The 72089-nt window shown below is 39.2% G+C and overlaps 1 protein-coding gene across 1 annotated transcript; it reads right to left on the reverse strand.

The window, feature by feature from the left end:
- Nucleotides 1-1412: 1412 nt before the first annotated feature.
- Nucleotides 1413-24479, reverse strand: LOC124278287 (sodium- and chloride-dependent glycine transporter 1-like). Its single transcript, XM_046714015.1, has 11 exons — nt 24296-24479; nt 23301-23432; nt 21561-21805; nt 16114-16217; nt 11069-11193; nt 8314-8426; nt 7764-7895; nt 6612-6711; nt 3136-3236; nt 2210-2377; nt 1413-1776 (listed from the first exon to the last, which is right to left on the reverse strand). The coding sequence occupies exons 1-11, from the start codon at nt 24477-24479 to the stop codon at nt 1579-1581; spliced, it is 1602 nt and encodes a 533-aa protein (XP_046569971.1). The 3' UTR covers nt 1413-1578.
- Between the last annotated feature and the right edge of the window lie 47610 nt (nt 24480-72089).

Raw genomic sequence — 72089 nt, forward strand, 5'->3', positions numbered from 1 at the left:
AAGCTGGTTTTATAGTGCTAGCCTACTGAGATACCATGCCGCAGTGAAGCATGAATACCCCCACTCAGACACATTATACTGACTCCCAGCCGACCAGTCCTTGTTGTACCCATGAATGCCGAGAGCCAGGCAGGGACCAACAAGTACCATATTTTAACGTCTTTTGGTATGACGCAGTCGGGGATCGAATCCGCTCTCCGGGCGGACGCTCTAACCACTACACCACAGAGGCTGTCTTATCACGTGAGCAGATACAGAAATCATTTGCAATTGCACGGCACTGATTAGACAACTGGAATGGTGAAGTGCAATATTAAGAATATGTTTTGCAAAACTAACTACGAACTACGAACGAAGGAACGAACTACCAAGATGGAAGTACTGGAGTGAGTAAACATTTATAGTCACTTTGGCAGTATTTCTGCAATATCGTGACTTAAAGGGTCATATTAAAATAATGTATAATGTTATATCGTAAAATCTGTCTGCGAAGGACAGTAAGAAAACTAGAATATCACAGCTAGAGATTTAAAACTAGTATGTGACTTAAAGTATATACTATTTAGGACAATACAATATACAAACAGACTATAGATCACCAGCAACTGAAGGTAGATCACCATATTAGGGACCATGGGGACTTACAGTACATTTGCTTCCTGCATGGGCCACAGCTGGATTTACATCATTCCTTCAGTCGCTGGCAATATTAGGGGAACTGTAGCCAAAATTAAAATGACAAATATTCTACGTGTAAAACCAGGGAGGTACTGGATACGGTGTTAGTGAATGAAGATGCTTTGACAACATTTAGGTTATAGAACAGCGTGTCATAGTGAAATGAGAGCAAAGCCGGAAGGGAGGTGGGGGTGAGGCTTTTACCGGTATGGTGAAACTCAACGTCATGTTTTACACGCCGCTGAAGGGGCGTAACTCTACACAATGACTTGCTATAAGGGTAATGCTATTTTTGAGGGCATTATCATTTGCAGAAGCTCTAGGTCTTTTATTAACTGCCCGACGAAGAGTTTTTATGGATGTCAACTATGCGTTCCTCACAATAAAGAAGTTGGTGTTCCTTATAATAAAGAAGTTGGTGTTTCTTATAATAAAGAAGTTGGTGTTCCTTACAATAAAGAAGTTGGTGTTCCTTACAATAAAGAAGTTGGTGTTCCTTATAATAAAGAAGTTGGTGTTCCTTACAGTAAAGAAGTTGGTGTTCCTTACAATAATGAAGTTGGTGTTCCTTACAATAAAGAAGTTGATGTTCCTTATAATAAAGAAGTTGATGTTCCTTAAAATAAAGAAGTTGGTGTTCCATATAATAAAGAAGTTGACATCCATAAAAGCGTTCTTCCTCAACAAGCTTTTCATTCAAAGCAACAGTTTGTGGACCATATGCACATAATAATAAAGCTTACGACTTCATCGTTAACAGCTTCTTGTTTACTGCATAGAAGACGTTGAGTTCTCTCTATTGACGTCTCTCTATTTAATAAACAAGAAGTTGTTATCCATAAAGTCGTATGCTGTAGTGTATACGTTTCGTTTAAAATTGAATGAAATATCCATGATTCGTTAGACAGCTGAGGAGTCTGCTTGACCAGGGTCAATGTAGTCGAGGTGGGTGTCAGTGTTGTCGAGGTGGGTGTCGGTGTTGTCGAGGTGGGTGTCAGTGTTGTCGAGGTGAGTGTCGGTGTTATCGAGGAAGGCTTCCCTGTTTTCGAGTCGTGAAGGTCGCCAATCATATGCCGGTTTACTTGCATGAAGCAAACGCTGAAAAAAACCCGGAATAACGAGATAAATACGCGAACTTATATCTTAAAAACACTTTTGAATGAAAACACTCAGGAAGCGATTTTCAACGGTAGAACAACCCCCACCAGCACATTGTCATACATATGTCAACACAATCTTCATTGAAATACACCTCCTTTAGCGGAGCGTAAAGATAACTTAAAAAACCGTTCAAGTTTACTGAGTGAAGCTCCCGTGAAGGTCCGGGCTGGCCTTCAGCAACCTTTCCTAATTGCGAAAGCGACTGACAGTAACGTATGTCGATGGCGTTAAAACATTTGAGTGCCTTTCAAACATTGTATATCTATATAGCTAATGTGGCTCAGTGCTACATGAATCAACAAGCAAACAAAACGAGGCGTATCATTTGATAATTTAGTATTTGATTCAAATGCAATATGTGTAAACTCACCTCGCAGAAAGTTCCGTTCCTTTTGATTAGCTGGTGCAGCAGCGAGATCGGTATTGGTAAGGACATCACCACAGCCATTAAGATTCCAATCGCCTTTGCGTATTCAGGGTAAATGTACTCGCCATAACTTGGGGGATCGTAGCGAAACAGGGAAAATACCAGGGACGCCTGAAACCGCAGTTGTAAGCAAGGTCTCAGCGTTCATGTTCTTCGGGATTGAATAAAAAAGTAATAAGTCGTTTATCATTCAAATATATACATGTTTTCTTCTCTCTGTCATTTACTGCCTCGTCACGCCGAAGACCCGGGTTCGAATCCTCACATGGGTACAATGTGTGAAGCCCATTTCTGGTGTCCCCCGCCCTGGTGTTGCTGGAATATTGCTCAAAGCGGCGTAAAACCAAACTCAGTCAGTCAGTCAGTCTTTTCTTATTACCAGAACTTTTTGCAACATGTTTGACTTAAAATAACCTGTAGCTCTTCATTGTAGTGTCAGTGAAATAACCTATTTCCTGTTATGTTGGTTGGTTGTTTAACGCCGCACTCGGCAATATTCCAGCTATAAAGTAGTTGTCGGTAAATATTCGAGTCGGGATCAGACAATCCAGTGATCAACATCATGAGAATCGATTGACGAAACTGGGATACGATGACGTGTCATCCAAGTCAGCGAGCCTGAACAACCGTTAGTCGTCTCCTACGACAAGCATGGGTTACTGAAGATCAGTTCAAACGCGGATGTACACGGGTACCTATTTCCTAAACATTGATGCACCTAACACAGTCTATTCTTGTAATTGACTGTAATTTGTCCGATGTGTTACAGATTGTGTCACCATTGGGCTTCTAACCAAATTCCATGTTACCTTAAAGTTTAGAATATTACGATTTGAAAATCTGTCTTTCACCAGTAGATGTTTACTTACAAAGAGAATGAGAGGCGTCACGTAGGTAGACAGGAGTTTTAGCACTAGGGGATACTGCTTCCCCATCATCATCTGAATATCCCTGCCGAATCTCTTCCACCCTACAACACACAATCTCCTGAATGTGAAATGTTAACAGTGCAATGAGTTCATCATCCTCGTGTTCGAACAAAGCCTCTAGTGCTGCTGCTGCTGCTGCTGCTGCTGATGATGATAATTTGGAATTTTTCAGTGCGCTTTCCGACATGATGCTTATTTCGCACACGGTCCCGCCAGGCCATTTAGTTTTGGATAGAAAGAAGGGTGATTAAGACCGAAAGATAGGACAAACTGAATGGGGTGTTAGGGTTGCCTAAATAATCTTTTCAAATTCTTTATTGGCAGAGTGTATGTAGGCCATCGGCCCATAATACAAATATACACTCCCCAAAAAGAAACGCATCATGAAAATAGCAATTTCAAGTAGCAATAAATTAAAACGTGATTCATTTTACAAAAGGTTTTGCTCTGTTTACGAGTCCTATGGTGTTTATGTTTTGAAACATCACAACAAAACGCACCATCCGTAAAATACCCGTATTTAACAGCATGATTTTCAATTTCGGCGTGCAGCGTCACAGAATACACAATTCATATGTAATGCACGTGAAAGTTGGGGATCAGATAGTCTCAATGATGGGTATAAAAGGTTGATCGCTGTCTGTCGATTATTCACTGTATTTGGAATATTGTTGACGAACGCAAAATGCCACGTCTAAGTGAAGCCAACCGTCATATCGCCATTGGTTTGCTTGAAGTTGACCAGTCTCAACGTGCAGTTGCCCGACGCATGAATGTTCACCAAAGCACCATTTTAAGGCTCTGGGAGAGATATCGCCGGCAGAATGCGGTAGCAGATGCCCCTCGTAGTGGGCGACCTCGAGCGACCACTGCGGCGCAGGATCGCTATATCCGGGTACATCACCTGCGTCATCGAACAGCTACGGCGACCAGTACCGCTCGACAAATACACGGATTGAGGAGGCTTCTGCACAGACCGTCAGGAACAGGTTGAGAGAGGCTGGTTTACGTGCCAGAAGACCTTATTTTAGCCCTGTGCTTCGACAACAACATCGTCGACATCGAATTCAATGGTGCACCAACGTTCAGGCCTGGAACCTACCGAATTGGCGTAGAATCTGGTTTACGATTACTATTGGAACGACGCGATGAAAGAATGCGGGTGTACAGACGTCGACGTGAACGTTTCGCCGACGCTTGCGTTCCCCAGGTGGACAGATTTGGCCAGGGAAGTGTTATGATGTGGGGAGCGATCACCTGCCGTAGGAGAAGTGATTTGGTGATGATCCAGGGCAACCTGACAGCTCAACGGTACTGTGACGAAATCCTACGCCCACACCTCCTTCCAATCATTGATCGCCAGAGGGAGTTGTTTCAACAGGACAATGCCAGGCCCCACACAGCACGTCACACTAGAGACTTCCTCCAGAACCACAACATCAATGTGCTCCCCTGGCCCTCAAGATCACCGTACTTAAACCCGATCAAACATCTGTGGGATGCCCTGGACAGACGGGTGCGACGCCGTAACCCTCAGCCCCAGACACTTCAGCAACTCGGACAGGCACTACAGGCAGATTGGGCTGCGATTGGGCAACACGAGATTCTGAGACTTATTCGTTCGATGCCGAGGCGATGCCGTGCAGTTCTGGATGCCCATGGTGGTCACACGAGGTATTGACTTCAGCGCCACCACACGTCTCAATGTGACACTCAACCTGACTTTCCTCGAGTTGTAGCGAAAGACGGATAAGTTTGCATTCCAAGTGTGCAATTTCGTTATATTTCATTGACTCATAAAGCCTACAATATGTTTCAAAATAAACATAATTATACAGTTGAAATTCCTATATGCGTTTCTTTTTGGGGAGAGTATATTAAATGTTTGCAGCCATATATGACTGGCGGTGCTTTACAGCATAAAAAATAAACATTGCTACATTTCTGATGACAAAGGTATTGTTTGAGGCCATCAATATATTGAAATTTGACAAAGAAGAGTATGCGTAAAGCTTAGGAGGAATATATATAGTGCGCAAGGAACTGTATGCAGTACACACTAAAAGGAAATGATACTCGTTTTCTATATATCCATTGTCGCACATGTTACATAACCTGTGATGTCTGAGCTTATTTGTGTATCTACCTGTCTCAATATTTAATTGATGGGAACCACAGCGAAACTGTGTGAGTGCAATGCGAAATTTACTAATGTTAATAACACTAAGATATGGTTCCATAGATAGATTACACTTGAAAAGAAAATATGAATAAGTTTTAGAACTTGATGATAACGAGTCATGCCATTCTTGATGGGATATATGCTGAGCCCTGATCATAAATTCAGACAGGAAGGAATTTAAGCTACTAATCTACTGTCTTTCCCATATACATGTATATCCAAATCCCATATTGTAATGTAATAACTTAAGTTTTGATACCCAATTTGTTTTACCATGGCTAGCATCTAACAATGATAAGTTATAGCACTTTCTGGGCAACTGAGATGCTGGCATATTCAACAGTATATACCAATATTTAATACCACGTTTGTAAGCATAAATATAGACAGGATATCTGCCACACTCACCCCGAACGATGTGATTAGGGGTTGATATTTTGACACAAAGCAGATATTTACAAGCCAGAGTTTGAACTTTCTCGATTGGTGAACTAATATCACAATCCAACCCCCAGACTTCAGCCCCATAGAGTAGGATTTGTAACATTTATATTCTAAGGTAAATGCAACTTTTTGTGTGCTTAATGGGCACTTTAAACGACATGTTAAAACATGCAGTGAGCCAACTGATTCAATATTCGTTGAGTTTAAGTGAAATGAAACATTGACAAAAACAGCGAAAAACAAGGGTGCTGAAACACACCAGCACCATGTTTAGTTCGAACGCCCAAACACAACAGCCTAGTGTATGTGGAAGACAGACTTCCCAACAATCACGAATATTGAATCAGTTGCTTCACTGCATGTTCCAACATGTCGTTTAAAGTGCCCATTAAGCACTCAAAAAAGTTGTATTTACCTGAGAGTATAAATGACCTCACCACGTTTAAGTTCATAAATGACTATCAAATTGTAGGGTGTTCACATACCTTTTGTTTGTAGTATATATTCACTAATAGTTTAATCGTATATTTTCATCATGCATTGTTTTGATATAGGCTAACCCCTGTATGGACAAGCTTATCCATGGAATAAAGATGTAACTTTTGTTTTCACTCAGTAGCGGGATTATCTGGCACTATATATACTCATGCCAATAATGGTTGTCACCCCCCTCCCCACCCCAACCCTACACACACCCCACACCCGCTCTCCAATTAAAAAAATGAAGGGGGTGACAACCATTATTGGCACTATATATTTCTCATGCCTCATTTCACCAATAGAGCTTTACCGTATATCCAGTTGATGACAACACACTCGAGGCAGCCAATAAGCAGGATGCTGAATGATGAGTTATACCAGTCTAGCAACTGCAGGAGGTAGATTCCACCCTGTACAGGCAATAGATACTTCAGAAAGTGATGTAATGTTAAATGAGTTCTAATAGCTAGGTAGCCTAATGGTTGAAGCTGCCGCACGTCACGCTGAAGACCCGGGTTCGATTCCCACAAGGGTACAAAGTCTGAAGCCCATTTCTGGTGTACCCCACCGTGATATTGCTGGAATATTGCTAAAAGAGGCGTAAATCCAGACTCACTCAAATGAGATGAATGAACATATCCTGGAGGCGAAACTAGGTGTACGCAATACTGGATGCTGCCCAAAGACAATTGTTGTGTCATACCTTTACATTTTGCTGTTAGGTGAAAGGCAATTTGTTGACGAGATCAGATCTGCAATAAGTTTGCATTCTTGGGTACCTATCATTCATACTTACAATGCATGTTACGGAAATAATTAAATATGTGGGTATTCGTTTTCTTTCATTTCCTCTGTTTTCCACAGAAAATAGTGTAGTGTCTATCCGATTGTACAAGGGAAGATTGCAGATAGAACTGTTTAAATTGAAGGGACATCGCGACATAACCGCTATTCGTTATCTGGAATATTGCCACAGGACTTTGAAAGATACAGTGTCTGTACCATGAATAACATTATTTATATACATATCAAGTGAAACAGATATAACTGAACGCCCAACAGCAACTCCTGCAATCTGATGAAAACACTTATGGATATATGTAATAATGCAGGGAGTCTTTTTAAATGCTATAGTCAGCGATATTCTAGCTTAATGAGTGAGTCAGTCAGTCAGTCTAGTGTTACGCCGCGCTCAGCAATATGCCAGCTACATGGCGGCGGTCTGTAAATAATCGAGTCTGGACCAGACCAGTGATCAACAGCCTGAGCATCGATCTGTGCAATTGGGAACCTATGACATGTGTCAACCAAGTCAGCGAGCCTGACCACCCAATCCCGTTAGTCGCCTCTTACAACAAGCATGGATTATTGAATATCAATATTCTAACCCGGACCTTCACGGGTCCCTTTTCTCACAGACCCCAATCCCAAAAAAGAATGTTTTAGTGTAGGATGTCCTCACGTTGGTTGCATAGGGAACGGACATCAGGAAGCAGAACAGGCACACGCCACCAGTGACATACATTCTTCGGGGCTGCAGGTAGCTTGGATATGCTTCTACTGTTCCAGCGATAACCGTTTCCATCGGACCAAACTGCAAATATTCCATTTACCATAGATAGCTGATAATGGAGCTTGAAGATGATATATTGTCTCACAGTTGCAATCATATATTTCACCTTTACAATCTTATTTTCACAATATTTGACCTGACTTTGATATTTGTAAATGATTAAGTTGGATCGGAACCTCTTTTCATCCTCGTTTTTTTTCAAGGACCGACAAGGTTAAAACGTTCGCTCGCCACACAGAAGACCCGGGTTCGATTCCTGACATCAGTACAATGTGTGAAAACCATTTCTGCTGCCCCCTGCCGTGATATTGCTGGGATATTGCTTCAAGCGACGTAAAAACCATAATCTCTCACTCACCCATCTTTAAGATGTCTGATGCATATTGATTTGAAATAAACATAGTTTTCAAAGTATTAAAATGCAAAAGAAACTGTATACAAGCGAGTCCATTCCCAGAGTTATTAGCATGATGAAGAACAGGACTGCCCACAGTTGAGACACAGGGAGATGAGAGATGGCCTCTGGATAGATGATGAATCCCAAGCCTGAACCTGGAAAGGACATGTCCATTGGTTGGTTACATACCAGTATGTGACTGAACTAAATTTTACACAAACCACATGGCACCTGTGTTTATAACAACATGCTGCAATTTTTGCTGGAGCAAATTAGCATAAACGCATCTATGTATACTATAACTCATTTTTTGGTTTAAGCTTCAGCTTATGCCGTCATGAAACGTACTCATCTATATTGGTATTGGCATTTTTAGAACTTCTTATCCTTTTCTACAGAGCGATCTTAAAGTTACAAAGTCAAGTGTGATCATGAAAGCCAAGAGGCACATGTTCAACATGTGTATATTAAGAAGGGAAAGTTCAGAGTGAGAGAGTGAGTTGAGTTTTACGCCGCACTCAGCGATATTCCAGCTATATGACGGCGGTCTGTAAATAATCGAGTCCGTACCAGAAAATCCAGTGATCAAAACCATGAGCATCGACCTGCGCAATTGGGAACCGAGGACATGTGTCAACCAAGTCAGCGAGCCTGACCACCCGATCCCGTTACTCGCCTCTTACGACACGTATGGGTTACTGAAGACCAATTCTGACCCGGATCTTCACAGGTGGGAAAGTTCAGAACATTGTTCTGCTTGTAAGTTATTCTCCGGAAAGTAGCCCTACACTCACGTGAGCCATATTAAAAGAATGCAATGAGAATAAAAACTTTGACATGCGGAAATACGAATTTTGTTTCTGATGGTTGAAACAAACATTTGCATCTTAGCTCAAAGATTTGTATTCTAAAATATAAGACTTTTTTGTTGCAGAGGTATGTTGTATTCTTCCTGTCTTTTGACAAGAATACAAATCCACGAGCGCGCACTGCTGAAGCCCAAGACAGTTCCCGCTTTTGGCGGTGTAACCTCAAATTTTTACCCATGATATTTGTTCACAATGGACACTGAATGAATCAAACCTTAAGCTGAGTCTGATATTGCCCTTATGAACTATGTAGAGGGGCATTAATGTGTTTCTCACTATGCTAGAGTATGCCTAGTATCAGATTGAAACAAAACTACTGTGGTGGCTTGCTTTGAAGTTACATTTATTGTAAATGTATTAGCAACACATACATAGATACACATATACATACATACACATCTACATCTACATCTACATCTACATCTACATCATACATACATACATACATACATACATACATACATACATACATACATACATACATACATACATACATACACACACATATACATACATATATACATACATACATACACACACACACACACACACATACATACATACATACATACATACACGAACACATATACATACATATATACATACATACATACACACACACACACATACATACATACATACATACACACACACATATACATACATACATACATACACACACATATACATACATATATACATACACACACACACACACACATACATACATACATACATACATACATACATACATACATACATACATACATACATACATACATACATACATACATACATACATACATACATACATACATACATACATACATACATACATACATACACACACACACATATACATACATATATACATACATACATACACACACATACATACATACATACATACATACATACATACATACATACATACATACATACATACATACATACATACATACATACACACACATATACATACCTATATACATACATACATACATACACACACACACATACATACATACATACATACATACATACATACATACATACATACATACATACATACACACACACATATACATACATACATACATACACTACATATACATACATATATACATACATACACACACACACATACATACATACATACATACATACATACATACATACATACATACATACATACACACATACATACATACATACATACATACATACATACACACACACATACATACATACATACATACATACATACATACATACATACATACATACATACATACATACATACATACATACATACATACATACATACATACATACATACATACATACATACATACATGCATACATACATACATGCATACATACACACATACACATACATATACACATATATACATATACATACACTATATACATACATATATACATATACATATACATACACATATACACACACATATACACACACATATACACAAACATATATGTATATATATAATTTTATAATGTATTCAATTTTCAGGAATCAGTGTAGAGGATTTCTAAACAGTAAATGGAAAGAAGATCACAAAGCATGAAAGCTGGCAAAGCTAAAATTTGAATATGCAATAAACTTTGAGGTTTCATAATATCTTACTATTTCTTTTTGATTACTTGGTTTCAGGTCGTTGTTCATGATGAAGTAGTAGGATCATACTCCGAAATGTTGTGTTCCTTATATTACGGATGTAGACATCCAGAATTTTCCCCCTTTATGTGTATCACTTCTAAATGTTATTATAAACACATAATATATACAGTCACTCAAAATAACATGTTATATTATTTCATATAGGCCTCATAACGTTATATATCATTGAGCGAAATTGAAATCGAACAGAGATTACTCAAGAAGGAATGTATATGTTTACCCGATGAGACAATATCTGATATAGGTATCTGAGCATGATGTGCCATGAAGCCCAGGGTGGAGAAGACAACCAGACCACAGAATATACTGCTAGCTTCACCCAGCACAGTGAGAAACACCACGTCTCTGAAAGTAGACATTGGCTTCCTGTATGATGACATGCTATACTAGTCACAGAATGTACTGCTAGCTTCACCCAGCACAGTGAGAAACACCACGTCTCTGAAAATATATATACATTGGCTTCCTGTATGATGATATTCTGGACACAGGATATACTGCTGGCTTCACCCAGCACAGTGAGAAACACCACGTCTCTGAAAATATATATACATTGGCTTCCTGTATGATGATATGCTATACTGGTCACAGAATATACTGCTGGCTTCACCCAGCACAGTGAGAAACACCACGTCTCTGAAAATATATATACATTGGCTTCCTGTATGATGATATGCTATACTAGTCACAGAATATACTGCTGGCTTCACCCAGCACTGTGAGAAACACCACGTGTCTGAAAATATATATACATTGGCTTCCTGTATGATGACATGCTATACTAGTCACAGAATATACTGCTGGCTTCACCCAGCACTGTGAGAAACACCACGTGTCTGAAAATATATTTACACTGGCTTCCTGTATGATGATATGCTATACTAGTCACAGAATATACTGCAAGGAATCTCGTACGAAGGGGCTTACCCCGCTTTTCAGCCAATCAGATCACTCGGATAGATGGCACAGTGTGTGCATTAAAAGTTTATGTTAAAACCCGTTTCTCTTTCATTATATAATAAAACAATTATAGACTCTTGTAGAGGTCGATATCGGTTTTATTGACCTGAGTAAAACAATATCGACCGAGCTTGCTAAAGGTATATTGCAAAAGTTTCCATAACTGATATTTGGATGTAGTCAACGAACGTTCTGACTCCATGTGTTTTTTTCAAAATGCGTAAGGAAAGCAATGTAAAGGAATCTATTATAGAGTCTTCTAATAGCATTTCTTTATCATTTCTTACTAACTCTTTCTGAAAATAGTCAAGTTTGTACATGTCAACTTTCAAAAGTGGAGACTGATACGACACCCTAGGTTGTGAATGACTCGGCTGCACGTTCTCTCAATAATTGTTTCAATTGTCTTTCAGACAACCTACCTGCACATGCAAATTTACCAAGGGCATATTTAAAGTTACCCCTTTCACCTTCGCCTTTAAAAAATCTTAAATTTTGAAAATAATGGACTTAATGTCAGAGGTGACTTTCATTGTCTCATGTACCGTGTCAATACATCGATTGGCTATGCTAGATGTGACGTCACAATTGAACGTGCTTCCCGCCCTTGAGGCTGTTCCCGCACCTATTAACAGGTATTCATGAGTATATCTAGTATGGCCAATACGACATCGCCGCATGACGACCTCTTCAAGTCTGGACTGACAACCCAAGTAGGTATAACCTCTATAGGGTTTAAGCACATGTAGTCTATTGATACCTACTTGGGTGTCCCACTTCTTTTGCATTGGATCAAGGATATACGGTGTAATCAGAGCTTTGTAATCAGAGCATGGGATCAGAAGTGGTGAATCAGATTTGTTGAGTGCTGACTTAGCAGCAAAATCGGCCATTGTGTTACCAGAAATTCCAACATGACTGGGTAACCAACAGAAGACGATGTCCAATTGGCCAGTAGCAAATTCATTATGGAACTCGATTATTTCAATTAAAAGTTGATGTTAAACCGCCAAGTTTTTAATAGCCTAAAGGCACGAAAGAGAGTCAGAAAATGTTATACACTGTTAATATTTGGGTTTTTTATTAATACATTTTAAGGCTGTTAATATGGCGTTTGCTTCGGCTGTAAAAATTGAGCTGTCATCTAGTAATCTAGAAGATATTGTTTCGAATATAATGACAGTGGTACAAACCACTGCGCCACCATCCTTGGGCTCATCTGTAAATAAGGATTTGTATCTATTATATTTAATTTTCAATTGATTAAATTCTTGTTTATGTTGTAATTCATTTGTTTCGGATTTATTAAATGTTGTCAGTGTTAGGTCAACTCGTGGCCTTACTAATTGCCATGGAGAAGAAGAAAGAAGGCGGATAGGATACATATTCTCTAACTCAGTGCCAGCAGCAGAAGGGAAAGATTTTATCCTTATTCCTAGAGGCGGAATAAGAGATGACTACTTGTTGTACAGATCCGCATAAATAGGATTAAAAATACAGTTAAATGCAGGGTTGGACTAGTAGAATATAGTTTTGTGATATACTGTAAAGATAATTTATACGGCGTTGGTTAAGAGGGCTCATCAGCCTCGACTGTCAACAGGTGAAAGTCTAAAAGACCCAGGACAAAGTCTTAGACCTTACTGTGGTGGACAGTATCAACTAGTTTGAGATTGTTTTTACAGGCCCACCATATACGATCGGGCCGTATTCAAGTTTCGATCGGACCAGTTATTTGTATAAGTGAGGGTAGTTTGATCCCCTCCCCACTTTGAATTGGAAACAACTTTTAACAAACCGTGTTCCTTCAGACATTTATTTTGAGGTATTGAATATGCGGCAAAAACGTTAAATGGGAGTCGAAAATAAGACCCAAGAACTTGGCCTCCTTGAAAACTTTGATGGGGGTGCCATTTGAAAATAGTTCTGGGTCTTTATGCAGACGAGTATATTAACGGCAGAAATGTATACAATAAATTTTCGATTTAGAAATTTTACAGCCGTTTTCAAGGCACCATTTAATTCTTTTTCTTAAATATAACTGCAGTTGCCGTTGAATAGTATGCGTATTTTTACCGCGACAAGAACATTAAACTCATCGACTAAATATGATTCATTATTTGAATAATTTAAAATCTTTGATAAACTGTTGACCTTGATGCTAAATAATGTGACAGAGAAAATACTGCCTCGTGGGACAACCTGATCCTGATTCTAATGATACGACAGTGTGGATCCCACGCGGACTTGAAATTGTCTGTCATTTCAAAAGTTGGATATAAATTGAGGCAAACGGCCTCTCAATACAAAATCATGTAAATCTCTTAAAATACCATGTTTCCAAGTGGTGATATGCTTTTTCTACATCGAAAAAGATGGACACTGCATGTTGTTTAGTAATTATGGCAATTGTGACAAAAGATTCCAAACGCACTAAATGATCAAGTGTACTTCTGTTTTTACGGAATCCACATATCAGTTAGATGTATATCAGCTAGAAGATTGTTGGTTTTCAAACTATCTTTAATGATATCCATCGAGCCTAACCAGTCCAATGACACACCTGGACTGTTTGGAATCGACTTCAAATTTCGTCGGCCTGTTCGGAGGCCCATTCTGATCTAAGCTCATCGCTTGACACGCTTTTGACGGTAACACCAACATCACACATGGGCAAGACTGCAATAGCATGACTTACGTGTATTGTCGTGGACTCCATTCAAGACAAAAATCTAACTCGAAGCATCGTGTTTCTTTATATTTCTTGTATGTGAGTTCCAAATAATTTGAAGTATTTTTATGAAAGCGCAGTCCCCATAGACCCTAGTATGGTGATCTACATTCAGGGCCTGGCGATCTATAGCCCATTTTTATATTGTTCTCTGTAGTGAAATCTCTTTATGATGACAAGCTAGTTTTAAATATTCATCTGTGATAGTATAGCTATTTTACTGTCCTTCGTTGACAGGTATTTATATATTGACTAAGTTTATCTTAATATGGAACTCTCATAGTCATACTGCCGATGTGACTTTGAATCTTGACTCACTTATTAACTCTTAATATTTCTGTAACAGAGACATTGGAACTGGAGTAATTCAGCATATTCATCCCATATCGGTACATAGAATACTGGAATGTGTGAATACGAGTACAACTAGTACTTTCTCAGAGACGACTGGAATAGTCAACCAAACGATGGAACGAATAGAATGAAAGACATCGCTTGTGCAACTTAGCCAGTAACCGTTGACGAATAATGTAAAGCAGGGTGGCTAACAAGTTGGCAGCCAGCTTTCTCGCATGTTTGCCCCGTCTTGAGTCTATGTAGAAGCAGTGTCCAAAATTGATAGGTTATAACCGTTGTATACAAAGTGTACATCCTGGCTTATGTTAGAATCCAGTAAACTCACTGTCATAACCGCTTTTGTCACATAAGTACCATTGCGTTGTTGTATGAGGAATACATTTCCTGAAAACCGTTCCTGTGACAGATGCACATTACAACGTTATGGTTAACTATCAAACAATAATAATAATAGTAGTCCATTTATCATGAGCATTGCTCCATGCACAATGCATGCTCGATACGCCCAAACAATCTGAATATTATTACCCCGGATAACCCAAGCTGTCTGTTAGGCGCTAGAGGGTTATAGTCACATGACTATAACCCACCGGGTAACCATGAGTCCCAGGTTAGACCTACCTCAATGAATTGTTGTGGAACTTGGTTGAGTCCCAGGCTAGACCTACCTCAGTGAATTGTTGTGGAACTTGGTTGAGTCCCAGGTTAGACCTACCTCAGTGAATTGTTGTGGAACTTGGTTGAGTCCCAGGCTAGACCTACCTCAGTGAATTGTTGTGGAACTTGTTTGAGTCCCAGGCTAGACCTACCTCAGTGAATTGTTGTGGAACTTGGTTGAGTCCCAGGCTAGACCTACCTCAGTGAATTGTTGTGGAACTTGGTTGAGTCCCAGGCTAGACCTACCTCAGTGAACTGTTGTGGAACTTGGTTGAGTCCCAGGCTAGACCTACCCCAGTGAATTGTTGTGGAACTTGGTTGAGTCCCAGGCTAGACCTACCTCAGTGAATTGTTGTGGAACTTGGTTGAGTCCCAGGATAGACCTACCTCAGTGAATTGTGAATTGTTGTGGCTAGACCTTCAGTGAATTGTTGTGGAACTTGGTTGAGTCCAAGGCTAGACCTACCTCAGTGAATTGTTGTGGAACTTGGTTGAGTCCCAGGTTAGACCTACCTCAGTGAATTGTTGTGGAACTTGGTTGAGTCCCAGGTTAGACCTACCTCAGTGAATTGTTGTGGAACTTGGTGTAGCTGCTCATTGTGATGAGGCCGCCATATGTGACGGACATCGAGTAGAATCCTTGGAGCAGCGCTTCCAACCAAACCTGCAGATTATATTTAGTGGTTGTGATAGTAGCAGTGGCAGTTGGAGTAGTAGTAGAAGTACTAGTAGTAGTTGATTTATTATTAGTATGTTGATAGAAGTAGTACATGTAGTAACAGTAGTAGTAGAAGAGTACTAGTAATATAACAGTGGTAGGGGTGATGGCTGTAGCAGCAGTAGTTGTAGTGGTCCTGCTGGTAGTAGTATTAGTGATCGTTAGTATTGGTAGTAGTATTAGTAGTGGTATTAGTAGTAGTAGTAGTAGTAGTGGTATTATTATTAGTAGTAGTAGTAGTAGTAGTAGTAGTAGTAGTAGTAGTAGTAGTAGTAGTAGTAGTAGTAGTAGTAGTAGTAGTGGTAGTTTAACGATTGATCTACGCAACTGGGATACGATGGCATGTGTTCACCAGTTCAGCCAGCCTGACCACCCTCTTATAACAACATGGCCAACCAAGGTCTCTGGACAATGGTTGGGTACATTGACAAATGTAAATTAATATTCCTTGAAAGATTATGTAACAACGCTTGTACTTCATCAACGAAAATGCTGTTCTGTGCATTCTTATCACTCACTGTTCATTTACATATACACTCAAGCAGTATTTGCAACACTCTGTTATGTACTATACTAAAGTATATTAATCTGCTGAAATATTAGAAGCTTATGTGCAGACTGGTTTTTTCCCGTCGCAGTGTGCCACAGAATAGTTGTAAGTTCTAACTTCTATTACGAAGAAACTCAATAGAAATTGAGACTCTCCATACGAGAAAATATACTGGACAAAATAAGTTAGAGATATTGGTATTTTTATGATTTATATTTCATCAGTGTGTCAATGAATAAATAGATCATTATTCATAATTTCAAAATTTGCATATATCCCTAACTATTTTTGTCCAGTATATGTCCAGATATGCTGTAATCCATCAAACACTGAGTCTACATACACTTTAGTCTTTAATGTATCTATACCCAGGATATAAAGACCACATACAACTTACTGTACAAGTCGGTTCTGAAGCCAAATTCTCAAAAAGAATGCACACCTTGTAATAAGCACTGCTATGACCATGATGCTCACATCATTTTACATTGTGAATCTACAATGCGCCAAAGAAATAATTTTTATATGACACTACTTGACCTACTGGATGTAGATGTATATGTATTAATTGAAATGCTAGATTATGAAGATGCCCTTGTACACTTTTGTGGTGCAAAACTTAACATCCCTGGCCTTGATGAAACAGCATGGCAAACCATCATACTACATTTTTCTAAGTATATCTATTCTTTAAACGATTCTTTGATGTATACTCTCTGATCTACCGTTGTTGTAAATATCATATGTACATATATGTAACTGACTGATGTTATATTTATGTAATTTTCGAATATCTTTTGGAGGAAATAAAGACCTTCATTTATTCATTCATTATTCTGTTAAGCGCTGGTTTCCATTACATCCATTGGTCTAGAAGGGCATGGATTTACATACACTTTGAAAAAATGGGAGTCATCCCGACTTTCAATCAATGCTTTGGGGACGAATTTTCTAATTTGTGTGATGTAAATATTAATTTGTGTGATGTAAATATTATGTCAATAAAATAATTCCATTATTAATTGTAAATAAAGCAAGGGTTGGGAAAGCAAACTATTTTGCAGTCAGAAAACTTCAGTTGCTTTCTGTATTTAGTGGAGTTATTGCTTAAATCTATTATTCGTTAATAAATAATTGTGAAATGAATGTCTGAGGACGTTAAGGTGTCTAACCTGAACTGAAGTTAGTCGAGAGAAATCTGGTCGAAGGAAATACACAATCCCTTCTCCTGCACCCGGCATCATGCACGTCCTAATGAGCAGCGTCGTCAGCAAAATATACGGCAACACTGCAGTGACATACACCACCTGCCAAACAATTCAGTGACGATATCTTACAAGAAACATTCACTCATGTACACTCAGATAGGTGTGTTCCTCCCACCACCATACACACACATACACGCGCGCGCACGCACGCACGCACACACACACACACAAACAAACAAACACACACACACACACACACACAAGTATGCGCATCAGGATCAGGTAGTTGTAGGTTCGAGTCCACCACTCTGTTAGTGCAGTGTTATTGACCTGACTTATCCAGGCCTTTAGCTGAAACACCATGATATAATGATTATTAGTGGTGGTCCGCTTAATTGAAATAATCGAAGATCGATCGCAATGACTAAACGACCAAGCAATCGATCACGTTTTCTCATAATCGAACCTAAACAATTTTGGGACGCCGATTTGCATTAACAATATTTTTCACAAGGTTGGTTTTGTCTGTTACATTTCATAAGCACTACCAGCTCGTTCAAAGTCAGCATTGGATTTATCTTAAAAGACTCCAGGAAATGTATGGTTTTAACATACCAGTTATCCTTTAAAGACGTAAAATTTGCAAATGCATTTTGTGCAATTTACAAAACACTCGAAAGAACTTTCTTCTTTTTTTCTTTATTTTTTGTGGATTAACAAACATAACCAGGAAAATTTGATACATGACACTAACCAAATATTTTCGATGATTTATTGGTTGTAATGAACCAGTTATCAATTATGAGATTTTTAATTCCCAACACTAATGATTATGCTTTTCTAAATTAAACTTACGAACGAACGAACGAACGATCGTACTGAAGACCCTGACGTTTGTTACCTTTCCTACAGACCGCACACCTTTCAGCAAACAAAAGAACGCTATCAGCCACGAGCCGAAGATACAGAGAGCAAGGTGAACTTGAACAGACCCGAAATTCTCAAAACCACTGGACACTCTCAATGTGTTGTATCTGTCAAAATATAATAAGCATGTCATTCTGTCAACCCCAGGTGAAGAAATAGTATGCACATACTAACAGAGCCTCTAACCTCAAGAGAGAAAAAGGTTTGAGATACCGGGGGTCCAAGGACCGCCCTACCCGGCCGGGTGCTGAACACCCCCTGAAGCCAACGCATAATTGCAAATTCCCTTCTCAGAAAAGTCACTGAAAACTAGTATGCATTCTGACTTATTTGTGTAATTTTTAAATGATTTTATATTATAATTCAATATGAAATTAATTTTTTCATGAACTTTATCACTTTTGTCGGGAGACCGTGATATGATCATGAGTATTACATTCGTGAGTCTCAAGTCAGATGCGTTGCAAATTCGCTTCTCAGAAAAGTCACTGAAAACTATGCATTCTGACCTATTTGTGTGGTTTTTATATGATTTTATATTATAATTCTGTATGAAATAAAAAAATTCATGAACTTTTATCACTTTTGTCGGGAGACCGTGAATTCATTCGTGAGTCTCAAGTCAGATGCGTTGCTAATTCCCTTCTCAGAAAAGTCACTGAAAACTATGCATTCTGACCTATTTGTGTGGTTTTTATATGATTTTATATTATAATTCTGTATGAAATAAAAAAATTCATGAACTTTTATCACTTTTGTCGGGAGACCGTGATATGAGTATTACATTCGTGAGTCTCAAGTCAGATGCGTTGCAAATTCCCTTCTCAGAAACGTCAATGAAAACTATGCATTCTGACCTATTTGTGTGGTTTTTAAATGGTTTTATATTATAATTCTATATGAAATAAATTTTACATGAACTTTATCACTTTTGTCGGGAGACCGTGACATGAGTATTACATTCGTGAATCTCAAGTCAGATGCGTGAAAATTGGAAAGTATGATACTAACCGCAAGATTATTTCAAACACACGCAACCCAGAGCGCTCCCTGGCATAAAAAACCCAGTACAACCAGAAATTATTGAGAATTTAAAGATTGTAATTACTCAAGTATTAAATGTGAATATTAGCAGAACATAACTCCAGATTCAAAGACAGTTAACAGTTAGTATTTTGTCAAGTCACCATGGGCAGCAATGCAGGCTTCAATGCGGCGGGTCATAATACTGATCAAAGAAGTTCGAAAGTCGTGGTCCATGCTGTCCCAATATCGGACCACCTCTTCTTTCATTTCAGCAATATTTGTCAGATTTTGTCCGAAACCAGGCCTGTGAATGCTTTGAACGATGTTTTGGGTCGTTGTACTGCTGGAAAATCCAAAACTTTCCATAGGACACGTAAGCAGATGGAAGTAAATGTCCCTCGAGCATACCTGTGTACCGCTCACTGTTCATATTCCCTTCAAATACACAGAGGGGCGTTGCCCCTAACACAGATATGCCACCACACACGTTAATTTCGGACTGTACTTTAGGCGCTGATACAAAGTTTTTTCAGTTTGTTTGGTCCAGACTTTCAGTATATTAGGAAACAGCCACACAGAACTTTCATCGGAGAAAATCACATTGTCCCAGTTAAAATTTCTATGCTGTAAGCACCAGTACAACCTTCGCTCCTTTTGTTCAGGTTTCATGATCGGTGATGGAATTCCTCGACTTTTCTGCCAACCCATTGCATGCAGCTCAGTTCTAATTGTCTCCTTACAGACAGCCACAGTTCCTCTATCAATCATATACAGCCTTAAGTTTTCTAAACTCCTACGTTTGTTTTTAGAAACAAGAATACCAAGCCGCCTCCTGTCACCGACAGTCAATTTTCTGGGCCTACCCGCGCCTCCCTGGTGCTCAATGCCATATCCATTTGCAATATTTTTCAAAGTACGATAAACAGTGGACAAAGGAATGCCTGTTCTACTTGAAATCACTTTAGCTGATCTGATGTCCTTGTTATAATACTCTAAAATCAATTTCCTCTTCTCTAAATCATCCATACTGAGGATCACTGAAAATGTCGTCTGCTAGCAAGTAAACAAAGGGGGATAACTCTTCACAAACTAATGAAAAAGCGTTAACGGAGTTGTCACTCTTGAATGAAACCAAGCACTTGATAGCTGGTCAAGGTTGTTTATACTAGAAATCCAATTAAACATATTCCTAAAATTCTGGTCATACTATACATGCGTCCATACACACTAAGGCACCCGTGAATATCTGGGTTAGAATTGGTCTTCAGTGACCGATGCTTGTCCCAAGAGGCGACTAACGGGATATGGTTGGTCAGGCTCGCTGACTGGCTTGACACATTTCATCGTATGCCAACTGATGTTCAGATTAATGCTCATGATCTTGATCACTGGATTGTCTGGTCCAGACTTGATTATTTACAGACCGCCGCCATATAGCTGGAATATTGCTGAGTGCGGCGTAAAACAACACTCCAAACAAAACGCACTAAGGTGTTTTTATGTCGATACTTTAGTACAGTATTATATTTGACAAACATTCTCTTACTGCCAAAATTCTTCAGCCGCCGTCAAGGTTACGTTCGACTTCCTCCACGCCGAGTGTTCTAGAAGCAGATCCCGTGTGCAGTTGTTGACGTAGGTCTCGCTGATGGAAACGTTGCCGAGCCTATTGACACACAGGTGCGTGTTCCACCAGTTGTCACACGTTGTCCATGGCAACACAGACTCGAAGGACCGGTACAAGTAATATAACGACCAGGCTATGACGATGATGTACAGTACAGAACCCATGAATGACACCAGCAGCTGGGTGATTCCTATACCTGCAGGAAACGTGAGGTGAGACTGGGTCTAACGTCGCATTTAGATATTTGAGTGAGTGAGTGAGTGAGTGAGTGAGTGAGTGAGTGAGTGAGTGAGTGAGTGAGTGAGTGAGTGGTGAGTGAGTGAGTGAGTGAGTGAGTGAGTGAGTGAGTGAGTGAGTGAGTGAGTGAGTGAGTGAGTGAGTGAGTGAGTGAGTGAGTGAGTGAGTGAGTGAGGGTGGTTTTACGCAGCTTTTAACAATATTCCAGCAGTGTCCCTGCGGGGGAACACACATTGTACCCATGTGGGTAATCGAACCCCGGCCTTCTTACATACACGGCTGAGGGCGGTGGGGTAGCATAGACCCGGGTTCGACTCTCTACATGGATACAATGTGTGAAGCCCATTCCTGGTGTCTCCCGCCGTGATATTGTTGGAATATTTCTAAAAGCAGCGGTTAAGTATAATCACTCACATACTGGTACACACGACAAGACCGCCTCCGTGGTGTAGTGGTTAGAGCGTACGCCCGGAGAGCGGAAGGTCGTGGGTTCGATCCCGGCCGCGTCATACCAAAAGACGTTAAAATATGGTACTTGTTCGTCCCTGCCTGACGCTCGGCATTAATGGATACAAGGAGGACTGGTCGTCTCGGAGTCAGTATACTGTGTCTGCGTGGGGTATTCATGCTTCACTGCGGCATGGTATCTCAGTGGGCTAGCACTATAAAACCAGCTTCAGTCTGGGCTAGTACAAGCAGCCGCACATACACATACACACGCATGCACGTCGTCATATGAGCGAAATATTCTCAAGTACGACGTTAAACCCAATTTCACCTCACCTCATCTCACACACGACAACATGGATACCGCTATCAAACTCCGAACCGGCCATGATTGTTTCGTGGTCTTTATCCCCATTCGCCCTAATCAGCTTGAACGCAATTTCGTAAAGAGGATCGCAGCAGACCACGCTTTCTTTGCACATGGAAACATAGCATAGGGAACAGTAACTTCAGTGATCACTTCAGTGTGTTTCTCCGTGGCTGAGCACAAGAAACACGGCGAAATGGAAGAACCGGGTACAAGATTTGAAGACGTACGCACGCACACCCACACGCGTGAATGCACGTCGCCATTAAGGAAATAGTCTTTAACACAACGTTAACATGCTTCAACTCATGTATGTACATTTTGACTATGTCTAATTGCTTAAAGTGCCGCTGAAACAATAATGTGAAGGCGCGGATTAGCCTATTAGTTAAAGGGGGCGGTAGGGTAGGCTAGTGGTTAAAGCGTTCGCTCGTCACTCACTCACTCACTCACTCTTAGTTAAAGTGCTCGCTCATCATGCCAAAGGCGCAGGTTCGATTCCAAACATGATAACATTTTGCGTAGGTCTTGTTTTGTCACCATGCCGTGACATTCCTGGAATTAACCATGCTAGAAGCGGAGCAAAGGTGGACATTGATACCCCGATATTGAGACTTCAAATTGTGATGATTCGGCCTACCTTTAAACAGAGGACAGATTACCCAAACATGTGTTGCGCTCATGTTGGAGAACTGGCCAATGGTCACCTCCAAGAAAAACAGCGGGACACCGCACGTGATTATTCCTACGAAATAGGGAATGAGGAACGCACCTGCAAACAATATCAGAACTGTATTTTGAAGTGGTATTTACTGATCACCGCTGCTGGTGAATAAAAATATCCTGACATTATATGTCCTGATATAATGTGACATTTAATGCCTGTCACATGTATATTTACTTTGCTTGTTTATTGTTGTGTTTCTCCACACTCAGCAATATTCCAGCTATATGGTGGCGATTTGTGAATAATGAAATCTGAACCAGACAATCAACAGCATGAATATCGATCGGCGGAATTGGGATACGATGACATGTGTCAACCACGTCAGCGAGCCTGACCACCCGATCCCGTTCGTCGCCTGTAACGACCAGCATGGGTTACTGAAGACCAATTCTAACCCGGATCTATGTGGTCCCATGTATTCTAACGGTGAAGTGCCTTTCAGCAGAGTAAAGGTGTTTTACTATCATGTTTAAGTTATAAATAAGTTGAGAAAAGTGCGAAACGTTTTAAGCATTTGGGCCGATTGAAGCCGATGCTCTAATCAGGGGCGTAGGACCGATTTTCAGAGAGAGAGAGAGAGAGGGGCTAATTTATGAAAAGTATTGCAAATACGCCTCTGTTATGAATGTTCGATAGGGCAACACAATACTGAAGTTCCTTGACCCTGGGGGCGCTGGGGATAACCTATTGATTAAAATAACCCAGTCACCTTCATTCTTTGGGCACATGAAAGGTGGGGCAGCGGGTTAGCGTTCGCTGTTTCCGCCGAAGATCCGGGTTCAATTCCCCACATGGGTACAATGTGTGCAGCCTATACCCGCCGTCAATATTGCTAAAAGCGCCGTAAAACTAAACTCACTTTCATAGAAGGCGAAATTCACTAACACTGGGCACTCTTGTACACGTACCTCCGCCGTTTCTGTTGCAAAGGTAAGGAAATCTCCACAGTGAACCCAATCCAACAGCATATCCAAGGAGGGATAACACGTATTCCTTTTTACTTCCCCACTCGGCTCTGCCTGTAGCACTATTTTCATTCTCTTCCTCCCCTTTCAGACTGTCGTCCTCAGGAAATCCCCCGTTGTCTGCCATATGTGGATATGATTGTCCTGTCTATAAAGTGAAATTGTGAGGTAATATGCCAAACATTTAATGGTACTTAATTTTGGAATTGGTGTGCACGCAAATGTCTCACTGACTGTGCTTAGTAACACCTTTCGCGTCAGGAAACATCATATAAAATATTCAATATATCACTGCAATTATATATTCGAACTCAACGTTGTGTGTAGAATATTTTCGATATTAACACTTAGGTGTGTGTTTTCAAACCATCACAAGAATGTATTAATTTTAATTCTATAATGAAATACATAGTGGAGCTCATATAAATTATTTGCTAACATTTAAACGTGCCTATGTGGTAGTGTAATTTAAGCACACATTTAGTATTGATTACACAGAGTAATATCTTTGTAATTAGAGGTATCGACACAGAAATGAAACTGATCCATGTCTTGAAAACAAAATTTAAATCATTGGGCAAACAGAAGGCACAAAACCCTTTCCACATTCAAAAGAAATCTCTGCCAAAAGTCGATTGTACACTTGTGACTATATCGTGAGCAGATATTTGTTTCAGCAGTATTACAGCTGTATGATGTTGTGCGTAAACAAATCGGGTCTGTACCAGACAATCCAGTGATTGTCATCATGCTATAAGATGACAGAGCATGTATTTATGAATCTCTATGAAATAGTGATGATACCAGTTGTTCGCGAAAAGGTGAGTGTATCCTGCCCCACCGGTGGCACCCGTCATAAACATATGCTAAGTCTAGCCATTTGTTCACCTAAAATAATTCGGGAACGTACGGTATAAGTCAAATAGGGAATTCAGGGGTGTAGCTACCGTTAATTAAAAAAAAAACCTGGATTACACATGATTTTTACTAAAAAACATACTTTTTGTAATTCTTGCCAAAAATACCTCAGATACTATCTACATATAAAGCTTTGAAACCTATCGGGCTTACACGAAAGAATTGGCTTGCTACGCGCCTGGAATTGCATCTGACATATTTTTGTCACTGATCCATCAAATTTTGACATTTCCTCCACATGTCTACAATAAAACTTCTTGAAAGCTTTACTGGGGCCTTGAATCACCTTGTTCAAAATACTTCTGAGCAAGAGTGGCATGACGCAAAGAAACCCCAAACCAACACAATTTTCGCAGGGGTAGACCGAAGGCATTTTTAAGAGATAGTTTATGATAAAGGCTCCTTTCAGGCAATATGATTTGCATAATTTCAGAAACGAATGATTTTTTTAACAATCATATATTTTTTATCTTTACCTAAGTTTTTTAGGTTCCTGGGCAAAGTTCATCTTAAATTTTACACATATTTTAGACATATACCTCTAATATCGTATTTCACGTATGGACGCCAACTGAGCTAGATGTGGCAAAAAGAGCCCAAGTGCGAAATCGTGAGAAATATGGTCAAAATTCGTGTTCTCGAATTCCCGTGTTACTTTGTTATATTTTTACATAGCACTTTCAGTCAAAAGTCGACAAGGCATAAACGCGACATTTTTACATAATGTAAAATCTCGCAGTCACGACTTGTCAAATCAGGCCACAAAAAACTAAAATCGTGGGAACGTTAGAACGCTAATTTCCTCGTCATGCATGGCACCCACTCTGTCAAAGTGACGTATATGTACTCTTCTCGTCATGGGACAGTTTTACCATCTCCTTGGCATACAACACGTGTCTAGAAATGGTTGAAGCATCAGTAAAATGAGTAGTTATCATTGTACCCATGGTCTTGATAACGTTAGGTGAGTGAGTGAGTGAGTTTAGTTTTACGCCGCACTAGCAATATTCCAGCTATATGGCGGCGGTCTGTAAATGTGGACCAGACAAGCCAAGGATCAATGATAACGTTAGGAAGTGAGTGTGTTTAGTTTTTATTGCATAATAGTTTATTATTATATGATATTTGTATAGCGCCAATATCCAGCTCAGCTGCTCAAAGGCGCTTTGTGTATCCCTCGATCACAGGATGTCAATCTCAACGACACATCCTATTATCAATCTCAACTCCCTGGGCATCATACAACTCTTGCAGCCACTAGGCGCACCAAGTTAATGTGGCTTTCCCATTCTTACGAGGTACCCTTTCACAGCTGGGTGGACTGGGACATATAGTCACAGTACTTTGTCCAAGTTAATTGCCACATTAACTAAGTATACAAACTGCTTCAAAAACACAATGGCGATATAAAACGGCAGTACAAATACCATGACAATATAACAATAGCATTGATTACAACAAGAAAGACAGTGATGATAATGTTCCACAGTGACCCGGAATCTAGAGTGAAAAAAAGTGACTGCTTGTCTTGATGTAATGTGAAATGACAGAGACAAAGCGTGCGCCCCTTTGTACAGTATAAATCCTTCCTGGAGCATCCCGTAATGTGCTGGATCACTCAAGCTGTTCTAAACATAGTTACTGGCATGCCGCCGCCCTGTACTGGATCTCAACAGAAACAATACAGCATCTTGCAATGGAACGCCGGCCTGCAATGAATGATACTGCAACATAACAGTGAGTGAGTATGGTTTTACGCCGCTTTTAGCAATATTTCGGCAATATCATGGCGGGGGGCACCGGAAATGGGCTTCACACACAACATAACAAATGTCATGTAGTAACAATACTGGAAGGAGGTGAGGTGGTGAGGTGAGGTGAAATTGGGTTTAACGTCTTGCTTGAGAATATTTCGCTCATATGACGACGTGCATGCGTGTGTTTGTGTATGTGCGGCTGCTTGTACTAGCCCAGACTTAAACTGGTTTTATAGTGCTAGCCCACTGAGATACCATGCCGCAGTGAAGCAAGAAGACCTCACTCAGACACATTATACTGACTCCGAGCCGACCATTCCTTGTTGTAGCCATTAATGCCGAGCGCCAGGCAGGGACCAACAAGTACCACATTTTAACGTCTTTTGGTAAGACGCGGTCGGGGATCGAACCCGCGACCTTCCGCTCTCCGGGCGGACGCTCTAACCACTACACCATGGAGCCGGTCAAACTGGAGGGAACAGCGTCTTAGCGGGTTACAGCATATGTAGGATAAACTTTTAACTGATAAAATAGATATCGCAAATACTCTGGGGGAAACTCTCGCTTAGCATTGTTCCTCCGCTAACTATCTTCCTAAATTTCAGATATGCAAGGAACAACAGTAAAAGCCATCTATCAATTTTACCTATCAGTTCAGACAAGGAGGGAGATTATACTGAAATCTTTTGTTTTCATTAGCTCCTGATAACACTTAACAGAATCATGTTGAGAGACAATATTTAGTATTTCGATGAAGGTGAACCTCTTCTTCTTGGTGTGATGCCACCGTCGTACTCATACCCAAACCTGGATGTGATCATGCCGAAACCTCACACTATTGACCAATAAGGGTACAAAATAAAACATACCCTTTCTTACAAATGGTGATCAATTGTTAACGCATATACTCTGGGGGAATCTCTTGCTAAACATTCTTCATCCGCTAACTTCTTTCTAAATTTCAGATATTGAAAGAACAACAGGAAACGAAACCTATCAGTATCAATTCAGGCAACGGGGAAGATTATAATGAAATCTTTTCTATCCATGAGCTCCGCACTGCTCTTGGACAAGCGACTGATTCTGATACCATACACTATCTGCTCCTAAAACACTTAACAGGGTCATGTTTAGTGACACTGTTGAGTATTTCCGATGAAGGTGGACCTCCGTATAAAGGTAAATTTCCTTCGTCATGGCGTGATGCTATCGTTGTACCCATATCCTGGACGTGATCATGCCGAAGCCTCAATCTATTTACCAATCGCACTGACTAGCATCATCGATAACTCCAGGGTATACGTTCCGATCAACCTTATCGGAACGTATACCCTGGAGTTATCGAGGATGACTGACTAGATGCGTTTGCAAAACCATGGAACACATGGTCAACAACCGATTAACATGGTACATTGAATTTAATCAGAAATTATTCAATATGGCTTTCAAAAAATTGCAGTACCATTAGCCATTTAATTCGATTTGAGTCATTTATTAGAAGTGTCATTATAAACGAACAACATGCAGTGTCCTATCTTTTCCGATCGAGAAAAAGCGTACGACACTATATGGAAACACGTCATTTTGAAATATTTGCCTCAATTAATATACAAGTGTTTGATTGACAAGCAATGTCTAGGCAGCTGCAATTATGTTTACAAAAATTAATAAATGGTGTTATGAAAATGGATTTAAATTTGAGAAAATATCAACTAATGGTGTGCATTTTTCTCGAAACCTGAGTCTTAGGCGTGACGAGCGAAATCTGAAACAAACTAACTTATTTACCAGTACCGACACATTGAATTACGCTTCTTCATAGCTTGATCCAGGCATGGTGGCGCAGTTGCTAAGGCTGCTATCATTGGATCCTGAGCAATATCTTCAAGATTACCCGATGACACCTCAATTTTTCAGAACAGAGGCTATTGCCATATAAACAGCTCCAAAATATATTCATAAGCAGTATATACAGTACAACCAGAAATTATTGAGAATTTAAAGATTGTAATTTTTTTATTTTTTTCACTCATTACTCACGCATTAATGTGAATATTAGCAGAACATAACTCCAGATTCAAAGACAAGTGAACAGTTAGTATTTTGTCAAGTCACCATGGGCAGCAATGCAGGCTTCAATGCGGCGGGGCATACTACTGATCAAAGAAGTTAGAAAGTCGTGGTCCTGCTGGAAAATCCAAAAATGTCCATAGAACACGTGAGCAGATGGAAGTAAATGTCGGTCGAGAATATCTGTGTACCGCTCACAGTTCATATTCCCTTCAAATACACAGATGGGCGTTGGCCCTAACACAGATATGCCACGTTAAATTTCGGACTGTACTTAGGGCGCTGATACAAAGTTTTTTCAGTTTGTTTGGTCCAGAATTTCAGTGTGTTAGCAAATAGCCACACAGAACTTTCATCTGAGAAAATCACATTGTCCCAGTAAAATGTCTATGCTGTAGGCGCCAGTTCGCTCCTTTTGTTCAGGTTTCATGATCGGTGATGGAATTCCTAGACTTTTCTGCCAACCCATTGCATGCAGCTCAGTTCTAATTGTCTCCTTACAGACAGCCACAGTTCCTCTATCAATCATATCCAACCTTAAGTTTTCTAAACTCCTTCGTTTGTTTTTTAGAAACAAGAACACCAAGCCGCCTCCTGTCACCGACAGTCAATTTTCTGGGCCTACCTGCGCCTCCCTGGTGCTCAATGCTATATCCATTTGCAATATTTTTCAAAACACGATAAACAGTTGCCAAAGGGATGTCTGTTTTACTTGAAATCACTTAAGCTGATCTGATGTCCTTTATACTAGAAAGGGGCGGTGGGGTAGCCTAGTGGTTAAAGCGTTGGCTCGTCACGCCGAGGACCCGGGTTCGATTCCCCACATGGGCACAATGTGTTGAGCCCATTTCTGGTGTCCCCCCGCCGTGATATTGCTGGAATATTGCTAAAAGCGGCGTAAAACTCTACTCAGTCAGTCAGTTATACTAGAAATCCAATTAAACATATTCCTAAAATTCTCAATAATTTCTGGTCATACTATATGTATGAACAATTCATAAGAATTTTCAGATCCTTGCTCATGTCTTCAGATTATTAATAATATGTTACCTCAACTGGTCATTTATATATTCTGGAACACTTCATATGACACTGCTGTAAAAATGGTGTCTTTGTCCGATAATCGTGAAGATATTGTTCTGGATCCAATGACAGTGGCGCTAGCAGTTGAACCACCATTCTTGGAGCCAACTGTGAAGATAGGTTTAAAGTATCATTTATAAAGCCTTCTTAATTCATTATATTCTTGTTGGTAAATATGTTCTGGCAGCGTATTATCTTAGCAAGCGCCCTGTATTCATGCGAACTGTGGTCTAACATCACAAGACCAGAAATAGAAGCATTAGAGAGGTTGCAGAGATACTTTGCACGAATCATTCAAGGATTCCATGTGCGATCTCCAACTGCTGCTACCACACAGACTCTCGGACTGTGCAGTATGGAGGCCACGATTGACAAAAAGAAATTGAGCTACCTCGTCAGAATATGTCGCGCGAGCTCAACCCAAATGATCAAGCTACTGTTTTATTTCAGATGTGGACAGTTCTTAAGTGGTAACTTCAACAAAAACTCTGTTATTCATGACATGATTACTATATGTGCGAAGTATGAACTGTATCAATATCTGCTTCATTACATAGATAAGGGATTCTTTCCATCAAAATATGAGTGGGAAACTATATGTAATAAAGCAGTGTTTACCAGAGAGACGTCAGTATGGAGAAAGCAGTTAGCCATGCGGCCCGACTTACAACGGTTTACTGCTATACACACGGGCCTCTCGTCCCATAGACTGTGGAACATGTGCTTACTGTTTGACCTGTACAGCAGGCCTGTGTACGCCCTGGTAAAGCTTGGGATACTACCGGTCAGTGCTGGACTCTGTCTTATATGTCGTGAGGAGACAGATGATATCGTGCAGCACCAGTTGTTGTGCTGCAGTGAACTGTTTAGCCAAAGAAATAACATGTATGAACGATTGTTCGATATCTTGCCACTAGAAACATACATTAATCTGGAGAGTAGCTCTGATGACATGAGAGTTATCACTCTACTTGGCGGCATCACCCCTATCGTGGACAACATGGACATCCACATGTGGGCCCAGTTCATTGACATTGCAGCCAGGAACATTAGTTCGTGAAACCTACAGAGCAGGATCTACCTATGATTCGTATTCCATTCAGAGACGCCCCAGTGTATTATATATACATATACTCAACTTTCTTTCCCATTGTAGTATGATTTGTACATAATCATGTCTTTTGTATTCATGTCATAATTCATTGTACTCTCCGACATTATTGGAGGAAATAAAGACAATTCATTCATTCATTCATTCATTCATTCATTTATTATATATGAACAATTCATGAGAATTTTCAGATCCTCGCTCATGTTCTCAGATTATTAATAATATGTTTCCTCAACTTGTCATTTAAATATTCTATAATACTTCATATGACACTGCTGTAAAAATGGTGTCTTTGTCCGATAATCGTGAAGATATTGTTCTGGATCCAATGACAGTGGCGCTAGCAGCTGAACAACCATTCTTGGAGCCAACTGTAAAGATAGATTTAAAGTATCATTTATTAAGCCTTCTAAATTCATTATATTCTTGTTGGTAAATATGTTGGTTGGTTTCAGATTCTTCTGCTTAGTTAATGTTAGGTCCACTCTGGCCGTATTAACTGCCATGGTGGGAAGAGGAGAGCTGAGTTGGGTATGTATTTTGGAGATCTAGTTTAGCTGCCGAAACTTGTGATTGTATTCTTATTCCAAGTGGTGAAAAATTGAGTGTTTTGATATTGTAGAGTTCTTTATAAAGAGGATTAAAAACACCGTCATATGCATGGTTGGATTTAGTAGATCGTAAGTTAAAAATAGACTGTTAAGATAATTTTACCGATGGCTCATCAGCCTCTGCATATGAACTATGAGGTGAGGTTCTGGAGGCTCCAAGCCAAAACCTTGTACAAGAAGCGGCAGGTGATTCCTATACCTGCTGGAATGGTGAGGAGAGACAGGGTCAAACGTCGCGTCTAGATATTACAGTTACAGAGTGAGTGAGTATGTGAGTGAGTGAGTGAGTGAGGATTTACGCCGCACTCAGCAATATTCCAGCTGTATGGCGGCGGTCTGTAAAAAAATTCGAGTCTGGACCAAACAATCCAGTGATCAACAGCATGAACATCAATCTACGCAATTGGGATACGATAACTTGTGTCAACCAAGTCAGCGAGCCTGACCATCCGATCCCTCTTACGACAAGCATGAGTTACTGAAGATCAATTCGAACCCGGATCTTCACGGGTAAGGAGGTACACTAGTAGCGAATATGTAGGAACGTAACGCCATCTTTGCAGCAGAATAATGCTCGCCAACATTTTGCACATGTAACAGACGTTGTGAGACAGGACACTGTTACTTTACTCCTTTCACCGACTGTTGCTCTGAACTTGCCCCATCAAACATATCTGGGATGAGATGAAATGATACCAAACTGCTGTGATTATAACATGAAATACTTTTAAAAGCATAAACAATCCCCTACACCTTGGTATTTCACAAGCCCCCATCGCTACCATCAACAGCGATAATGACTGGATGTCTACTGCGATGACAGCGTTGTACGTATAAGCAACAGTTTCTTGAACTTTTTCTTCCAGTGCGGAAATCAAATTTTGTCAAATGGTGAATCCTTACCAAATTGCGAAATCTGTATCGTTCCAACAGTACCTCCTTCGCTGCACACATTTCCCTTGAAAGTATATATTTGGATAGGAACGCTGAAATATGTATGCAGCATCCATGCATACATATATGTATGGGCAAGTGCATAAATTAATGCATAACAGTGGCTGTCTGAGTAGTATTATAGCGTATAGCGAACCATCTGGGCTACACGTCTAACTATGGACATATTAAAGTGAGTGAGATCAGATTTACAGTCACATGGGCACAATTTCAGCCATATCGTGACTAAAACAAGTGATAAAATCACGATAAATAGAATTAAATTATAAACACCTGATGGGCGAAGGGCGCTATAAACAACTAGAATATCACAGTAAGAAATTAAAACTAGCATCTATCTCTAGAATTTGATTTCTGTTTAGAACAATACGATATAAACGGGCTAGATCGTCAGCATCTGTCCGTAGATCACCATACTAGGGACCAAACCTTCAGTCACTAGGGACGACTGTTCTCAAATGTAGTCGAACAATAAAAGCACAGAGAATCGAAAGTACTCTGAACGAAATGGGACTTACATACCTCACAAAGACCCCTTTGAAGATATTGCCACGAACAGTCAAAGTTATCTATTCATTCTATACACATTAACATTTTAATATACTGTATTAAAATTTGTTTAATACTAGTTACAGAATATATAAAACATTATCAAGGAATTCAATTTCTTTAAAAAACTAACAATTAAATGAGAATTAATATCGGCAAAAAGATCCTTCATAGATGATGTTTTGAAAATTACTGAAAAATGAATACAGTCAAACAGAACATGCTTGACAGTGATTCTTTCATCACAAGGAATACAAAATGGAGGGTCAACACCTTTTAATAAATACTCATCGGTATATTTTGTATGACCAGTGCGACATCGTCACATAATGATCTTTTCATATTTGAGTGAGTGAGTGAGTTAATATTTAACGTCACATTGGCAATATTGCAGCCATATCGTGACGAAAACAAGCCATACAATAAAAAGTAGAAACATTTTGAAGATTAAAACCTGTCGACGATGGACAGTAAAAAGACTAGAAAATCACAGTTATAAATATAAAACTAGCGCAAAGTTAAAATATTCCAATTAAAGAAGACAATACAATATAAAATACGGGCTATAGATCGCCAACAACCGAAGGTAGATCACCATACTAAGGCCCATGGGGACTTACATTACTTTTGCTACCTGCATGGACCCTAGCTGGATTTACACCATCCCTTCAGCCATTGGCGTTGATGCTCAGATTTAGCCATACATTAAAAACACAAAAATACTACGATTAAAAACCTGGTACACTTAAATTGACTAGAAATGTTTTGGGACTTACGTACCCTCTCAGGAGGACAATAATTTTACGCTACTTCAACCCCCTTTGAGGGTACAGCCACTAACAATCTCAGTTACTAATTCAAACTACCAATAATAAAATATATATCTATTTACAAATCACTTAACAAATCTAATTCTTTTAAAATGCAATAATTAAATGAGAACTGACATTATTAAAAAGATCCTTCATAGTGTTTACTTTGATATAGTTATCCCTTGTGATGGAATATTCAATGCAGTCAAGCAAGACATGCTTGACTGTGATTCTTTCATCACAAGGGATGCAAAACGGAGGATCTTCGCCTTTCAATAAATATTCATGAGTATATCTAGTATGGCCAATGCGACATCGCCGCATAATGACCTCTTCAAATCTGGACTGACAACCCAAGTAGGTGTAACCAATGTAGGGTTTTATTGCATGTAATTTATTAATACCTACTTGGGTGTCCCACTTCTTCTGCATCAGATCACGGATGAGGTTCTAATGCTAGCTTTGTAATCAGAATATGGGATAAGAAGTGGTGTCACAGACTTGTTGAGTGCTGCCTGAACAGCAAGATCAGCCATGGTGTTCCCAGAAATGCCAACGTGGCTGGGTAACCAACAAAAGACGATGTCGCATTGGCCAGTAGCAAGGTCATTGTACAATTCAATAATTTCTAATAAAAGTGGATGTTTGCAAGAAAGATTTTTAATAGCCTGAAGACACGAAAAAGAATCTGAAAAGATGATATATTGTTTATATTTACGGTGTTTATTAATATATTTAAGAGCTGTTAGTATTGCGTTTGCTTCTGCTGCGAAAATTGAACTGTCATTGGGTAATCTGGAAGATATTGTTTTGGACCCAGTGACAGTGGCACAAGCAACCGCGCCACCATCCTTGGACCCATCTGTAAATAAGGATTTAAATGTATTATATTTACTTTTTAATTGATTATATTCTTGTTTATATTGTAATTCATTAGTTTCTGCTTTCTTAAACTTAGTCAGTGTTAGGTCAACCTGTGGCCTAACCAATTGCCAAGGAGGAGAAGAAAAAAGACGGGAAGGAGATATATTTTCCAGCTCAATGCCGGCAGCAGTAATGAATGGCTTAATCCTGAGCCCAAGAGGCGGAACAAGAGAAGATTTCTTGTTGTACAAATCCTCATAAAGAGGATAAAAGATGCAGTGAAACGCAGGATTAGACTTGTTAGAATATAGTTTGGTAATATACTGTAATGATAGTTTTATACGGCGTTGGGTAAGAGATGGTTCATCTGCCTCGACGTAGACACTGTCAACAGGAGATGTTCTGAATGACCCAAGACAAAGTCTTAGGCCTTGGTGGTGGACTGAATCTAATAGTTTTAGGTTGCTTTTACAGGCTCCACCATATACGACGGAGCCATAATCAAGCTTCGAGCGGACTAGTGATCGATATAGGTGTAGGAGGGTAGTTTGGTCCCCTCCCCACTTTGAATTAGAAACGACTTTCAATAAATCAAGTGCCTTCAGGCATTTAGTTTTTAGGGATTTGATATGCGGAAGAAAGGTTAAATGGGAGTCGAAAATCAGACCCAAGAACTTGGCCTCTTTTACAACCTTGATTGGAGTGCCATTTAAAAACAGTTCTGGGTCTTTATGTGGTTTATATTTACGGCTGAAATGTATGCAATTAGTTTTTTGATTTAGAAAATTTAAAGCCGTTTTCAAGACACCATTTATTTATTTTGTTTAAACACAACTGTAGTTGCCGTTCAATAGTATGCATATTCTTACCGCGACAAGAAATGTTAAAATCATCCACAAAAAGTGATCCATCAATTGAATCATTTAAAACCTTGGATAAACTGTTGATCTTAATACTAAACAATGTTACAGACAAAATACTGCCTTGTGGGACACCCTGATCCTGATTATAATGGTCAGACAGGGTTGAACCCACTCGGACTTGAAATTGCCTGTCTTTTAAAAACTGTGATATAAAAAGAGGCAAACGACCCCTCAAACCAAAATCATGTAAATCCTTTAAAATGCCATGCTTCCAGGTGGTATCGTATGCTTTCTCAAGATCAAAGAATATCGATACAGCATGTTGTTTATTAACTATTGCATTTTTTACAAAGGATTCTAAACGTACCAAATGATCAATGGTACTACGATTTTTCCTGAAACCACATTGATTATTGGTTTCAAGATACCATGTTAATCTATTATTTACTATTCGTTCCATGGTTTTACAGGCGCAACTCGTTAAAGAGATTGGTCTGTAATTAGAAGGATCAGTATGATCCCGGCCAGGCTTTGGTATAGGGACTACTATGGCTTTACGCCACGAAGGTGGGAAATTCCCTGAAGTCCATATTGTATCAAAAATATTTAGAAGTGTTTCCAAACATGATTCAGGTAAATGTTTCAAGAGCTGATAGTGTATATTATCAGCCCCTGTTGCTGTATCATGAGCTTGCTCAAGGGCAGTACGTAACTCATGCATTGAAAATAATTCATTATAGTCTTCTCCATTGTCTGATGTAAAATTTATTCTTTTCTTCTCCTGTTGTTTCTGATGTTTCTGAAACTCAGGGACATAATTGGATGAAGACGAATGTTTGGCGAGAGTTTTACCAAGCTTATTGGCAATGTCAGCCTTATCAGTTAACAAATTATCACCGTCCTTTAAATGATGAACGGTAGATTTGGAACCTTTGCCCTTTATTCTTTGTATCATGTTCCACACCTTTGACATCGGTGTGCGCGAATTTATTTTGGAAATATAGTTTCGCCAAGACGGACACTTATTCTGTTTAAAAGCGCGTCGCGCCTTGGCATTTAACATTTTAAATTTATCTAAATTATGGACAGTAGGATGTCGGCGAAAATATTTTTCTGCTTTCTTCCTACACTTTCTGGCCTGTTTACATTCGTTATTGAACCATGGTTTACGAATATGTGGAACTGCAGAGGACTGAGGAATTGTTCTGTCAGCAATGCCATTAAGGATATCAGAAAACGACTGAATAGGATCTTCACTGTTCCTAAAACGATCATGAGTTAAGTGTTCAGCACACAGAGTCTCATATAATGACCAATCAGCTCTGCCGAAGTTCCTTCTTGATAAAGGTGGATCATCATTAGGGCTGATTGTTTTGAGAATGGTGGGGAAGTGATCATTCCCACACAGATCATCATGGACCATCCCTTCGAATTCATTATACAAGGTTGAATCGGTGAGTGACAGATCCAGGGAAGAATATGTTCCCGTAGCTTGATGTAGATAAGTGGCTGAGTCGTCATTGAAAATACATAAATTGTTATCGGAAATGAATTCTTCAATGATTTTACCTTTGGTATTAATATGAGCATTTCCCCAAAGTGGGTTGTGTCCGTTAAGATCGCCCATGATGAGACATGGCTTCGGAAGTTGATCAAATAGATTTTGAAGATCGGACTTTTGAATATTAGAAGAAGAAGGTATATACAAGCTGCAGAATGTCAGCGCAATGTGCAGGGTCAGACGAACAGTAACAACTTGAAGATCCGTATTTAGAGTGACAGGGCTATGAATGACGCTCTGATGTACCAAAATAGAAGCGCCTCCAGTAGCTTTATCGCCTGAAGGGGAAAAAGAATGATAATCATTATACCGTCTTAAGTTAAAGTTATCAGTATTTTTAAGATAGGTCTCCTGGAGACACAATGCTGACGGTTGAAGATCTTGTATAAGTAATTGTATTTCATTGAAGTTGTTCTTCAGTCCTCTGCAATTCCACTGAATTAGATTGGTCAAGTGATTCATGGTGGCTTAATTGGAGTGAGTCCACGTGAATGTGAGGAGGAACTATTCCCCCGCCTGTCCTGTGAGGACAGAGTAACCTCCATATCTAGAGGTGCAAATGTATTCTGTGTTAAAACCTGAAGATGAAGGGACAATAGGTTGTTTGTCTCTATTTAATCTCTTTCCTTTCTTCTGTTTTGAATTTTCACTGACTGGTTTAGAAACAGACGTTTCAGATTGATGCTCATTGTGATTTTCTGTTTGAGAAGCAGACGTAGAGTGTGTGACTTTCGGAATACTCTGAAGGGCTGAAGCAGTAGGAATAGGTTTAGGTGATGTAACCCATGTCAAGTCGGTCTGACAGGAAACGGAGGACGTTGCTACAGAGCGGGTGACTGCAGCAGAGTAGGTCAGATTTGATGGAGTCTGAGTTGATGGAGTCAACAGTTTCTTTGCCTCAAGGTATGAAATATTGTTTGGGCATTTGATTTTCAATAACTGTGATTCCCGTTGATACACGGGACAGGACCTTGATGAGACAGAATGTGGACCATTACAGTTGGCGCACTTATATTTTTGCTCACAGTCAGAACCATCATGTCGATCACCACAACGATGGCAGACTGAGGAGTTTCGACAGGATTGCGAGCCATGCCCGAAATGTTGACATTTAAAACAACGGGGTGGACTGGGGACATACACCTCCACTCCGATGTTGAAATAACCAGCTTTGATAGACTTTGGAAGAGATGAACGGTCAAAAGTCAGTAGATACGTGTTGGTTTTCACAATAATGCCTTCTTACTTAATCATGAAACGTTTCACTGCAGATACACCTTGATCTGCCAACTCTGAAGCAATGTCCTCTTCTGACATATCAGCGAGACAACGTGCTCTGTCTCGGATAATGCCACGACAAGAGATTAGCGTCCTGTGCACCGACCCAGCAACCTCTATGTTTGCAAATGTCTTGATCGACAACAGATTGAGAGATTGCTGCCTCCTTGCACACTCGACAAGAAGCGAGCCAATCCGAAGACGGGTAACATTTGTAACTTCTCCACAAATTCCGGAGATGGCCTTTGAAATTGCAAAGGGATTAAGTTTAAGTGGAAGAAAGTCCGAAGCCTCAATAACAACAAATCTAGCCCATGAGTCACTGTTAGAAGACACATGTCCAGTAGAGAGATCGAAATCCTCTAACCAAATAGTGCAAGTGCCATTATGAAAGGAAAAATATTCAGCACCCCTGCTCCCCACCCACCACGGAGTGTCAACAAGGACAGTGTCAAATAGCACCGGATATCCAAGATGCCGACACCAGGGATACAGGGGTGTTATACTCCAGAGAAAACAACACAAATAGCTGCATTTGTCTACCAATTACATGCCCGACTGGTTCGGCCCAAGACAAGAAATTAGAGACATGCATCATTTGGAGGTCATTATCACCAGATTGGCCCATGAGCCACCGCCTTCTGGCATAGGACTCTAGGCAAATGTATATAATAATATAATTTTGAAATGCACCATTCAATATCAACATTATGTAAATGAACATTAACATAAATTTGAATGTTGTCCATGCACAGGGCATGGCGTGACCAGCCGATTGGTCGAACCGGGCCAGTTCTACCACCCGTCTAGGTGAAGTCAGGGCCGAAGTGGTGTGTTGGGCAAAGGAACACTGTTCCTGGAACCAGTGCCCTCAACCACCAGAATCCCTTCCTCCACCGACACAGGGGCGCAACCCACGGCAAACGGGTTGGTGGACCAAATATACAACCTGGTCCACAACGGGGGATTGAAGAGCGCTTAGCGTTACCCAGCACCCACCACGAGAAGATGGCTCTTCACGGGTGCCTCACAGCATGAACATCAATCTACGCAATTGGGATACGATAACTTGTGTCAACCAAGTCAGCGAGCCTGACCACCCGATCCCGTTAGTCGCATCTTATGACAAGCATGAGTTACTGAAGATCAATTCGAACCCGGATCTTCACGGGTAAGGAGGTACAGTAGTAGCGAATATGTAGGAACGTAACGCCATCTTTGCAGCAGAATAATGCTCGCCAACATTTTGCACATCTAACAGACGTTGTGAGACAGGACACGGTTACTTTACTCCTTTCACCGACTGTTGCTCTGAACTTGCCCCCATCAAACATATCCGGGATGAGATGAAATGATACCAAACTGCTGTGATTATAACATGAAATACTTTTAAAAGCATAAACAATCCCCTACACCTTGGTATTTCACAAGCCCTCATCGCTACCATCAACAACGATAATGACTGGATGCCTACCGCGATGACAGCGTTGTACGTATAAGCAACAGTTTCTTGAACTTTTTCTTCCAGTGCGGAAATCAAATTTTGTCAAATGGTGAATCCTTACCAAATTGCGAAATCTGTATCGTTCCAACAGTACCTCCTTCGCTGCACACATTTCCCTTGAAAGTATATATTTGGATAGGAACGCTGAAATATGTATGCAGCATCCATGCATACTTATATGTATGGGCAAGTGCATAAATTACATAACAGTGGCTGTTTGAGTAGTATTATAGTGAACCATCTGGGCTACACGTCTAACTATGGACATATTAAAGTGAGTGAGATCAGATTTACAGTCACATGGGCACAATTTCAGCCATATCGTGACTAAAACAAGTGATAAAATCACGATAAATAAAATTAAATTATAAACACCTGATGGGCGAAGGGCGGTATACACAACTAGAATATCACAGTAAGAAATTAAAACTAGCATCTATCTCTAGAATTTGATTTCTGTTTAGAACAATACGATATAAACGGGCTAGATCGTCAGCATCTGTGCGTAGATCACCATACTAGGGACCATTGGGGCTTACAGTACATTTGCTACCACCATGGACACTAGCTGGGTTTACACCAAACCTTCAGTCACTATGGACGACTGCACTCAAATGTAGTCAAACAATAAAAGCACAGAGAATCGAAAGTACTCTGAACGAAATGGGACTTACATACCTCACAAAGACCCCTTTGAAGATATTGCCACGAACAGTCAAAGTTATCTATTCATTCTATACACATTAACATTTTAATATACTGTATTAACATTTATTGAATACTAGTTACAGAATATATCAAACATCATCAAGGAATTCAATTTCTTTAAAAAACTAACAATTAAATGAGAATTAATATCGGCAAAAAGATCCTTCATAGATGATGTTTTGAAAATTACTGAAAAATGAATACAGTCAAACAGAACATGCTTGACATTGATTCTTTCATCACAAGGAATACAAAATGGAGGGTCAACACCTTTTAATAAATACTCGTCGGTATATTTTGTATGACCAATGTGACATCGTCACATAATGATCTCTTCAAATTTGACAACCCAAGTCGTCCTTGGCTCCATCTGTAAATGAATATTTACATGAATGATATTTACTTCTTAGTTGATCAAACTCTTGGTTTCTGATTTCTTAAACGTTGCCAAGGATGAGAGAAAGGAGATACAATTTCGAGCTTAATATTGGCGTATTCCAAGAGGTGTACTAAGCGAAGATTTTCAATTTTACAGATCCTCATAGAGGGCATTAAACACTTGTTTATTATCAGCCCCTGTTGCCGGATCATGAGCTTGCTCAACTTCGGTATGGAGCTAATGTAGAGAATGTAATTCGTTATAGTTATTACCAGTGTCTGAGTCAAAACTTATTCTTTTCTTCTTCTGCTGTTTCAGATATTTTTTTTAAACTTAAACGTAATTTGATGAAGAAGAATGCTTGGCAAGAGTTCACCAAGTGTGCAAACATAGTGTCTCCAGGAATGACGCTTATTCTGTTAAAAGCGCGTCTAGCCTAGCCATTTGAAATTTTAACTTCATTTAAATTTTGGATTGTAGGATGTTGGCTTTCTTCCTACCTGGCCTGTTTGAATTCATTACCATGGTTTACGAATATGTGGAATTGGAACAACTTGAAAACATCATGTTCAAAGTGATGATGACACGGTATCTCATATAATGACCAATCAGCCTTGATAAAGGTGGGTCATAACCTGAATGATAGTTTTGGGAATGGTAGGGAACATAGGCCAACATTGGCCATGAGGTCATTATGGTGAGTGCCAGATCTGGGGCACAATATGTTCCGGTGGTTGGATGTAGATAAGTGTCTAAATCATCGTTCAATATACAGAGATTATTCTCTGAAATATATTCCTCATCGAGTTTCCCTTCATTATTAGTGTGGGTTCTTCCCCAAAACGCATATCAGAAGAAGGAAGGATATACAAGCTGCACAGTGTTCACGCAGTGCAGCGTCAGACGGACAGCTAAAGTGTGAAGATTTGTATACTACAAACAAAAAATATGGGAACGCCCTAAAATTTGATAGTCATATATAAACTGAAACGTGGTGAGGTCATTTATACTCTAAGGTAAATACAACTTTTTGTGTGCTTAATCGGCACTGGAACATGCAGTGAAGCAACTGATTCAATATTCGTTGAGTTTGAGTGAAATGAAACATTGTTAAAAACAGCGAAAAACAAGGATGCTGAAAGACACCAGCACCATGTTTGATTCAAATTCCCAAACAACAGCCTAGTGCATGTTGCACAGACGTCCCATGCAGCTTGTGAATCGGTTCCGAAGGGCTTGGACCATAACATATCGGTCATCCGCCCTTGATGCTTTTCTGGGTATTCCAGAGTGAGGTCTGTCCTTTACTCTACCAGTGGCCTGGAACCTGTCCCTCAGTCTGTGAATGACAGAGGGAAACACCTGAAGACGGAGAGCAACACTGCTTATGGATTCACCATCCTGTATCCATGCAATGGTCCTGCTTCTGTTGCGGGTGCTTAACGGTTTGTGCTGTGGCATGGTGAAGAAGATGTGAGGCTTCAATACTGTCTATAGCTTCTTTTAAAGGAAACGTTGCCACAAGCTGCATGGGAAGTCTGTCTTCCACATGCACTAGGCTGTTGGGTTTGGGCGTTTGAATGCGAGATGAACCAACTAGTTTGCATGGCATGATGGAGGGGGGAAATGATTCGGCAGCCCTGTTCCCCTCCCACCACAGAGTGTCAACAAGGACGGGGTCAAATGGCGTCGGATATCCAAGGGAATATCCAGGGAATATGACACAAATAGCTGTATTTATCTATCAACTTAATGTCAGACTGGTTTGGCCCATGACAAGGAATTGGAGATACACATTATTTGGAAGTCAGCATAACCTGATTGGCCCATGACCCACCGTCTTCTGGTATAGGGATAATGAATAAATTTACTCTGGGAATCAAAATAAACAAGACCCGATAATAATTACAAAAATGTACAAAAATATTCACCATGCACACGGCTTGGCGTGAGCAGCCGATTGATAGAACTGGGCCCACACGTCTAGGTGACGTCAGGGTCGAAGTGATGTGTTGGGCAAAAGGAACAGCCGTCAGTCACCAGAATCCCTTCCGACATCGACACAGGGGCACAACCCATGGCAAACAGGCGGCCAAATTCGATTCTGCCCCGGGTCCACACGGGGGAACAGCTATAGCGTTACCCAGCACTCACAACGAGGAGGTTGCTCTTCACGAGTGCCTGGATGTACTAAAATTGAGTGAGTTTAGTCTTATTCAATGTCACGGTAGGGGACACCCGAAATGGGTTTCATACATGTGGAGAATCAAACCCAGGCCTTTGGTGTGACGAACGAACGCTTTAACCACTAGGCTACACACCGCCCACTTCAGTTTGTAATCCATTGTACCTTGCCATTACCACGAGTCGGTTCAAGTTATTCCATCTTGCACAATAAATCAGGATTTAACATTATGAAATACTCTGTGTACTAAGACGTGTAATGTAGTTCATCCATGGCTAGACTGACAGGACTATTTTGAGAGTTACTACTGACTGAGAACGTATAGCAAGCTGTTACAACAATCCAATTTGTGCGACTGGACTATGCGTCTGAGCTCCATCGGTGATGAATGTCAAGGCAGGTTGAAACGGCATATAGAATATAACAGCTGTTGTCGATCAGTCGGCCATCTATGCATGATTCTTCACTTTAGCAAAGTTGTCTTCCCTATGGTGTAAAATGATATTTTCTCTAAACTAAATTGTTTTCCTGACAAATCGGAGTCAAATGTATGCATACATAAATATACTGTGCATATGATTCGAATAATAATGTTCCGCAGTGCAGCAGATGAGAACATCAACCGGTCACCGTGACCATCTTCATACGAGCAGGATCTACCAGTGTTCTTAGTTTGAGAACAAATTAACACCCAAGGACATACAGTCAAATATATGGTGTTACGACAATGCGAAAGTAGTCTGTAAATTTCTCGAATTGCTAAATATACAATAAAAATGTACAACGCCAACACCTGACCATAATCAGTCTCAAAACTGTAGTAGAAGGTAAAATATCCTGCTTGGATTTAAAGGAAGAAAGAATAATTCATTAAATGCCATATGTCTTGTTGTTAAACAAGTCATATACATGTATTCCCAAAAGGTAAAAGAAGCAATTCCAAATTTGAAGCATCTACAAAGGGAGATAAGCAGATATTATGAAGCAACAAAATATGGTGCCTTTTCATCATGTACAAATGTTTTATGCGTTCTGGTCATCATTCCATAATCTAATAAGCGAACCTGGATTTATTTATTGAGTTTCGGATATGTATAGATCATGTCATTGATACAATTACACTCGCGTAACCTTGATTCGTGGATATAAGGGAAGTGCGGCGAAATTCATATCTTAAATGCATGATTTCATTTTGTATACGCACTGCCTATGCTATTCATTGATTCAGCAAATTGAAAATGCCTAATATTCCACTCGTAAATGAAACGTTTGTTTACCGAAGCCATTTTCAATCATCACTCATTCGCGTGCCCACAAAATGTGACGTCACCTTGTTTCGTGGATTACGTAGTCGGTTACTTTATACCACTATGTACGACATCCCACTGCGTAAGTATTGACACCAAGGAAAGCAGACAACAAGAAGTGAGAAGGTTGGAGCTAACTGTATCTTTTTTACTTGACATTTTGTGAAAACAAAATTTGCTAATGGTGGCATTAGTGTTTTGGGGCTATTTATCTCAGTGCTGGACAAAGATATTTAGTGTACTTGTGTGTAATGCAGTGATTCGGAACATTTTCGTCAGCGAGGCGGAGCATTGTATGTACATCAAGAGTACCGCTTCGTGACGTCAGTCGAGACTTAATTTACGAGATAGCATGATAATTTCCGCGATCCACGAATCAAGGTTATCCACGAATTTAGGTTACAGTTCTGTAATACAGTTAGGTAAAATATATCTAATATGACATGTATACCTGTATAAATATTCATCGAAATATATACTCTCGACAATACATGGAGAAGGTTGTATATACAATATGTTTAACATGAAGGGGAAATTACTGCTTATATTTGTATGTGTGTACTTTCGACAAATATATAGTATGACCAAAACTAATTAAGATTTTAGGAATATGTTTAATTGGATTTCCAGTATAAACAACCTTGACCAGCTATCAAGTGGTTTCATTCAAGAGAGAAAACTCCGTAAACCCTTTTTCATTAGTTTGTGAAGAGTTATCCCCCTTTGTTTACTTGCTAGCAGACGACATTTTCAGTGATCCTCAGTATGGATGATTTAGAGAAGAGGAAATTGATTTTAGAGTATTATAACAAGGACATCAGATCAGCTAAAGTGATTTCAAGTAGAACAGGCATCCCTTTGGCCACTGTTTATCATGCTTTGAAAAATATTGCAAATGGATATGGCATTGAGCACCATGGAGGCGCGGGTAGGCCCAGAAAATTGACTGTCGGTGACAGGAGGCGGCTTGGTATTCTTGTTTCTAAAAACAAACGAAGGAGTTTAGAAAACTTAAGGCTGGATATGATTGATAGAGGAACTGTGGCTGTCTGTAAGAAGACAATTAGAACTGAGCTGCATGCAGTGGGTTGGCAGAAAAGTCGAGGAATTCCATCACCGATCATGAAACCTGAACAAAAGGAGCGAAGGTTGAACTGGTGCTTACAGCATAGAAATTTTAACTGGGACAATGTGATTTTCTCAGATGAAGTTCTGTGTGACTGTTTCCTAATACACTGAAACCAAACAAACTGAAAAACCTTTGTATCAGCGCCCAAAGTACAGTCCGAAATTTAACGTGTGGGGTGGCATATCTGTGTTAGGGGCAACGCCCCTCTGTGTATTTGAAGGGAATATGAACAGTGAGCGGTACACAGGTATTCTCGAGGGACATTTACTTCCATCTGCTCACGTGTTCTATGGACATTTTTGGATTTTCCAGCAGGACAACGACCCAAAACCTCGTTTAAAGCATTCACAGGCCTGGTTTCGGACCCAGAATAGGCCATTATTAGATTGGCCAAGCTATAGCCCTGACCTAAATCCAATAGAAAATGTTTGGGGACTTATGAAGGAAAGTGTCAATAAGAAAATTCTGACAAGTATTGCTGAAATGAAAGAAGAGGTGGTCCGATATTGGGACAGCATGGACCACGACTTTCTAACTTCTTTGATCAGTATTATGCCCCGCCGCATTGAAGCCTGCATTGCTGCCCATGGTGACTTGACAAAATACTAACTGTTCACCTGTCTTTGAATCTGGAGTTATTTTCTGCTAATATTCACATTTAATACGTGAGTAATGAGTGAAAAAAAATATAAAAATTACAATCTTTAAATTCTCAATAATTTCTGGTTGTACTGTATGTAACATGTTTTAACAGGAAGCAGTAATCAAAACTTATACTTTCACCAATGTATAGAGAACGTTGTTAAAAATGCTCATGGAAACGGAGGGTTGGGGGGTGGGGTGATGTTCCTTTGTTCTTTTCCAGGTTTCTACAAAGCTTTGTATTGCACTGCGGGTGAAATTCCGGAAGGGAATATTGGGGCACCTGTACTTTCAGGTGTTCCCTTGTTTGTTTCCAAGAGCTTGTAACAGTTTATACATGATATGGAAATTGATGTATTACTCTTAAGAATGTTTAGAGTGTTGAAAATATATATAACATGTTAAGCATGAAGTGGACATTGAAGTTATTTGTCAATGCATCAATGTATGGAGAAATATGTATGACATGAGTGAAAAAAGAAATTTAACCCAAAAAAAATAATAATAAAAAATATAAAAAGGTCTCAATTATCCTCCACCACCAGCCCCACCACCCATGACCAAAACGGTAATAAAGGTGAAAATGTGTTTATGGATCACTGCATCCTAGTGATGACCCCGTGTTTTCGTGAAAAGCGTAAGTATCTCCGGCCCTATCGGAAGTATCTTCTGCAACACACGCATTTAGACTGACCCCAGTAAATAACTGAATCCTGATCAGACAATCAAGTGATTGGCTTGAGGCCAGGAGATTTAGATCCCCAAAAGTCTTAAGAATTCCGATGTGAGGAACATTATAAAAATTAAGTCAGGATAATTATTAACTTACCTATATATCTTTTCAAACAAAGTGAACAAGTATTTCATTTTAAAAAAATATCTTGGAACTATATATTTTTAAGCATTATATCTACTGAAAGGTTATAATTGTATTTTTAACATGGAGTAAATATGGTATTTATAATTTTGACAGAATGTTTTTACCATAATGACTCCTAGAGATGCAGAACCTTTCATAAAATGATTATTTTCACAAAATGCCTGGAAATATGTTAGCCAAAGAAAATACTTTTTTGTTCTTAATAAAGTGTGCATATTAAAAGTCTTTTTTTTCAAATAACAGAAATTTTACTTTTATATCGTCTCGTGCTTTGAAAGAAGAAGGTTCCTAATACAGTCTTCAGGAAAAATGACGATGAGAGTGCAGTGATAGGATGACTGTCCGCTTGCGTTTGCAGTGATCGCGTGCTTGATTTGGCGGTGAATGTAAGTTCGGTGTAAAAAATCTAGTCATCATTTGTGCAAGACGAACAATATCATTTAAATATTAACATTACACGAATGCAAAGGTTCTGATGGTCATTTATAGAAAGTTCTGATCTGCTAGGTTAAACTGAAGAAAGCAATCAGCGATTATCGGCATAACATATCTTTTCACGAAGACAAATACTAAGTTTATTTCCAAATGGTTTGATTTTACAGTATTTCTATGTGCAGATATTGTTAATGATACACTTTTCCACATATATGTGAAGTCTTTGCTCGGTTGAATTCATAATAATCATTTAATTCGTCTAAATGTAATCGTGAATTGATCGGGTTCCAATGACTGTACACCCACTGTGCATGCTTGCAGTGATCGTATTTGTTTCTTGCAGTGATCGGTATCGTACAGTCGTTTCAAACATGAGCATGGACCCTGTAGAGGAAAAGATGTCTGAAATAGATCCTTTGGATCTAAGCTTTATTAGCATAGAAATTTAAGTCCCAGCTATTGCTCCGTTGACACCATGCACCTCAAGCCCAACTTTTGATTCCGCTTCTCGGCCTTCATCAAGCACAACATCTTATTGTAGTATTTGTAAATACAGTACCAAACGTTCTTTATCCATGCAACGGCATATCATGTGTCAACAAACATCATCTAAATTCAAATGTGATTTAAGTGACGTACACCGACAAAGATAAGCTAAAATCACTCAAGCAGCTTTCTGTAATACAATTCTTTTACTTCATTTACCCATCGAGTGATGTTTAATGTAAGTAATACACTTGTTCATCGTGCCACTGTACCTACGTCTAAAGTCATATTCACCTCGAACTAATTTGAAGCGTATCATTTTCCTTTTTTAGACGGTGAGTTTGTTTCGTGAGTGTTTCGACGAATGTTTTCTGCCAGATAACGTGATGATAATGTTTCTAATTTCTTGTAAGATTATATTCAAGTGTATGCTCTCTTTTGCCCGGTATTGTATATGAAGCTCATTGTGGTATATGAACGCACACGCTTACCTCTGAACGTAAAGCAGAGCTAGTTAGTTCGCATGTGTGTGTGTGTGTGTGTCTGTGTGTGTGTGTTTGCGTGTGCGTATACTTAGGGGTGTGTTTAGCCTTCCTTCTACATCGATACTGAGGCGGTGGGGTAGCCTGGTAGTTAAAGCGTTCGCTCTTCGCGCCGAAGACCCGGGTTCGATTCCCCACATGCATGGGTAAAATGTGTGAAGCCCATTTCTGGTGTTCCCCGCCCTGATATTGCTGGAATATTGCTAAAAGCGTCCTAAAACTAAACTCACAACACCGGTACTGATGATACTAATGACATGTAATTGTCCAATAATATATTTATAACTCCAAATGATCCCCACATTTTAACTCAGTAATTCTTCTTTTCACACGTCTCACACGATACACGAATTTACTGAACGTACTCACATTGTGGAAACCTACGTTGCATAGCCCCGTCTGTGTCTTTATGGTGACTGATTAGTTGGTCAACTACAAATCTCTGTGAGCAGTGTAGTTGTGGAATGTTGATGGAAAGTCGGAGTATGGCGCTCGTGTCCGTGAAATGACATCACTGATCAACTTTCACCATTTGGCGATATATCCCTGTCCCTCTGCTTCGCTTTCTTGCTTAGAGAACTAGCTGTGTCTGAGGGTACTATAGACAGAGATTTTGTGTGTTTGCAGATGTGTAATGCCTTTTTTGTACCCTCAAGTTCGCTTGGTACAATGTCATACACGCTTGGTAAATATTGATTCTTGCCCTTGTTTTTATTAAATGTTTTAAATGTTTTGGTTATTGTCTTTATTTTCAAATCTCCGTGTTTCTGCGCACAGTGATTCACAACTGCAGAAAAGTCATCCATATAAGTGCAATATCCACACCTAACCTAACCTAACCATGTTGCTCGGTCTGGAATTGATCGAAAATATACTTTTTTACATCGAAACACCCGCCTATTTCATTTTTTCGATAAACTTTAGGAAAAAGTGTACAGAAAATTCCAATCACTGCATATTCCAAGTTTCCGATCATTGATTTCTGTGATCACTGTACTCCCGCGATCACTTCACTGAATATCAGTTTTATATTTTGTACAATAACTTCTTCAGTTTTCACCTGAATAACTTCCTCTTTTAACAGAAGCAACTACTGGTGATATGTTTTAACTCTGTGTGTCATTCACAGGAAAAATGAAATTATATTTCAAATAAACTAAGTATTTGTCCTAGCAGATCCAAACTTTCTATAAATAACCATCAGAAATTTTGCATTCGTGTGATGTTAATACTGAAATGATATTGTTCGTCTTTCACAAATGATGACTAGATTTTTAACACGGACATGACATTCACCGCCAAATCAAGCAAGCGATCACTGCAAACGCAGGCGGACAGTCACCCTATCACTGCACTCAGCAGGACAGTGGTTCCAGAGGGTGGAAATTCTGCGCAGCAACTGATGCGCATTACATCCAGCTGGAGATCCGAAGTATGGAAGCGTATTAGGGCCAGATTATTTTAAAAAATCACTTCATCAATGTAAGGAAGAGTGTTTCATATTAAATCCAATTATGAATAATGAAGAAAAAGGTTTAAAAGTCATAAAACTGTCAATTTATCTGTCAGTTACTGTTATTTACTTACCTTTAGTGATTAAAAGCCAGTCCCTTATAGAAATGTCCCGATTTCAAGCGTAAATGTGGTAGCAGACAATGTTTACCTTCGATACGGAAGTACGCTTTTGCAGCTGCGCAGAATTACTGGACGCGCGGAATTACCGAACTCGCTTGTCATTAATTGAGCCTGAAAATGTTACTGAATATATCTATGTGGTATATATATTACCTAACTTACATACATATTTAGATTTTTTTAAAGTTTAGGGTATTCATTTTGTGTTATTGTTTTAGTAATCTAAATATTTGGAAATGTATTTTTTAAAGTAGCTTACAAATATCCGGAAACCTCGCCTTCCGGTCAATTTTAGAAACAATCTCTTACGTTATAAAAGTGACTGTCTATAACGGATATTCGGTTTCCGTTTCCGGACGGTACATTTTACAAACAAACCGGCTAAATCAACACAAAATTGACTCACCTATCCGCACGAAGCTTTTATCTACCGCTAACCGTGTGAAGGGAAGTGCGAGAGTCCCACGTGTTTTGACACGAAACATGGTCGGCTAATCCGGATTAATGATCATCAAGGTATTGGTGGTGATTAGAAGGCCTAGCTGACACTGAGTTAACCATTGAGTTCTAACTGTTAAGTTGTTTATTCAGTCAAAGCAATAAAAGTGCAGCCCCACTACCTTTGCTGACGGAAAGAAATATTACGAAGGCCTACTCAGCTACTTTGAGAACAATGGCGACCGTGAAAACCTGGCAAAAATGTTGTCCGTCGTGTTGCAAAGGAGCGGCACCCAGTGTAAGCAGTCCTCAATGAAAGACTTTTTCAAAACTGAATAATTGTAAAGGTACGATTGTTATGATGTGATGCTGTTTCTGAATGTCTATACATGTACAATAAACGCTTGATGATCATAAACATTTTGGATTTTCTTTGAGGTGTATGAAAACCAAAAAATCCAGATATCCGGATATTCAATTATCCGGACAATTTACGTAAAAACGAATGTGTCCGGATATCCGAGGTCTCACTGTATTCATTTTTCTTTTAGGATCAAAACTTATGGAACTATGGATGTTTGTGAAATATGCACGTTGCATATTCAGGGGAACACAGCTAGAGGTTCAGTTGTTCTGAGACAGAAAGGCAGTAGAGGTGTAAATGAATCGAGTGTAGCATGTGGTGACTCAATCAAAACCAGACCGGGACAGATTGTTTATGTTGATTGTCGTCGACAGTACTGTAATCTGCAGCAAATAAAGAAATTCAAAAGAATGAAATCACGAAGAACAACCAGTCTAGGACTTTACGTTCACCAAATACAAATTTTTATATTTTATGCTGGAGTATATTTTGTGCTGGAGTTATTAATAAACAGGACAAAAAGAGAGGCCATGATGTATATCCCGTTCCCGTTAAAACAAAGGATTTTTCAAGATTCAATTAGAGCTACATGTAAAAAACGAGGGGGCAACTGGTCACGTGATGTACAAACTTGCCTGCTCTACACATGTGATCTATACGCAGCGGATGCAGTCTACCGTCAGACATGTAGTGTCAATTTCAGGACTGGAGTGAGTGAGTTAAAATTTAAAGTCACATTGGCAATATTTCAGCCATGTAGTGACTAAAACTAGTTCTAAATTTATAATACATACATATAATATATAAAAACCCGTCAACGAAGGACAGTGAAATTACTAGATTATCACAAAATGAGTTAAAACTAGCTAGCATATATCTTTAAAAGTAGAAAACAATGTTTGGACAATACAATGTAAAAATGGGCTATATATCGCCAGCAACTGAATGCTGATCACCATACTAGGGACCATGGGGACTTACAGTACTTTGGCTACCTGCATGGACCCTAGCTGGATTTACACCATCCCTTCAGCCACTGGTGATTGTAGTGAACTTTAGCCATTATTTAAAACAACAATTATTCTACGATTAAAATATTTTTGTAGGTCGAAATTGACTTGGAAAGTTGTGGGACTTACGTACCCTCTCAGGAGGACAATAATTTTACATTGCTTTAACCCCCCTCGAGGATACAGCCTCTGACCATCTGAGTTGCAACTGAAACTCTACTAATATTAAAAATCAACTATCCACACAATATCAAAATTTATCAATTAATTCAATTTCTTTTAAACATCCAAGGATTAAATGAGGAGCAACATGATTCAAAAGATCCTTCATTGTTTTTACATCGAAATATTTTTCCCTTGTGATGGCAAAATCAATACAGTCTAGCAAGACATGCTTGACCGTGATTTTTTCATCACAATGGATGCAGAATGGAGGATCTTCACCTTTTAACAAATACACATGAGTATACCTGCTGTGGCCAATGCGACATCGTCGCATGATGACCCTCTTCAAATCTGGACTGACAACCCAAGTAGGTGTAACCGATAGTTGGTTTAATTGCATGTAATTTAAGTACCTATTTGAGTGTCCCACTTCTTTTGCATCATATCACGAATGTACGATCTAATGGTAGCTTTGTAGTCGGAGTATGGAATGAGAAGTGGTGTCACAGATTTGTTGAGTGCTGCCTTGGCAGCAAAATCGGCCAGTGTTACCAGAGATTCCAACATGGCTGTCCAACAGAGGACGATGTCGTATTGGCCAGTAGCAAGATCATTATATAATTCAATTATATCGAGTAAAAGTGGATGTTTGCAAGAAAGATTTTTAATAGCCTGAAGGCAAGAAAGAGAGTCTGAAAATATTATATATTGTTTATTTTTAGGAAGTTTTTAAATATATTTAAGAGCTGTTAATATGGCGTTAGCTTCTGCTGTGAAAATAGAGCTGTTATTTGGTAATCGGGAAGATATTGTTTTGGATCCAATGACAGTGGCACAAGCAGCCGCGCCACCATCCTTGGACCCATCTGTAAATAAAGATTGGTATGTATTATATTTAGTTTTTAACTGATTAAATTCTTGTTTATATTGTAATTCATTAGTTTCTGTTTTTTTAAAAGTGGTTAATGTTAGGTCGACTTCTGGCCTAACCAATTGCCAAGGAGGAGAAGAAAGAAGACGGGAAGGAGAAATATATTCTAGCCCAATGCCAGCAGCAGAAGGGAAAGGCTTCATTCTTATTCCCAGATTCGGAACAAGAGAAGACTTTTTGTTGTACAGTTCCTCATACAGGGGATTAAAGACACAGTTATATGCAGGATTCGACTGATAAGAATATAGTTTAGTAATAAACTGCAAGGATAATTTGATACGGCGTTGGTTTAGAGAAGGCTCGTCAGCTTCAATGTAAATACTGTCAATGGGAGAAGTGCGGAAAGATCCAAGACAAAGTCTTAGACCTTGGTGGTGGATAGAATCAAGTAGTTTCAAGTTGCTTTTACAGGCTCCACCATATACGATGGAGCCATAGTCAAGTTTTGATCGGATGAGTGATCTGTGCAAATGCAGGAGGGTAGTTTGATCCCTTCCCCCACTTTGAATTTGATACGACTTTTAATAAATGTAATGCCTTCAGACATTTAGTCTTCAAATACTTAATGTGTGGTAAAATGGTCAAATGTTTGTCAAAAATCAGTCCCAGAAACTTGGCTTCCTTTACAACGTTAATTGGAGAGCCATCTAAGAACAGTTCGGGATCCTTATGAGGCTTATACTTCCGACAAAAATGTATACATTTGGTTTTAATCTGTCAAAAATTTAAAGCCATTCGCAAGTGACCATATATGAATTTTATTTAAACACATCTGTAATTGTCTCTCGATGGTATGCATATTTTTACCACGACATGAAACGTTAAAATCATCCAAAAACAAAGACCCATCTATTGAGTCATTTAATACTTTCGAGAGACTATTTATTTTTATGATCCCGGCCAGGCTTAGGTATTGGTACAACAATGGCATGACGCCACGAAGGAGGAATATGCCCTGTTGTCCAAATTTTATCAAAAATGTTCAGAAGTGTTTCAAGACATGCATTGGGTAAATGTTTCAGGAGCTGATAGTGGATATTATCAGCACCTGTTGCCGTATCATGATGAGCTTGCGCTAAGGCAGTATTCAGCTCATGTAGTGAAAATACTTCATTATAATGATCACCATTATCAGAGTGAAAGTTAATTTTAAGTTTTTCGTGATGATCTTTATATTTCTGAAACTTGGGATTATGAAGTTTAATGAAGAAGAATGGGTAGCAATGTCAATTTTATCAGTTAAAAGATCGTGTCCATCTTTGAGATGATGAACACTATAATGTCTACCTTTGCCCTTGATTCTCTGTATCATGTTCCACACCTTCGTCATTGGCGTACGGGAATTAATCTTTGACACAAAGTTCTTCCAAGACTGACGTTTATTTTGTTTAAAAGTACGTCGAGCCTTGGTATTGTTTATTTTAAAATTATCTAAATTGTGAACTGTAGGGTGACGTCGAAAGTATTTCTCTGCCTTCTTCCTACACTTCCTAGCTTGTTTACAATCGTCAGTAAACCATGGTTTACGAACATGTGGTTTAGCAGAAGCCTTAGGAATAGTTTCATCAGCAATATTCTTCAGTTTAGTAGAGAACAACTCAATCGGATCTGAAACATTGACAAAAAGGTCAGATTTCAAGTTGTCAGCACACAGTGTCTGAAATAATGGCCAGTTAGCCTTATTAAAATTCCACCTTGTAGTAGATGGGTCATCACTCGGGTTTATAGCGGAAAGTATTGTAGTAAAACGGTCACTTCCACACAGGTCATCGTAGACAGATCACTTAAATTCGTTATAAATACTTGGGTCTGTGAGCGACAGATCGAGTGCAGAATACGTTCCTGAACCAGGGTGTAAATATGTGACAGATCCATCATTAAAGATGCATATATTATTGTTTGAAATGAAGTCCTCAATGATTTTTCCTTTATTGTTGGTATTGGCACTACCCCACACAGGATTATGGCCGTTTAGATCTCCCATGATTATACATTAAGTTGGTCAAAGAGATCCTGAAGATCGGACTGCTGAAGCGCTGAAGAAGGAGAAATATACAAAGAACAAAGCGTAAAGGTTATCTGTAAAGAAAGACGGACAGCAATAGCCTGAAGATTGCTTTTAAGAGGAACCGAGCTATGGATAACACCCTGCCTCACGAGAATAGAGGCGCCGCCAGTGGCTTTATCACCTGGAGATGAGAATGCATGGAATGAATTGTACCGACACAATTCAAATTTATCTGTACTTTTCAAGTAGGTCTCTTGTAAACTAAAAACCGATGGATTAAAATCTTGTGATAATAAATGTAGATCATTAAAATTATTCCTAAGGCCTCTGCAATTCCATTGTATTAAATTAATAGAGTTGTTCATGGCGCTTCAACAGGGGATCTTGACCGCGAAGAATGTCTACTCCCTCGTCCTGGCTGTGAGGGAGTGACCTCCATATCAAGAGGTCCAAACGGTTTATGAACCGTCACGGATGTTGACGAGGTAGATGGTACCTCTAAATGCTGGAGGGCCTTTGCCCTTCGCATCTGTCTCTTTTCTTTATTTGACAAATGGCTAATGTTTCCTGGATTTGATTGTGTCTCTGGTTCTTGTTCTGTCTGTGAGGAAGATGTTGACGAACTTTGCTTATTTTGAGAGGACTGGGTGTATTCATCCATTGTAACTTGTTTGGCCTTAACCCAAGATATGTCTGTCTGGCATGAAGTTGAAACCTTTGTTACAGGATGATGAACAGGGGTAGAAACAGTGGCTGAATATGTTCGAGTTGTAGTGGTTTGAGACTGTGCAGGTATTAACTTTTTGGCTTCTTGGTAGGAGAGGTTGTTTGTAATTTTGATTTTGAGAATCTTTGACTCGAGTTCAAAATTAGGACATGATTTGGACGATGCCATGTGCTCACCGTTACAGTTAGCACATCTGATGTCTTTTGTACATTCAGTGTTATCATGAGCCCCACTGCAACGGGAGCATACTGGTTACAAGTGCATGACTTGGCACCATGTCCAAATTTTTGGCACTTAAAACATCGCAGCGGATTAGGGATGTAAACATCAACTGGGATGTTAAAGTAACCAGCTTTAATAGCTTTTGGTAGAGCCGACAGCCCAAAGGTGAAGAGGTAAGTATTTGTTTTAATTATATCTGCCTCCTGTTTTCTGGTAAACCGCTTAACAGCAGTCAATTCATCAACAATTTCTTCTTCTGTCATATACGCCAGACAACGAGATCGGTCACGGACGATACCTCTGCAAGAGTTCAATGTCCTTTGCACAGAGACAACAACCTGTGTATTAACAAATTTTTGTAATCCCAACAAGTTTACAGATTGTTGCCTACGGGCACATTCAACAAGAAGTGAGCCAGAACGAAGACGTGTGACGTTTGCTACCTCTCCACAGACACCTTTGATACCCATGGATATAGCAAAGGGATTCAGTTTCAATGGACTTCCATCTGCGGTTTCAATAACCAAGAATCTTGGCCATGAATCCACTACCGCTGAAGAGACTTCATCATCAGATGATGTTGAAAGATGTCGACGTTTATTCGTTTTTGAACCAGGGGGAATGTTGTGAGCCATAGTAATCTAATGATTTTCAGCAACCCTGATCTCCACCCGCCATCGAGTGTCAACAAGGACGATCCTGCAGTGGAAACCAAACTGCACGATCAGAGCTACAGGGATGCTATACTCCAGAAATACAGACATAAATAGCTAAGAAATCAAAAAAGAAGAAGTGTCAGGCTGGTTCGGCCCTTGACATTCTTCTTAAGAAACTCAGAATTTAGAGGTCTATACCACCAGATTGGCCCATGAGCCACCGCCTTCTGGCATAGGACTCTAGGCAAAATGTAAATTTGCATTAATAAGGTTGTCACAGTCTTTAACTAACAATTTTATGTCATGATTAATCCAAATAAAAAATTTCCATGCACAGGGCATGACGTGACCAGCCGATTGATAGAACCGGGCCAGTTCTACCACCCGTCTAGGTGAAGTCAGGGCCGAAGTGGTGTGTTGGGCAAAAGGAACACGATTCCAGGCTCCCAGTGCCCTCAACCACCAGCCTCCCGTCCTCCACCGACACAGGGGCGCGACCCACGGCAAACGGGTTGGTGGACCAAATATACCCCCGGTTCCACAACGGGGGGGTCGAAGAGCGCTTAGAGTTACCAAGCACCCACCACGAGGAGATGGCTGTTCACGGGTGCCATTTCAGGACTGGAAAACAGACACCTCCAAGAAATGTAAGCCTGGAAGACCAGCCGATTTTGAAAGGACGGCAGCTATTGAATCTGTAGTGCAGTTGCTTGAGGAAAATGATTAATTTTCCATAACGGATTTGGATAATCACATGTAGGATATCTTGATCGGTTGCGTGAGCATTTTGGAGTCTGAATCATCGTAACCGATGTCATTGGAAAACATGACCTTGTAACATTTACAAGTACGGCCTCATCCATTCTCCATGACATCAGCAACCCAAAAAGAAAGACATAGACACCGAAAAGCGCCAGATTATTCAAACAACAGCCAAGCTCATAAAGCAGGACATTAAGTCAGGTCAACAATGATACATACCCTTCATGTAATGAAATGGCATCATTAGAAGTAAATTTGGAATTTATTCCAGAGATGTTACGATGTTTCCTTAGAGAACTGATTCAAAGAAAACATGTCGAAATCAAGATAGCCTCTTCTGGACAATCAATAATGCAATGTTGTAGACCAAGAGTTCTCACAGCCCCGCTTCTGACTGGTCTTGCTGTGCAAATGCATCATCAGTTTGGTTCCAGATTTCTTGTGGATTCTCTCAATACTCATGGTTTCTGCAGTTCTTATGATGAGGTTAGTGAGTGAGTGAGTTAAAATGTAACGTCACCCCGGCAATATTTCAGCCATATAGTGACGAGAAATGTTGAACATACACAATAAATACAAGTAATTTAATACCCAGTCATCGACGGAAGACAATACAATGTAAAATGGACTAGTGATCGCCAACAACTGAAGGTAGATCACCATACTAGGGACCATGGGGACTTACAGTGCTTTTGCTACCTGCATGGACCCTAGTTGGATTTACACCATCCCTTCAGCCGCTGGCAAATGTAGGGACGTTTAGCCGACAGTTAAAATAACAAAATACTACGTTTTAAAAATCTGATAAGTCTATATTTAACTTTTAAGGTTTTGGGACTTACTCACCCTCTCAGGAGGACACTGATTTTACAATACTTCAACACCCTTCGAGGGTACAGCCACTTACAATCTAAGTTAGCAATCTAAACTATCAATCATAAAAGACATCTATTTACACAAACTCTTAATCAAAGTTCATCAATTAAATCAATTTCTTTCAAAAAACAATAATTAAATGAAAACTGACAGTGGTAAAAAGATCCTTAACTGTTTTTTACATTGAAATATTTATTCCTTATGATGGAGAATTCAACACAGTCAAGCAGGACATGCTTGACCGTGGTTCTCTTATCACAAGGGATACAAAACGGAGGATCCTCACCTTTCAATAGGTATGCATGAGTAAATCTTGTGTGACCAATACGACATCGTCGTATGATGACCTCTTCAAATCTGGACTGACAACCAAAGTAAGTGTAACCGATATATGGTTTTATTTCATGTAATTTATTTATACCTACTTGGGTGTCCCACTTCTTCTGCATCAGATCACGGATGTATGTTCTAATGCTAGCTTTGTAATCGGAGTATGGGATAAGAAGTGGTGTCACAGATTTGTTTTGAGTGCTGCCTTAGCAGCAAGATCAGCCATTGTGTTCCCAGAAATACCAACATGGCTGGGTAACCAACAAAAGACGATGTCGCATTGGCCAGTTGCAAGCTCATTATACAATTCAATAATTTCTAATAAAAGTGGATGTTTGCAAGAAATATTTTTAATAGCCTGAAGGCACGAAAGAGAGTCAGAAAAGATTACGTATTGTTTATATTTTGGGTGTCTATTGATATATTTAAGAGCTGTTAGTATTGCGTTTGCTTCTGCTGTAAAAATAGAGCTATTATACGGCAGTCGAGAAGATATTGTTCTGGATCTAATGACAGTGGCACAAGCTATTGCACCACCATCCTTGGACCCATCTGTAAATAAGGATTTGTAATTACTATATTTACTTTTTAATTGATTATATTCTTGTTTACATTGTAAGTCATTTGTTTATGATTTTTTAAATGAAGTTAATGTTAGATCGACTTGTGGCCTAACCAATTGCCAAGGAGGAGAAGAAAGAAGACGGGAAGGAGATATATTTTCAAGAACAATGCCGGCAGCAGAAATGAATGGTTTAATTCTGAGCCCAAGAGGCGGAACAAGAGAAGATTTCTTGGTGTATAAATCCTCATAGAGGGGAGTGAAGACACAGTTATATGCAGGGTTAGATTTGTTAGAGTACAGTTTTGTAATATATTGTAAAGATAGTTTTATACGGCGTTGTGCAAGAGATGGCTCATCTGCCTCAACGTAGAGACTATCAATAGGAGAAGTTCTAAAGGATCCAAGACAAAGTCTTAAACCTTAGTGGTGGACAGAATCAAAAATTTTAAGGTTGCTTTTACAGGCTCCACCATACACGATGGAGCCATAATCAAGTTTTGAACGGACCAGTGATCGATATAGATGTAAAAGGGTAGCTTGATCCCCTTCCCACTTTGAATTTGACACAACTCTCAACAAGTCGAGTGCCTTCAGGCATTTAGTTTTTAAATATTTAATATGTGGTAAGAAAGTCAGATGAGAGTCAAAAATAAGTCCCAAGAACTTGGCCTCTTTGACAACCTTGATGGGTGTGCCATGTAAAAATAGTTCTGGGTCTTTATGCGGTTTGTATTCTCTACAAAAATGTATACAATTTGTTTTAGATTTAGAAAATTTAAAACCGTTTTCAATTGACCATTTATGAATTTTATTGAGACATAATTGTAATTGTCTCTCTATTGTATGCATATTTTTACCACGACAAGAAACATTAAAATCATCCACGAGAAGTGATCCATCAACTGAATCATTTTAAACCCTTGAAAGGCTGTTTATTTTAATACTAAATAAGGTTACAGACAAAATACTGCCTTGTGGGACACCCTGAGCCTGATTATAATGATTAGACAAGGTTGATCCCACTCGGACTTGAAATTGCCTGTCTGTTAAAAGCTGAGATATAAACGCCCCTTTAAACCAAAATCATGTAAATCTTTTAGAATGCCGTGTTTCCAGGTAGTATCGTAGGCTTTCTCCAAATCGAAGAAAATTGATACTACGTGTTGTTTACTTGCAATCGCTTTCTTAACATAGGATTCCAATCGTACTAAATGATCAATAGTGCTACGATTTTTCCGGAAACCACATTGTATATTTGTAATTAAGTTATTGGTTTCAAGATACCAAATTAATCTGTTATTTACCATTCGTTCCATGGTCTTACAGACGCAGCTGGTTAAAGATATCGGCCGGTAATTTGATGGATCTGTGTGATCCCGGCCAGGTTTTGGAATGGGTACTACAATTGCATTACGCCACGAAGGAGGAAAATTCCCAGATGTCCATAGGTGGTCAAATATATCTAAAAGGGTGACCAGGCATGGTTACGGCAAGTGTTTCAGTAGCTGATAATGTATATTGTCATCACCCGCTGCGGTGTCATGAGCTTGCTCAAGAGCAGTATGTAGCTCATGTAATGAAAACACTTCATTATAATCTTCACCGTTACTTGATTCGAAATTAAGGTTTGTCTTTTCCTGTTGTTTCTGATACCTCTGAAACTCAGGAACATAATTTTCCGATGAAGAATTGTTGGCAAGAGTTTCGCCAATTTTATTAGCAATTTTAGATTTGTCAGTAATTACATTATCACCATCTTTAAGATGGTGAACAGCAGATTTTGAACCTTTGCCTTTTATTCTCTGAACCATGTTCCATACCTTAGACATGGGTGTGCGTGAATTAATTTTGGAGACATAGTTCCTCCAAGATTGCCGTTTGTTTTGTTTAAAGGTACGACATGCCTTCGCATTTAGTATTTTAAATTTATTTAAGTTATGGACAGTCGGGTGATGTCGAAAATAATTCTCTGCCCTTTTCCTCGCTTTTCTAGTCTGTTTACAATCTGCATTAAACCACGGCTTCCGTACATGTGGAGTTGTAGAGGAATGTGGTGTACACTCTGCAGCTATCTCATTTAAAACGTCAGAAAATGCCTGAATTTGATCAGCTCTATCACTGAAGCAGTCGGGTCTTAGTTTCGATGTGCATAAAGTTTGAAACAAGAACCAGTCTGCATTATAAACATTCCATCTTGTGTAAGAAGGAACATCAGATGAAGAATTTTCTGAGAGGATAGTTGGAAAGTGGTCACTTCCACAAAGGTCATTGTGGACTGACCAATCAAATTCATGAAGTAGATTAGAGTCTGCAAGAGACAAATCCAGAGAAGAGTAGGTGCCGGTTGCAGGATGCAGATACGTGCTTGAGTCATCATTGTATATACACAGGTCATTATTTGATATAAAATCTCCAGTATTTTACCTTTAGTGTTAGTATTTGTACCACCCCAGAGTGGGTTATGGCCATTCAAATCACCCATTACAATGCAGGGCTTCGGAAGTTGATCATAGAGAGCTTGAAGATCAGACTGGTGGAGTGTTGAAGAAGGCGGAATATACAGAGAGCATAATGTAAAGGCAACGTGAAGAGTAAGTCTCACTGCAACAGCTTGGAGATTAGTTGTAAGAGTTACAGGGCTATGAATAACGTCCTGTTTAACAAGGATTGAAGATCCTCCAGTGGCTCTGTCACCCGGAGGTGAAAAATAATTATATGCATCGTACTGACGTAAATTAAAAGTATCTGTCTGTTTCAAATACGTTTCCTGCAGACAAAATGCTCGTGGTGCAAAATCTTGGACTAAAAGCTGCAATTCATTAAAATTAGTTCTTAACCCTCTACAATTCCACTGTACTATAGTTTGTGAATGATTCATGACTTGGGTGCATTTATTGGTGATCTACCACGCTTTGATTTAGAAGGCGATGAACTCCCTGATCGATGATGGATAAGTTCGGATGTATCCATATCTTCGAGGGACCCAAACTTGTTAAAAAGCTGGATCTCATCTTTTGAACCTTTAGCGAGTCTATCGCTTTGGTTGATTCTATTTAGTTTTTGGTTTCCTTTCACAGTTTGTTTGTGAGTTCCATGTACAGTTTTTGATTGACACGAATCTGATTTGGATTTTGAATGAACGCATGTGTCGGAGGACTTTCTATTATCTAGTTGAGTCTTTGGACATGCGGAATCCTTCTGTGAAGATGGCAGAGATTGAGGTTGAGATGACGTCACTGTAGCTTGTAACACGTCTGCAGTCTGTTTAGCTGATTCTCCTCGTGTCAACAATTCTTGATCTGGGATGGGTTCAGGATAAGTAGATTTTATCCATGTCAGTTCTGTCTGACATTCAACTGAGACTGTGGTCGTGAGTGGTCTTTTAATAACAGAAGCATAAGAGTCATTTGGATAAACAGATGGAACAAGTTTCTAAGCTTCAGCATAGCTGATGTTTTGAAAATGTTTTATTTTATTGACTTCCATTTCCCTCTTCCATACCGGGCAATCTTTTGATCCGGAGGAATGCTTTCCTGAACAATTGACACATTTTTAAAGTTGTTTGTACAGTCTTCTGTGACATGAGATTGCTCCCCACAATGAGCACAGGTTATAGGGTTTGAGCACGAATTTATCCCATGACCAAATTTCTGGCATTTAAAACACCTCAATGGATTTGGAATATACAATTCAACTTGAAGATTGCTATACCCGTCTTTGACTGATTTTGGTGCCGTTGGAGAGACAAATGAAAACAAATCTGTGTTTGTTGGAACCACTTCTGAATTCTGACGCCTCGTAAAACGTTTCACGTACGTAACACCTTGATCATTGAGTTAAAGCATGATGTCAAGCTCCGTCATGTCCTCCAAAAGATGATCTCGATCCCTGACTATGCCTTTACTTGAATTCAGTGTACGATGGATTGACACTGAAACAGGGAATCCAGCCAACGTATCAATTGACTGCAGGTTAGTTGCTTGTTGTCGTTTACTACATTCTATGAGTAACGACCCAGATCTCATTCGCTTGATATTTTTAACGTCTCCTGCAATACCATACACTGCTTTAGATACAGCAAACGGATTGAGTTTAATTGTTTTTTAATCTGGAGATTCTATCACTAGAAATCTTGGCCAGTAGTCTACCTGTTTCAATGGTCTATAACTATCATTTGTGCTTTGATCATTATCAAGCTGACGTTTTTTTCTCAGGGGGGTTTCAAGTTCCATGTTAATGTATAAAAGATTCATCATCCCAGCTCCCCACCCACCACGGAGTGTCATAAAAGACGATGCTATATACAAGTGGATCTCCGACTTGCAGCACCAAGGATACTGGGATGATATACTCCAGCAGAAAGATTAAACAAGTAATCAATCTACCAGATTGGCCCATGAGCCATCGCCTTCTGGGCATAAGACTCTAGGCAATTTAAATAGTACATATTTCAAAATCAAGTGATGTTTTATAAACAAAAATGAGCCAAGACCTAAAGTCAAAAATGTAGTACATAATATAATTTTTGTGCAAATACAAGTAATGCACAGGGCTCGACATGACCAGCCGATTGGTAGAACCGGGCCCATTCTACCACCCGTCTAGGTGAAGTTAGGGCCGAAGTCGAGCAGGTGGCTCTTCACGGTGCCTATGATGAGGTAAAAGGTTGGAGGGAACTTCCAGGAATATGTCCAGGAAGCTTTGGAAACGTCATTCAGTATGTTGCAGACAATTTCATGGTAAGGGCATGATTGCAGCGGTCCCATCAGGAACAAAGACAAGTATGCCTATTGTGAAGACTAATGTGAAAGAAAAAGGTCTGTTTCAGCTTGGACGAATCAAACTACTTCAGTATAAACCCACATGTACTAGTCTTGGAATTCTTCTCTGTGAGTCAATAGAGGAAGTATCAGAAGTTGTCCATATAGCAAATACTGATCTTCTTTGAAAATCATCCTGGCTGCTGTGACATAAAATTAGACCATCATATTCAGGGATGGTGCAAACAGTTCATCATGGACAGTGTAGACTACCTGATGATCACCCTGATGTTTACATCAACTTCATGAATGGCTACCATGTCATCCGTGAGAGATGTTGGGCAGGACTTTCAACTTATCTTGTAATTGTACAAGGCTTAATGAGAAGCCTGACGTCAAGCGGTGGCTTGACAAGAGGAAGAGGAATGACTGAACTGCAGTGAGTAACTCCATGCAAGAACTCACAAGTGTATCCTTGCAACTGACGACAACCACAAGGATGCAAGAACTACCAGACTAGCAAGAGATTCCGAGGATATTCTACAAATATTCCAGTACATAGAAGACCTAAACCCTTTCTCTGAAGATTCCAAGATTGCGACTGGCATGACATCAGAGACTACAGTGAATGTTGACAAGGCAAAAGAAGTTGGGAATTATACTGGAATATAAATGACAGGAAACAGTGCAGGAGATTTCAGCTTCAGAAAGGAAGACCAAGCCACTACACTTGCCTCGCAGTCATCACTGAAGATTGATGGTGAAACAGTTCAAGTGGATCCATAACTGTTGTTTCATTGCCTAATTACTGCAGCACACTGTACACGGGAGGTATCAGCAGATGTGTTGAGACATGAAATGTGAAGCCTCGCACCACCCGTCTTTGATTTTCATGCTCAAATGCGATAATCTAACAAATTAGTTCTTGCAGATTCCATGTGGTCACTGTTGCCTTCATGTCAAACATCTCTTCCTGACAATGTCCACTATGTGCTTGATGGTGGTTCTCTTCTACATCGACTTCCATGGTCTTATGGTATGACAATCATAGGAAGAGGCTCTGGTTGGGATGACAACAAAAGACACTGTCCATCAAAGACGTACCAAGGGCGTAATATCTTTATACTACAGTCATTATGCTCTAAGTACTTATGTAAAGCTGGTGGATGCTTCTTCTGTGCTTTCATTGACTTAAAAAAACACTTCGATTTTGTTGACGGAAAAAAGTGATTATTTCAGCTGTACACCAAAGGTTTAATGGTAAAATATATAAAGTTCTTAAAAGTATGTATTTATCAGTAAAGGCATGTGTTCGGACATCAGAAGGCAAAACACAGCTATTTTCTACAAAGATGGCTGTTAGACAAGGCTGTATGCTCAGCCCCATTTTGTTTACATTTTCAAAATGAAATTGCTCCCATCTTGCTAAATTTGGCGTGTAAAATATTATAATTAAATTGAAAAATTCATGCTGCTTTTTTAAAACGGTTTTCGAGGATTGGGAAATTCGCATCTAATAAAGCTATTTTGGGCGAAGTATAATATGTTAACCACTACACAGTTGCGTGTTGTTAAATATTGGATTAAGTTATTTAGAATGAGAAATCATCGCTACCCTCACCAATGTTATAAGATGTTAAAGTAATGGATGAAAATGGAAAATGTAGTTGGGTGTCTGATTTAAGAGTGTTATTATTTACATGTAGTTTTTCTTTTCGGATAAGCCAAGATGCCAATATTATCTCAAAGTTTTAAAGATAATATAATAATCTGAAATCTCTCTAAGAGCCTGAAATGTACGTTCTCAATTTGAACGACCTATCTTTAATCAGAGCATTTTGTAAAGTTAGAATTTCTTTACACAACCTTAGAGTTAACAATTATCGTAAACCTAAAGACAACGATTTGAATAATTCATTTTGTAAATTTTGTAATATCGGGGCATTAGAGGATGAATTTCATGTTTGTCTGAGAGAAATATTCAGCTATTCATAAATATTCCATCTCACCTAAATATGCATAGCATTTTAAGTACCCAAAATGTCAAATTTATCAAAAATGTAGCCATTTATTAGAAATGTATTTAATTTACGTCTAACGTGACTGTCACGTGATACTTATAAATATTTAATTACTAATATTTAATATTTTGCTAAATAAATTCTGCTCTGTTCCGTTCAAGGGCGTTATGTCACCAGTAGTCAACTTCTGTAAGGACATGCAACTGGCAACCAAAAGATAGCATTTCTTAGCTAACCGTCAAAACAAGCAGAGTAGTAGATTTTTACCCAATTCCGGACACAATAAAATTCCTCGGAGTACAAAGACATTCGAGGGGAGAACAAAGACATTCCAGGGGAGAACAATAACATTCCTGAAGAGTAGCTCCACACATTCCTGTGGAGCAGCCTTACATACCTGTGGAGCTAGTGGAGCACATTCCATAAATTTCAGCAGTTGTCCTTTTTACCTATTTCATAACATCTTTATTTAACAAAATCACTCACGGACATCGGAATGTGCATTGAAATGGTTTGAAAAGAAGTACAAACATAGGTATATAGATGTGTTGTTGAATAGGCCATTGCTATTAAATTTGAAATGCGTGGAATGTTGCTCATGTCTATAAATTCATAGCTGATTCTAACCGCTTTCAATAAGTGCTTGGTACCATAAGTAATATGTTCATTAAGTAGTGCATCTTATTTGTTAACACTTGTAAGCATGCATCACTTCTTACGTTATATTCCATCAGAATTCCAACTTAGATATGCAGCTGTCTATATATAGCCTGTTTGCTGATTCTATTTCCTTTTATATGTAATATCAATGTTCAAACCTTGTACACATAGCTTCTTTGGAAATAACATATTGTTTAAATCAAATGGTTTGAAAACAAGTACAAACATATGTTAATATGAATGGAAGGTTTAGCCTGGTGAGTCACGCAGATTGGAATGTCAGTTATTGAAATTGAAAATATTCACCCAAACGCAACCGTCCACGTTAAAGTAGGACGAAACTAACGCATCTCGCCTCAAAGTTGTGTTTTGGCGCTACACTCCAGCGGATCGCAATTTTTTCAACCTGAGATATACTACTCATCAAAAGTTTAAACTCACTAGTGACAATTAAGTAAAATTAAAGGTTAATGGTACCTGCGGCAAAGATTAATTATTTGCAAAACCCTGCAAGATATCATTTCACAGCCAACTTACATGAATTCGATATGGCTCATGCTTCCAGAAAACAAGGTCATTTCCGTACTTCTGCAACAATGCTAGACTACGATTTGAAGTGAACTTTTTTTTGTTAAAGTAAACAAAAAGGCATTTTGTTTATTCGTTGTGTAAACTTATGATAGTGATTTTTCGACTTTTACGTCTTGTTTTAAGTACCTGTGATCATTTCTAATTCTAATCAGTAAATAACGGGAATTTCAATAATATCTCGTGAAGTTAGCATGCCTTTATTATTTTACTTAATTTTCACTAGTGAGTCTAAACTTTTGATGGATAGTATATGTGCAAACAAGCCACCCTCTATTGTAGGTTACAGTTGACTTACCTTGATATTTTCCCTTAAAAACAACATCACCACAGTACTCCACCCATACCAACACAATAGCCTAAGTAATCGCAATGACGCACGTCACGTTTTTCACTCACATCCAGTCTTTGTAGAACACTTAATGTGGAATTATTTAAATAACATCAAATTTCTCCCTCACGACTATGGGGTGTGGAAAAACTTTGGGGTGTGGAAATATGTCACATCTTCACACGACTTACACTTTCAATAAATACACTGATCACGACTTTCAATTGATTTTGAAAAAAATGTCACGAAACGGAGGGATTTAAACCTTTTATCTTGTATATAAAACACTTATCTTAGCATACCAGCATGAATAATTTAAGGATTACAAAGTTGCATTATCGTTCCTGCTTTACGTGTCAATGTTTTGTGCACGTGCATAACCGTGAGAAAATGACATCTTTTCTTATTGTCCCAACAATTAGCGGTTTTGATTACTTACTTGTGGACGCTAACTTAACAATTTATTTTGTGATCAGATTAAATCTCGCCTGAAAAACCTTTTCATCTATCTTTTAGATGAATTAAAATTATACGAAAACAGTAATTTTCAGTATTGCGGCCTTCTTTTTTAAGAGAATCTCAAACACAATTTGTTTTAGACCGGCAAACTCGGCTTGTGGAAATTACCTTGGGAAATGTTAGTATTGTAATTTCAAAATTTGAAATTCAAAGTGCGCTGGCAACTATTATTAAACACGACGCCGAAGTTGAGGTTCTGCGGATTCAACAAAACTATTAAAGGTACGTTCATTTTAAACTTTTTCATCATTTATGTATAAATCGTATCTTGCAATGAGTTCAGCAGGCTTCATGTTATTCTCATATGAATTATCTAGATGTATCGTATATCAGCATGATAAAATTATCTATGTGCCGTAATGTTTGTAGGTTGTCAGTTATAATTGACCCGTTCACTCGTTATGAGCATAAAGGTTACGCTAGGATCAAATCGCTTCATTGTATGGTTGACTACCTGTCACACTATATTTCACTGTAAGAGTTGCAACTTCATCGCGCAGTCCTTAAAAGCCCTACAGCTGTTTATTTTCATTTGAAAATATAGTTGTATAGTGTGATTTGTTATAATCATCAATTTGTGCAACAACTGAAATTGGATTGTAAGAAGTTCTGTTTAATGTTGTTATATTCATAGTAATTAAAACTTTGTGTAACATTTTGAACCGGTTTCTTTGAAGTTGTTAAAATCCCCACGCACACGCACGTGTTTCAAGTGACAGTGATTTGTGTACATGCGTTCTCTCTTAACGCGGTTTTTCACTTTGATATTGACCAACATTTCCGGTATTTGATCTTTGATCTCTGCTCATGGTCGCATTTGTTTCACGCGACAATGTTTTGTGTACGTGCACTCGCTCTTATTGGATGATATTAAAATTGTCAATCATACCGAATAGCTTTATAAATAGTGAAGAGAAAAGAATCATTATAATTCTGCAACCATGTTTGGTCCGGTACTCTTCTTCTTAATTATTGCCGGAAGTAACAGTGCTTCGCTGTTTAGTAGGAAATGTTCACAATCAGCACATTTGCTTCATTGTCTACCTGTTAAGGGGCAGCTGCTCCAACATTTGGTTGGAGCCGTATATCCTAGGGTTTCCGTATTAGTGTTACGCGGTCCAACAGATCAATTAATGATAAATCTGAACAAATTCCCGGAACTTGAGGTTAGTATTATTTATTGCGATTATTTTTCTACATGTGATGTATTTTATTTTCGCTCTAACCATCCGAGCTAAACACCACCGACCGATGGGAGGGTTAACATTTTGGTTTGTGCGAATAGTATCTTGGATAATGTTTTTAGAAATTAAAAGTTGTAGTAGTAACCAATTGACCTTTCTTTACAGAATATTAGCGGAGGGTCGGTTACATGCAACAGTTTGGTGGGGGAAGAGGGGAGAGTAATTGCCGTGAACGGATATCAGTCCCGTAGTAAGTATTTTACGCACGTTCCTCACATTCGTATCAATTTTTGATCGTGTATGTAACGTATTCAATTGTTTATTATTTTTTATATTTGTACAGTTGATTTGCAACTGAAGCAGTGTACAAACTTGGTGTTACACATACATTTGATGCATCAGAATTAGTTATTTTTGCGTTACAATTAGTTATCTAAGATCCAAAATAGATTTGAAATGAAATTAATGTTGTTGTTTTGGGGTTTTTTGTGGTTTCTTTTGACCGACGTCCTGCATTCGTATGGTAGTAGTAGATTTGAAGAGCAAAAAATGCTTTTTGAATTAGTTTGTTACATCTAAAATAGATTTGAAATGAAATGATGCTGTTCAATTTATAGTAACTTTAACAACACTGGTGGTTTTGTACACTTTTGAAAGTACATTTCAACTTAAAAGTGCATACGCTAGTTGCAAGTAACGCGGTGATGTGGGGGTGGTTCTACTAGATATTTTAGGTATGCTTCTTCATTTACATTGATCTTTTTCTTTACCTATGTAAATAATTGGTTTCAATTTTCTAACTATCTAAGTTGGTTTTATTTCCTAACAACTTATTTACGTTTGAAACTAATGATTTATTATCATTTGTTTGATTAATCTTGACTACTAACCTTAATCATCTTACGATTGCAGTTAAACCGCCAACAACTAACGTGACAACTACATCATACCCCGCTGTCACCACGACTACGATATACCTTTCTCCCCACATTATTATCCTCCCCCAACACGACACACATCACCTCTCCTGTTACCTTCACCACCACCACCCACTACTTTACCGCCCACCATTCTCCCTACCACTGCTAACATACCATCTACATCACCTCCTGTTGTCACCTTCACTACTTCAACATCCACCTTTCTCCCCACATCCCCTCCACTTCCCACTACACATATTACCACAGACTCCACTTCAACTATTTCTTACACTTCACCCTACCTCCACTCACAGAGCTGACTCCTCCTCTGCTCCAACATCTACCCTGCTCCCCACATCCTCTGTCACTACTCACAACATCAGCAACTTCATCACTCATAACACCAGTGACGTCACCAACAATAGCACTGACGCTTATCTCGTCAACAGCACTTCTACAGGTATAATTTCAGGATCGATTTCAGCTATCATTATTTTGATCGTTATTTTAATCATTCTTTTTGTATTTATAGGAAATATCATAAGAAATTGCACTGTTTTGAAATAGTTACCACAAATGATGAAGATCCTTTCTATGATAATAAAGAAGAAAATATTATCTATTTAAAACCATACAATCCTAATCATCATAAGAAATTGCAGCATTTTGAAATGGATACCTTAAAGGTGATTGTTAAGCAAATATTATCTTTAATCCTAAGCACCAGTTGTGTCTATTCCCATGCACATGTTGTATGTCTATTTCCTCTACACCCTTTTTTCTCTTTTCTTTTCACCTACCTTGCACAGTTCACTTTCACGACCTGGATGATGATGATGATGATGATGTTGACGATGATGATGATGTTGGCGATGACGACAATGACAACGATGTTATGAGTAAGTACATTTTCCTATCATAACTGTGTAAAACTATATGAATAAATCACTAAGTACTGTGTAAAACAAATTAATAAAGTTCGTGTACTCTATATGTTATTTTACTTATTTACAATATTTATATTTCTCTCATATGTTCATTTTACTTATTTATGTTTCTCACATAATTTATCTTCATGTTACTTATCTATAGTTCATACTTTTATATTTCACACATAACTTTCACACTATGTTTTTGTTTCAGCCGACTTGATTGTCACAATCTTGTCATTGCTCGTCCTTATTACCCTAAGCGGGGCAGGTGTAATGTTTCGACATGTCATCTCCCGATGTTTCCAAAGACTGATGATTCGGATCCGAGTCCATCGTCTAGGACTAAGACAGGAGATTGAGTTGGAGGATATACGTCGACAACTGCACGATAACGTCCTGTCACGTCAACAATAACTGAGGGATAACGTGCTGACGCACATCCGACCACCAAGACCTCACATCCAACAGCCTGACTCTCTTAGACAAGAGATTGAGTTGGAAGATA

Source organism: Haliotis rubra, unplaced genomic scaffold (assembly GCF_003918875.1).
Source record: "Haliotis rubra isolate DU_JTF1 unplaced genomic scaffold, ASM391887v1 Scf234, whole genome shotgun sequence".
In the NCBI taxonomy this organism is placed as follows: Eukaryota; Metazoa; Mollusca; class Gastropoda; order Lepetellida; family Haliotidae; genus Haliotis; species Haliotis rubra.

What these genes read in the sequence shown, in the direction of transcription:
- LOC124278287 (XM_046714015.1), bottom strand. Translation starts at nt 24,479, where the DNA reads ATGGCAGACAACGGGGGATTTCCTGAGGACGACAGTCTGAAAGGGGAG. An exon ending in CTCTGGGAATGGACTCGCTT is followed by an intron (nt 7,896 to 8,313) that starts GTATACAGTTTC and finishes GAATATTTGCAG; the next exon opens with TTTGGTCCGATGGAAACGGT. An exon ending in CCGTTCCCTATGCAACCAAC is followed by an intron (nt 6,712 to 7,763) that starts GTGAGGACATCC and finishes TTGCCTGTACAG; the next exon opens with GGTGGAATCTACCTCCTGCA.